Source organism: Vigna umbellata, chromosome 8, assembly GCF_029865625.1.
Source record: "Vigna umbellata cultivar VRB3 chromosome 8, Vumbellata_1.0, whole genome shotgun sequence".
Taxonomy (NCBI): domain Eukaryota; kingdom Viridiplantae; phylum Streptophyta; class Magnoliopsida; order Fabales; family Fabaceae; genus Vigna; species Vigna umbellata.
Window position 1 is genome coordinate 39,837,295 of NC_142172.1, and position 71,732 is coordinate 39,909,026.

The 71,732-nt window shown below is 31.6% G+C and overlaps 7 protein-coding genes and 1 pseudogene across 10 annotated transcripts in view; 4 read left to right on the forward strand and 4 right to left on the reverse strand.

Annotated features, from left to right (window-relative positions):
• The first annotated feature begins 5,330 nt into the window (after positions 1–5,330).
• On the forward strand, positions 5,331–9,140 carry LOC124840361 (uncharacterized). The gene is made up of 6 exons (XM_088096741.1): positions 5,331–5,802; positions 7,274–7,855; positions 7,938–7,994; positions 8,152–8,301; positions 8,514–8,647; positions 8,734–9,140. Exons 1-6 carry the CDS (start codon positions 5,486–5,488, stop codon positions 8,832–8,834), a joined length of 1,341 nt encoding a protein of 446 aa, XP_087952867.1. The 5' UTR covers positions 5,331–5,485; the 3' UTR covers positions 8,835–9,140.
• Positions 9,141–10,031: 891 nt separating this feature from the next.
• LOC148194669 (epoxide hydrolase 2-like) lies at positions 10,032–11,368 on the forward strand (annotated as a pseudogene).
• Positions 11,369–15,018: 3,650 nt separating this feature from the next.
• Positions 15,019–24,826, forward strand: LOC124835223 (uncharacterized). Its single transcript, XM_047310128.2, has 16 exons — positions 15,019–15,497; positions 15,698–15,873; positions 17,252–17,417; positions 17,601–17,653; positions 17,770–17,913; positions 18,038–18,142; positions 18,241–18,366; positions 18,572–18,772; positions 19,201–19,307; positions 19,410–19,572; positions 19,718–19,783; positions 21,093–21,186; positions 21,663–21,775; positions 22,158–22,228; positions 23,604–23,754; positions 24,054–24,826. The coding sequence occupies exons 1-16, from the start codon at positions 15,185–15,187 to the stop codon at positions 24,486–24,488; spliced, it is 2,484 nt and encodes an 827-aa protein (XP_047166084.1). The 5' UTR covers positions 15,019–15,184; the 3' UTR covers positions 24,489–24,826.
• A 2,396-nt stretch (positions 24,827–27,222) lies between these two features.
• On the reverse strand, positions 27,223–29,482 carry LOC148194670 (uncharacterized). Its single transcript, XM_088095611.1, has 6 exons — positions 29,149–29,482; positions 28,821–28,848; positions 28,175–28,405; positions 27,945–28,008; positions 27,810–27,869; positions 27,223–27,594 (listed from the first exon to the last, which is right to left on the reverse strand). Exons 1-6 carry the CDS (start codon positions 29,268–29,270, stop codon positions 27,539–27,541), a joined length of 561 nt encoding a protein of 186 aa, XP_087951737.1. The 5' UTR covers positions 29,271–29,482; the 3' UTR covers positions 27,223–27,538.
• A 1,130-nt stretch (positions 29,483–30,612) lies between these two features.
• Positions 30,613–35,682, reverse strand: LOC148194671 (MLO-like protein 6). Its single transcript, XM_088096263.1, has 15 exons — positions 35,417–35,682; positions 35,272–35,329; positions 34,982–35,142; positions 34,722–34,844; positions 34,446–34,506; positions 33,498–33,586; positions 33,252–33,326; positions 33,071–33,165; positions 32,929–32,978; positions 32,588–32,628; positions 32,321–32,494; positions 32,183–32,218; positions 31,497–31,570; positions 31,299–31,359; positions 30,613–31,184 (listed from the first exon to the last, which is right to left on the reverse strand). The coding sequence occupies exons 1-15, from the start codon at positions 35,537–35,539 to the stop codon at positions 30,741–30,743; spliced, it is 1,665 nt and encodes a 554-aa protein (XP_087952389.1). The 5' UTR covers positions 35,540–35,682; the 3' UTR covers positions 30,613–30,740.
• Positions 35,683–46,739: 11,057 nt separating this feature from the next.
• LOC124846034 (tetraspanin-6-like) lies at positions 46,740–48,629 on the reverse strand. Its single transcript, XM_047323244.2, has 3 exons — positions 47,947–48,629; positions 47,476–47,795; positions 46,740–46,996 (listed from the first exon to the last, which is right to left on the reverse strand). The coding sequence occupies exons 1-3, from the start codon at positions 48,436–48,438 to the stop codon at positions 46,957–46,959; spliced, it is 852 nt and encodes a 283-aa protein (XP_047179200.1). The 5' UTR covers positions 48,439–48,629; the 3' UTR covers positions 46,740–46,956.
• Positions 48,630–49,941: 1,312 nt separating this feature from the next.
• LOC124846036 (serine carboxypeptidase-like 27) lies at positions 49,942–54,210 on the reverse strand. Of its 2 annotated transcripts, none has more exons than XM_088096112.1 (9): positions 53,211–54,210; positions 53,011–53,106; positions 52,768–52,860; positions 52,595–52,680; positions 52,219–52,479; positions 51,419–51,546; positions 51,227–51,325; positions 50,556–50,661; positions 49,942–50,447 (listed from the first exon to the last, which is right to left on the reverse strand). In XM_088096112.1, exons 1-9 carry the CDS (start codon positions 53,578–53,580, stop codon positions 50,301–50,303), a joined length of 1,386 nt encoding a protein of 461 aa, XP_087952238.1. In that variant the 5' UTR covers positions 53,581–54,210; the 3' UTR covers positions 49,942–50,300. The 2 variants fall into 2 exon arrangements, with proteins under 2 accessions (XP_087952238.1, XP_047179202.1); XM_047323246.2 differs by having other exon boundaries at positions 51,227–51,322; positions 53,211–54,203.
• A 16,122-nt stretch (positions 54,211–70,332) lies between these two features.
• LOC124845092 (Duplicated homeodomain-like superfamily protein) overlaps positions 70,333–71,732 on the forward strand; it is a 7,857-nt gene continuing 6,457 nt past the window's right edge. For all 3 annotated transcript variants that reach the window (XM_088096992.1, XM_088096994.1, XM_088096993.1), the window contains exons 1-2: positions 70,333–71,051; positions 71,447–71,732. The exon at positions 71,447–71,732 is cut by the window's right edge and continues 572 nt beyond it. In XM_088096992.1, the coding sequence (XP_087953118.1) occupies positions 70,895–71,051; positions 71,447–71,732 (443 nt within the window). In that variant the 5' untranslated portion in view covers positions 70,333–70,894. The remainder of the gene's footprint in view (positions 71,052–71,446) is intronic.

Here is a 71,732-nt window from a genome sequence, read left to right on the forward strand (position 1 = left end):
TCCAATGGACAAGGTAGACAACATTAAAGTGGAAATGTGGTTACAACTTAGAAATAGAAACATGACATTGGCAATTAAGTGCATGTTTGGATGTAAATTTGTTAAAAAAAGGTAGATTTGAAAAGCAGTTCTAAACATGCCTTAAGTGGGATGTGTGTGGAAAAAATGAAAGTTGTAAGAAGCAGTTGTGTAATGACAGAAGTCAAAGAAAAAAACAGAAGATTTTGGAGTGGTGGGAGCAACTATAAACTTTTTCATTTCATTCAAAACTCCACCCAAATGTGGAGAGGCCCAAGCACAGGAAAAAAAAGAGACATAATCATAACGACGAGAGGGTTACTCTCTACACTACCACACTTTGCTCCCTGCACCACTACATTTTTTTTAAATTTCAAAACTATCCTTTATATTTTAAAATATCCTACACCATCACCTCTTTTCTTCAACGATGTTAACATTTGTTGACGAAAAAATTCTTCAACGGAAATGCCACATCCGTTTAATAGATTTTTATAGAGTATTTTATTTATTATTTAAATAATATTATATAAATTAAATTAATAATAATTATTTTATTAAATAAAATAAAAATTAATTTATAAATAATTAAGTAATAATTTAAAAAAAAATAATATTTATATATTAATTATTATTAAATTATTACTTTTAATTAATCAATTTGGGACTTAAATGACAATAAATGACACTCCTTACCCCAATCAGATAAAACAAGAAGAGAGTTTAAAAGATAGAAAACCATATTTTCTATAATACAACTTAAGAAGAATAAAAAATAAATAAAAAAACATAACCTTAATCCTGATGACTAGAAAATTAAGTAACTAAGGAAGGGAAGAGAATAAGAGATCTTAACTTATAGTCTTCTTCCTCTCCAACAAAATTTAGGTGAAAACGTTAGCCTATTTATGAAATACGAACTTAAATTTAACTAAAAGAAATATTCATTTGCTATTGCATATATACATAGATTACAAAAGAGAGAGAAGGAAAGAGTAAAACAAATATGGTCATGTTTATCCTTACATTAAAGTGTTGACCTCATAAATAATAATAATAAAAATAATAATAATATTAATAATAATGATAAAAAAGGAGTAAGAAAAAATTGTCTCTATGACTTAATGTTTTGAGAGATGAATTTGTATTGAGTTGAGTGTAGTCAATTGCAGTGTTCAGAGAGAAAAGAGACGAGTTTGTTGGTATACAAAGTGATGTGTGGTGGACATAGACTGAGGCATCATCCATCATGCGTCATGCATGATGTATCATCCATCATGCGTCATGCATGATGCATCATCCATCATCCATCATCCATGGAAGTAGCATTGGCATATGGTGGTCTGCGAATGGGGGGCCAATGCCTGCCATTAACGTTTCTTCTTGCAATGATGCATCTACTTTGGTGGATAATGCATTGATATTCATATTATCTGTATCAAACACCTTGCATACAAAACTCACACTATAATATTATCTTCACAGTGTAAATGTAATAATATTCCTTTCACATTCTTCAATCATTGTTGTGTTGAGGACCAAAACAAACTCTCTGAACAACGTCACATATATGTATGTAAGAATGTCTGAACCAACTTTATCTTATACCTCTTCTTTTCCATCCAAATTCTCGTTCATACATATATGTCGGTTTTTCTGTCCTTATGTATCTGTATCCTGCTACACGGATGTTAACTACTCCTTTAGAAATTCTTTCGCATAATAATTTACCAAAAATTAATAATTAAGTATAATGTATCATACGTGTCTCAAAATAATGTATTAGTGCAAAATAATAATAATAAATATATAAACAAAACGTATATTTACCTTTAATTTTTTTAAGGAATTAAAGTATTGAATAAAAATAACAAGGAATATTTCACTTTCAATCTTGCTCATTTTATCAACAATAGCAGCTATAGTTAGATTCTTTAATTATGGCGTTGAAATTTAGTATTTAACATGCATGGAGAAAGACTTTATAGAAAACACCAATTTTTATTATTTATAATATATATATGTTCCTTTATAAATTACTCTAAAATATAATTGTTTTATCTATATATGACACAAATGGTTACTCTTTTTATAAGTTTTTCAATCGATTTTTATTGTTTTATATTTTTTTTATCAAATAAACAGAAAATAATAATTTAAATTATATTTTAAGAAACTCATTTCTTTTATAATCTTTTAATTCTAATATATAATAATAATTCAAGTTATTTTAAAAAAAATAAAAAGTGAATAATACATCTGTTTTCACCAGTATTTTTAAAGAGAATAGTTTTATCGTAGAAGAAATTTTACGGTAAAAGTAATTAAAATAGGTTTGAGTAATGGAACTGATAAATTTGAAAGACAAACATTTCTCCTCCTCGAGAATAATTTCTTATGTTGAATCAATTTTCCATATTTTGTACTACTTTATTACAGGGTTATCGTTTTGTTGTTTTTTCTTCTATCTTTCATTAATTATGAATTAATACACTTTTTGGGATGTGAAAATACATTTGAGAAAGTCTACTCCAAAATAAATGAAACATGTGAAAAGTAATTACGAGGTGTAGAAAGTTGGAACTAATACGAGTTTCTTTAAAATAAAACAGATATCAAAACTTACATTTTTCTTTTCTTTACTATTATAAAATTGTTGAACATATTTTATTTAGTCTGAAATGGACTTTTCCAAATATAAAAGTACATTCCTGGAAGTCCATTTGAAAATGAATACAGGTTATTTAAGAATTTTATTTTATGATGTTTAAAGAAAGTTACCCTTAAACTTATATAGTCAGGCCCAATTTAAACTCTTCATAGAGATTCTACATGTGACACCTCTTTTTCTCTCTTGGCACTCCCCTTCCAGATTTTTTTTTCACCAGAATTACTCTTCATCAAAAGACTATTCCCTTAATACAGTTCAGCAAAAACTCCAAAAAACAATGGAAGATAAAAATCAGGTGTAGGAAATGACGATGGAGGAGATTAAAGTTGCTTTACATCAGCTGTTGCTCAACTCTTCCAACACTCATGGAACAGTTTTTGATTGTCCAATGGCAAAATTGTTCAAATTGCAACAGACTGGGTCTGTATCAGACTACTATATGAAATTCACTTCGTTGGCAAATAGGTCTGAAGGATTGAATGAAGAGGCTATTCTAAATTGTTTTATTATTGGGTTACTGCTTTTAGAACCCATCAAGGTGGTATGAATGGCTCGTAATTCCATTTGGCTTATCAAATGCGCCAGCCACCTTCCAGTGCTCAATGATTCAGATTTTTAATGGTTTTTGAGGAAATTTGTGTTAGTTTTTTTTATGACATTAGTGTAAAGCACTAATTGGAAGGACCATTTGCATCACTTGGAGATAGTTCTGAATATCTTAAAAATGAATCAGCTGTTTACTAAATTCTCAAAATGCACTTTTGGGGTTCACCAATTATGTTATTTGGGCCATACATTGTAAGCAAATGGAGTGGCAATGGACACTGAAAAATTAGAAGCAGTCACCAAGTCGTCTAACTCAACTCCACAAAATCAGTTTTAGGCTGAAGTTTGCACCCACTTATAAACTAAAAATTGGTTTTATCTCTAGTCGATGTGGAACTTCCAACAATAAGTATCTCTCTCCATACACCATGATCCTCCTTACCTAGTCTCCATTTCCATTTAATTAAAAGGCTTTGTTAAAGTTTTTAATATCTCTTATGTCCAACTCCTTTCCTTCTTTGATTTACACATATCCTAACCTAAGCTATATTGTTATCCTCATATCTCCATTCCCAAAGAAAGTTCCTTCTTATTGTTTAATTTCAGCCTAAGTTAAAATCATAAGAAAGTCAAATGTATAATGCTATTATAAGTTTTATAACCTTTTTTTAAGATATTTTGTATAATAATTTTAAGAGTTATTATTATTTGAAACATGATTTCAAATAACAGTATTACAATATAAATTATTTATTATAAATTTCAAATTCAATTTGAAGGTTTAAATTGATTATTTGTTATAAAATTAATATAAAATGCTTCATACAATATGTATTTTTAAATATTAAAATTAAACTTAATACCATTTTTTTTTTATTTTGTTTAATGTGAGACTCAATTTTTTTAGTGGTTAATGTGGTTCTAATTTTCGTAATTTATGTTTAATTTGGTCATTTTTATGACGTCATCTAAATAACTAAGGAGAGATGAATATTATGGGTGACATGTTACTTTGTGATTTTTTAAAATTTTAAAAAAATGTTATTTATTAGTTTTTTTAGTTTTTTTCTTAATTTAAAAAAGTTATCCACGTGTCAAGATAATGAATGTTAAATGTCAAGTCAGTATCAATATCATGTGTCAATGTTAGTGCCACGTGTCAGTATTTTGTATTCAATTTAGTCCCAATTTTTGTTAGTTTTGTTAATTTTATTCAAATTAATCCCAATTTGATAAAATTTGAGCTAATATATACAATGAGTCATATAAATAAATGCATATGGTGGTGAAGGTATATGAATATTTCTCATATAAAAAGGCATGACTTTAGTTCCTCTAAAGTGATATATTCTTTAACTATGTCTAGGAAATTAACAAAAATCTCAAACGAAAAGGAAAAACTTATTTTAATTTATGAATGTGAACCATATCATGCTCAGATCTCAGATACCATTTTATTGGGAACCAAAAATCAATAAATTCACTACCGGAAACATATTAAAACCTAAATAGTCTAGTGGACACAAAACTATACCATACGAGGAAACGTAGAGAAATTAAAAGAAATAAAGATAATTATATATAAACGTTAACACATATAAGAACGAACATACTAACTATAGAAACATAATACTCACTCAAACATGAAAGAAAGAACTAATACATACCTTCATAAACTAATCTTATAATTAGAATCTAATTTCTTAAAAAGATATATATCCATTTATATATTTATTATCACCAATATTTTGAACACATAAATAAAGTGCACATCACATCATGATAAGTCAAACTTCAAGTAATTAATTAAAAATAAGAATAATTATGATAATCAATTCGATAAAAAAGAATATAAAGATGCATCCATAATGAATTTTTTAATTTAAAATATCCCTGGCTTTTTTTAATAAAAGTGAAGTTACAGTAACATGCATGCAGTTGACAACTACACCAAGATGTGTTATTGTTCCTTGTATTATACTTAACCAAAACTATTCCTTCATTGAAACGAAAAGTGCCACAACCATATAATACCAACATGACCCTCCTTCTTTCATCGTATCATCTTCATCTCACTCTCTCTTCACCGAAGATGCAGATCTCAACACGTGCTCATTTGCTTCTCTTCTTCTTCTTCTTCTTGAACTCTCTTGTTCACTCATCACCCTCTGTTCAAGGTCATATGACGTGACGTGTCAATGCATATGTTTAATTCTCGTCTTCTCAACCCTAAATTCCAAGCTCTCATTCATGTTTTGTGTTTCCACTATTTTAGATTTCCAGCCACTACCACCACCACCCACCTCTGGCGGTGATTACGATTACGAGCCTCACCTATCGCCACCGGCGCTTCCGCCTGTGCCTGCTGCTGCTGGTGATAGCGATCCTCTCTCCGGCGAGTCCGTTCCCACGTCGCCGGCGGTGATTGGGAAGCGGCATCATGGATCTCCAGAAGCTCCGGTGAAGGACAACGGCGGCGTGTGGTGGTGTTCGGTGAGGGAGGAAGTGGAGGAGTGTAGATTCTTTGTGAGTGTGATTAACCAACTAACGGGCTACTCATGGAAATGGTTAACTCTCACAAAAACTATATTCTCTTTACTTGTGGATTTAATTTTCTTGCTCACTACTGTTAAAAGGTTTTTAAATTGTGGACTAAAATTAAAATTCAAGTTATGTATTGTTTTTAAAGTAATTAGTATAAGACTTAACAAATTTCTTATATATATAGTAATCTCTAATTAGTTGGTTGATATTGTAAAAATTCTTTACGATACATTTAAATTATGTTTTCTTTTTATTAACTAATAAATACAGAATATAATTAGAAAGTAGTTTAAGAGGATAAGATTTCCATTAGTTTACAATGTAGATTTCTTTCGTGGTATGTAAAAGAAATGAAAATAGTTTATGCTATACTATATATGTGTCCTTTTAAGTAAAGATTACAAATTATAAATTAAAAAATAGAATGAGAGAAAAAAAAAAGTTTTAAATTGTAAACGTGTGTAATTAGATAAACATGTAGATTTTTACAAGTAAAATAATAAATTCATATAAAATTAAAATAAAAAATAATCTAAACTATATATGAGAAATGACGTTTGAGCCAACAACTATCCTATATCTCGTTTTTATCTGGTCACCAAAACATAAAGATAGGATCTTTTTGTGGTTAATTTGTACAAGTCAGTCATAGAAGAAAAATACTAATATATAAGTGCAATAGAGCTTATTATTATGATACTTATTAATATATTATTATTAATTATTTTAAATGTGTGTATATATTAAAAGAGTTGTAAGAGAATATTATTAACTTTTGTTATAAAAATTCTGAAGAGGCAAGACTTTTTAATCCTTATTCAGAAAGACATTATCAAAAATATTTTTTTCTACCGTAATTTTTCTCTAACTTATTTTCAAAGACTAGGTGTGTAACTAATCCAACCTGTAAGTAAAAACAGTATCAAGTTAAATTTTATATCTTACACGCGCTGATTTTGTGAATTTTATAAATGAATTTTTATTATTTCTTATTTTCATGATATTTTTAATTAATATTTCCATTTATTTGATTCGTAATTTTGACTATTTTATATTTCACTAGTGGATGTTTTATTATTAATATTTTTTTTATTTCTTTCTCTTTATTTCATTAGATAATATAATTTTTATTAACCAGTTTTAGATGGATACATTACAGTGTCAAAACATTGAGTATCTACCCATCACAGAACATAATAAACTTAGAAACCTTTTTTTTCATAGTTTATACTTTAAAAGAAAAATAATTTTTGATCTTCACCTAGCAAAATTGACTGTTATCGACAATTTTCCTTTTTAAAAATTTAGCTGATTTTTACTACAATTTTAGTTGCAAGTGCTTATTTTCTTCGTTGGAAACTTGAAGTTGATGGGTACACTCAAAAAAGACTTTTAGTTTGGTCCTACGTCGGATTCTAGCAAATGGATAATTGAAAAAGGAATATGCAACATTTCCAGTGATACGACTCTTATTTCTTATTATGTCCTCCTTAGTGTCCAAAGAGAAAAAGCCCAAGAGTGCATGGTTTCGATTCAGAAAGGAGAAGCAGATTTGGTGAACTTAGAAGCAGGGCTTGCTTATACTGCATTCATCAACCACTCAATGAAAGCCATAGCCAGTGAGATGTACTGTGACCATTCCAAAACCTATGAAGCAGTAGTAGTAGTGAACAGAAGGGCATGTGAGAGCAAAGAAAAGATCAGTTTAATGGATTTCAAAGGCCACAAGTCTTGTCATGGAGGTTACTCCACAGCAGTTGGATGGAACTACCCCATCAATTACATTAAAAATTTAATTAACAGTGCAGAACAAGATGGCAGGAAAATTGCAACTAATTTTTTCTCTGCTATCTGTGCTCCATCAGAGGTTGAAGGTCTTGATATATGCAGTGCATGCAGCAAAGAGAATGAAACCTGCTCTGAAAGGGGTAAATACTCTGGTCATTCAGGAGCTTTTAGGTGCCTAGTAGAGGAATTGGGAGACATTGCTTTTGTCAAGAGTGATACTGTATTGCTCTATTCAATGGAGGGGCCTCATACCCAATTATGGTCAACAAAGTCTGTTAGGGACTTCATGTAAGTATCTTCCCATATGCATGTTTTACATTATACGTGACAGAGAAAATGTGTGTCAAAACATTCGATTGATTAACTGCAGGTATCTTTGTCCGCAAGGAGGGTGCAGAGAAATCAATGGCTATCCTGGAGATTGTTCGTAAGTTATTAACACTCGGTTCATGAGTTGCCTATAAATCCTTGCTTTGATAATGTCAACTTTAGTTTTACCTGCATATTCTATGAGAAAATATGGATTCCAGATAAAGCTTCAAGATACACTATACTCAAGTGAGTTTTTCCTGATTCATAACCAGATTTGGAGCCGTTCCTGCAGATGTGATAATGGCTCATAACTCGATGCCCAACAAGAAGAGAGAGCATATTTTGGAAACATTAACGAATACTAGTTTGGCGGATGCTCTTCATGCCCCCAACAATGTTCGCGGCCACTTATTTAGTCCAAGGTAAAATAGAATATCTTGTCATAAGAACTTCTTTTGCTGGATTAGTACTGTGGTCCCAGCAGGTTTTAGTATTACAGTGTTATACCATGTGAGTTAAACTTGACTTAAAAGTGAAATCCCAAAAGGTTCCTATATGTAGATATCTGGATGAAAACAGTACCTAAGTACAATGATAAAAGGACTGTCTCAAAAATTCAACCCTTTCTATGCAGTACCCAAGGACTAGCCATGATTGAAAAGATCACAAGGCTATATCTGGGGAAATCAGCTTCAATCTCACAGAGCATACAAAAATTGAATTCCCCAGAAACCGGAGCCAACTCATATGAAGCAGATAACGGTTCTGGTAAAGTCTAATTTCAGAATCCATTTGGAGTAATAAATCCTAGATCTATTGCTGCACTAACTTTATTCCAACATATGCCTTAACAGAAGAATCTTCTTCATCTTCTTACATTTGCTGTTCACAAGTAATGACTATGCTCGTACTCCTGATGTCACTGCTGATACTTGGAATACTCACTCCAAAATAGAACAAAAATTGGTATTATTCTATTCATATGCATTACAAATTACTGCAGGTACTATTTTTTTTTTTTTGTGGTAACATTGACAAAAAACTAGCATGACGAGCTCCGAAAAAACAAAAAAGACATGGTTTTATATTTAATTCCTTTACTGTATCTGTAGGTTTCAATAACGAAAAGTAGTACTGTTCACTGAATTCTTACCTTGATATTGGAATTGAGAAAATTTGCCAATTTCAAATGAAAACTATTAACTTTTTCCCATTTAAGTTTATCACCTTGTTCATCGCCAACCCATATGTACAGATATTTGAAAGCATACTGCGGTCTGAAAACCTCAGAATCAATCTAAACCAGTTTTTTACAGTTTAATCAATCTAATGAAGCTTTATACACGAGGTACATAGCAATATATACATATATACGAAAAGTATGAGTAAGAGGAATGTCACCAGTGCTCCATAATTGAGAAAAATGCCCAGGTCCTACAGACAATGTCAGACATGAGCATTGAATTAATAGGACTATATAAATCATAATGCTTAATCATTTTTCTGATTCGCCACTTGTGCAAGTGTGAAATTAATGAGAGCAGATGCTTGTGCGTCTGTTCTGTCCCTGAAAGCAATGGAGATCGAAGATGGAGAGTTCTTAAATTCAATAGAGTAATATGTAAGATAATCTCAACTGTCACTGCCGATAAAAAAATAAAAACTCTCAACAGTCACTACCTTCCCGGAGTTGTATTTCAATTCTCGAGGAAGTGTCCATGCAGTTCTTTACAAAGCAGGGAAATACTTGAATGTAAGTTTGTGGACTTGTTTGAAGAGCCAAATCACCAATAATCCTGTCAGGAAAATATCCACCTCCTGAAATGGTACAACTGACTAACATCATGAACAACTACTTCTTGATTTGTGATGTCTGAGACAAGCTTCACAGAATTATGGAAATCACAAGAAAAGAACAAAGCAAAAGTATATTCACAGCAGCCAGCATTAATCTAAGGAAGTTGAAGAGGCTCGCGTCAACTAATTGAATCGTTTGTCAGTAATGAAATATTATTATAAACTCATCAAATATTTAGAAACCAAATCATTGTAGCTAGCAAAGACTGATCCACCGATTGTACTGAATTCAAACTTAAATTGATTACTTCTTTCTAATAAAATAAAGAAGCAAACAGTAACCAGCATTACCATATATACATACATATAGATCATATTGGTAGAAGACAAAAAACATTTTGAAATTAGGATGGAAGAGATAGAACACAGAACAGTGGAAGTGAATGGCATAAAAATGCATGTAGCAGAGAAAGGAGAAGGTCCTGTGGTGTTGTTCATCCATGGCTTCCCTGAACTTTGGTACTCATGGCGCCACCAGATTCTGTCTCTCAGCGCCAAAGGATACCACGCTGTAGCACCAGACCTCCGTGGCTACGGTGACACCGAGGCACCAGCTTCAATCAGCAGCTACACATGCTTTCACGTAGTGGGTGATTTGGTTGCGCTTATAGACCTTCTGGGTGTCGACCAAGTCTTCCTTGTGGCTCATGACTACGGAGCCATCATAGGTTGGTACCTCTGCATGTTTCGCCCCGATAGAGTCAAGGCCTATGTCTGCCTCAGTGTTCCTTTACTCCACAGAGATCCCAACGTCAGAACCGTCGATGCCATGCGTGCCATGTACGGAGCCGACTACTACATCTGCAGATTTCAGGTTATATATTATTTTCCTTAGGATTTGTCAGATTTTCCTGAAATTTTGGAAGGTTCATGAAAAATATTTGTTTATGTGAAATAAAGGAATGATTTTGTTCGATGGTGACAGAAACCAGGCGAAATGGAGGCTCAGATGGCTGAAGTTGGCACTGAGTATGTTCTGAAAAACAACCTTACAAATCGTACACCTGGTCCTCCAATCTTTCCCAAGGTAGAGTTTGGTACCGGATTCAATCCAGATATGCCTGATACCTTGCCCTCCTGGCTCACACAAGATGATCTTGATTACTTTGCCTCCAAATTCAACAAAACGGGTTTCACTGGAAGCTTGAACTACTACAGAAATTTTGACACGTAAATTCTTGATTTTCCGGCTTGCCAAGGATATTGTTTTCCACTGCTATAAATAATGTTTATTTATCGGGAAACTCGGTCAAAAAGTTGTATGTATATTTTTGCAGAAACTGGGAGCTGACGTCACCATGGACTGGAGCGCAAATCAAGGTTCCGGTAAAATTCATCACCGGAGATTTGGACTCTGTATACACGTCGCTGAACATGGAGGAGTATATCCACGGTGGAGGTTTCAAACAAGATGTGCCAAATTTAGAAGAAGTGATTGTGTTGAGAGGAGTATCTCATTTCAATAATCAAGAAGCTGCCGAGGAAGTCAATGATCACATATACCATTTTATCAACAAGCACGCACATGCAAAAACAACCTGAAACACTGTCGCAGATTCATAGAGCCAAAAGGTCTTCGTAGTTAAGGTTCATGCATTGTATTTCGATATAAACCCACATCCAGTAACCGTTTATGTCCCTTTGTAATACTAAATAAAATTTTCAAGTTTGTCTCTTCAAAAGTAACATGGTACTTTATTTGTTATTTACAGATCACTTAAAATTTACGGGGTATACGAAGTCTTGATGAATGATTGAAAATAGAAAGTGAGAAAAAAAAAGCTGAAACGTTGCATAAATAACGTACGAGGGAAAAAAAAAAGTCAGATTTTCAAGGAGTTAATTCCGTTTAAGCCAATGAATTAATTACTTTTATTAATTGTTATTTATTTCTCAATTTAGTATTTAATAAATATTTTATTAGTAGACTATAGCATGTAAATAAGAAGATTGTTTGATATATATAGTTTGTTTCTTTCAATTGGTACATTTTAGTACTGTGTACCAAGTTTTAGTATACAAAAATATCCTCGTATATTATGGATTCTAAGTTTTAAGGTCTAGGGATTTGAATAATTTTAATTCTCAAAACGAAAAAAAAAAAACTTTCAAACCCTTGCTCACATTCATCATTCTTCTAAACCCTTTCTCTCACTCCAACATTTTTCTCTATGATCCCTACTCTAGTCTCAACTAAAAAAATCAAAAACACTCACGACACCGCAATTTGTTGCTCTGGTTCTGTTCATTCATTTGCTTTTCACTTTAATAACAAAATAATTGATGATGTTGATGTTGATTTTTGATTCGAGGGTTGTGTTATATCTTTTCCCTTCCGATTGTTATTAAATTTCGTTTTAAAATTTAGAAGAAAGATTTGATATTTTGACTAAGTTGTCCGAAAATATTTTCCAGAAGAGAAAAACTGTTATGTGAAAAGGGGATTTCAGAATGAGTAAATTATTGTCCAGAAAATGGATTGGATTTCTAAAGTCAGCTCTTAAAAATAATCCTAAAAACATATTTTTCACTGAAAACAATATTTTGAAATATACTTATTTTGAAATATACTTTTCATCTTAGTGCATATAACCAACTGCATATAACCAACGTTAAAACAACAAAAAAATGAAGCTCTTGCACAATTTAATAAATGATTTAACACGAAGAAATTATTGAAGAGAGTTAAAGTGAAAAACAAATGAACGAATAGAACAAGAACAACAAATTGTGGTGACGCGGGTTGTTGTGTGGGTGAGAGAGAATATGGAGATGACGAAAAATAAATTGGATAAGTGAGGAAGGTGGATTAGGATTAGGCGAATGTTTCTGATTTTTTTAGTTGGACTACACAGAGAAAAGTTGGAGTGAGAGAGATGAAAGAAAAATAATTGAAAGGAGGGATGTGAGTAAAGGTTTAGGAGTTTCTTGTTTTTTTAGTTTTGAGAACGAAAATTATTCAAATATCTTTACACATTGCTAAAATGTACCAACTAAAAAAAGAGTGTTACGCAAGGTAACTAACTCCTCTATATATAATATAATTAAAATATTATAAGCTATTATATTATCATAATATACAAATAAAAATATAGATACGAGGCGTTCTTTTATATATAATTGAAGTAATATAATCGAGAAACTTTTTTATGGAAATATTAATGACATAAAGTTTGGCGAATGTATAAATAGTGACTGAACATAAGATATTGAAAAAGAAGGAGAGCGATGAATGGGCCACACTTTTTCTTGATTCGATCATCCATCATCTACCAAAGTTAAGCCAATCACACATTTCTACTTTCAATCAGGTTTTCATATTCACAAGAGTATTTTGGTCTTCCAATAAATATATTATTGTTGCTCTTTTAATAGCCAAAACATAATACACAATAACAACTAATTGTACAACTTAGACAAAATAATTAAGAAGAAATACGGAAGTAATGCATCAAAAAATAAAATACTTCCATAATGATATTTTATGATAACAAATCTTTCATTATAAAAAAAAATATATTTCATGGACAATCAAAACATATAGATATTTGATTTTACAAAATCTAAGAAGATAATTGAGAAAGCAGAAAATATTTGAAATGGTACAAACTTAATTTAAAGAAGATAATGTTAGAATTAAATGAAGAGTATGGAGCGCACACTTATTTTAAAGATGAAAAGAAATTTGTTTGCATTTGAACTTTTCAACACCTATAAAAAATGTGTGACATATGAGTACATTATCAAAACCTCGTATTATTTTTATTTGTTACTTTATTCATTTACTTTGATAAAGAAGTTAGCGAGATGATGCATCATATATTTGAATTTTTCAACACCTATAAAAAATGTGACATAAAAGTGTATTATCAAAAACTTATATTATTTTTATTTATTGCTTTATTTATTTATCTTGATAAAGAAATTAGCAAGATAATGCATCATATAAGTGAGTTTTAGAAAACAATAGAATTTGTGTTTAAGAAAGAAAAAACATTTCTTTGTGAACTTTTTATGTACGTCCTTCATGTTTCATAATTTATAAATACCATATTAATCACTTGTAATTAGTTACGCTGCTGACATTTATAAAACTAATCACAATCAATCACTTTAATCCATAATAACACAGTCATCCAAACAAATAACAGTACAGAATTATAAAATCAAAATGTCTTAAAGATGTGTATTTATTTACATTATTTTTTGCTCAAGATTCATTTTTTGTTTTTTCATTTTTTGTCTATAATATTATCCGTCCATGCTTACTTTTTTTTGTCTTTTTCTTTTATTTTTCATACAATTTAAAGAGCTGCGAAAGAGAAATAACTATTAGAAAAATGTTTTTTTAATAATTTCTTTTGATAATTTTTTACTTGATTAATTCGTTCAAATATACATATCTATAAAATAGTGACATATCGTAAAAAGGTTATAAAAAAAATTGTTAACGTGTGATGATCTAACTATCCTAACTATTATTTCTCTCTTTTGTTGGTTGACCTTCTTTTAGTTGTTTTCCACGTGAAGTCTAGCGGTGGAACTTTGGCCACTGTCCCCTGCTCTCTGAAAAAACTAACAAATATTAAATATTATATGTATATCATGGGATAAACTTTTTTATAATTAACTTTGCTAAAATATCAATTGAGTATATAATAAACGTATTTATAAAACAAAATTTTAAGGTTTAATGTTAGTAAGTAACTCAATTTTATTATTTTTAATTCAATATGAAAATTTTTAACTAATATTTATATTGTTGGTAAATTTTACATTCTTTAAAAAGTAATTATTATTTTTCCTTTCAAAAGTAATAGTAAACATTCAATGATTTATAATATATATATGCAAGTTATTTATTTTTTGTAATAATAATAATTAATCACTTTAGATTGAGTCAACATTATTTGGAAATTGATTAGATGTATGAATAGGAATGAGTAATCAATAGTATGATGTGCGAAAATGAAAATAAGTAAGATTTTCTGGTTATATAGAAGAATAGTTGAAAAAGATAATGTTTTTAAAATAAGTGAAACACGCTTTGTTTTTTATTTTATTTTCCAGGTATCTCTGTTATGTTTTCTAGCTTGTTCCTCCCAATTTTTTCTTGTTTTTTAATCACACACGTTTTACTTTTATTTTATTTTTATCAATCTATTTCGATCAGAATATATATGTAAATAAAATAAATATCTACTTATAAAAAAATTATTTGAGGCGAAGAGGAAAACGTTAATGCATTTGATTTCTAAGTTAGTCGATGATGTGTGTTATTCGTGATCATCATGGTCTATCATATCGCAACTTTACCTCATAGCCACATAAACACGGCCACACAAGCAACGCCACTGCTGTTTCACTCACCGAGTCACAGCAATCACCACACAACACAAATGCACATTAATTTCAACTTCACTGCCGCCGTTTAGCCCTCTTCCGTCCATGCTGACGGTGCTAGCGCCTCCGCCGCCGTCTCTCTCCATTCGCGCCTCCTTGCCCAGGCGCCCGCAGAGCAAGAAGCACCAGCAGCAAGAAAAGCGAGCATGGGGGGACTTCAGCCACTTCGCTCAGGTGGTTCGCAAGGACGTGGAATTCCTCAAGAGAGGAATCGACAACGGCGTTGCCTGGGCCAACCACACCTTCCGCATTCCACAGGTTGCGAAGAAAATCGACGACGTCGTTTGGCTCCGCCATCTCGAAGATCCTCACTCTCCTCCCTATCCTTCTCCTTCTTGGCCTCAACCTTGGTACCCAGGTTTGCGTCCACATCCCTAATTCCATCTGAATTTCGCGCTTCTGACTCATCGAGTTACTATATTGACGTCTTCAATGACATGACAAGAAAATTCCTATCGCAATCATGTTAATTAAATTAAGTGAAGAGTGTTGTTCTTGGTAATCAGAAATGCAGTTTGTTTGTTTACTGCGTTGATTTGGTCTCTGGTTGTGTTGCAGGACTAACTGCAGTGGACTTGTTCATGTATGATCTCAAGGCTTTGGAAGCGTATGCTTCTTACTTCTATTATCTCTCTAAGGTTTGGTCCAAGCCGCTTCCTGAAGTTTATGATCCTCAGGATGTTGCTCAGTATTTCAGTGTTAGGCCACATGTGGTGACCTTTCGTGTTCTTGAGGTACTGTTTTTTCTTTTTTCTACAGTTTGAATAATTATCGGATTAAGTTATGAAAACTTACTTGCCTTTTAATGTCCCATAATGTTTGTTTTATCGTGTAATAACAGCATTTGTTTGAAGATAATTGCTTGCTTCCTATAAAGTGGTATACTATGATTAGTGAACATGTACTTGCCTAAAGCCTAGAGACCGATTATCTAGTGCAAGTAATAGTTGTCCATTTGCTTTTTTAGTTTCATAAGAATTATACAATATCTAGGATTTGGTACCATTTAACTCTTGCCTTGACTGTTAGTTTTTATTCGGTTTTTTTATCTGAATTGATGTAACATTTGATAATTATTCACTTATTTGATTGAACTCCTATCTGTAAGAAATTATCTTTTAATGATAGGGATATAAGTTTTTAATTTAAAATTTACAATTTGTCATCATTATGTCAAGGATATATGATCATTGCTGAAGATGTGCCATCGGATATCAATTGATTATATAGACAAAGTACAGTTTATAGTGACTTTGGCAGTACACCTTTCTTGAGGAACTTTAAATTAGGTATATTCCATTGAGTTCTTATGACATGAAGAGTATACTCCTAGTATTCCATTCTCAATTCTAATGTCATCAGAGTCTATTCTAGTTATTACGCTGGTCACCTGGGGATGCTGAACACTACAAGTATCATGGTCCAAATATCTAGTTCTGGGTGTGAAGTTGGTTTGTTAAAATCTGGCATTGGTTGTGTATATAGGCAAAATACCCCTTGTGATGACTGTGAAAATCCTTCCCCAGTAAACTAGCTTTTAGGATTAAGTTGAACTTAATATGATTTCAATTCTATTTTCATAAATGAACTTTACAGTAGTAGACACATGAATCAATTAACATCGGTGAGTTACATCCGTCCATGCATCAATGCACAATATATAACTTTAAGTGAAATGTGTTTTTTATTGATTAAATCTTGAAAGTATAAATATATATTACATATTTATTTTTTTCAAATCTTGTAAAGACAACAATAGAAAAAAGTAAGAACATAGTTCCTTATTTCATATATTTTAAAAGTATGTATTATATTATGTCAATTTTGATATACATGAGTTAGATATGAAATAATTTTGGATTCACGTAAAATTTTGTAGATATGATCCATATGATAGAAACTTCTAACTCAGTAGTGGTTTTTTTTTAATATATTCAGTAAAGAATTATTAAATGGTGCAACTGTGTGTAAGTGTTTGACACACTTTGGTGTAAGAAGTTCCTCCTAAATACGCACATGCACATATTCCAATGGGTTTGAAATTGGTTTCGTGTTGCAGTCTTCACTTTTTCTTGAAGTGTTTCCTTATTGACTTATATCTCATTTTGGAAGGTGCTTTTCTCGTTTGCAACTGCTATGATCAGTATTCGAACTTCAGGGTTTAAAAAGTTCCTCCGTCTAGTTCCTGATGAGGATTTGGATGATACATCATCTCAGTATAATTTTGGGATGGTATTGAAGGAAACATTACTTAATCTTGGTCCTACCTTTATAAAAGGTGAGGAGTTTGATCTATAATATGATCATTATATTAAATTCTTGTCATACTTCCATTATTGGGCTTTATATGGATTTTGTATTTCGTATTGCTTTAAATTTTTTGGTGTTGGGGCTTTCACTTCTCTCATGCAGTCACAAGATTATCAATATCCTTGTTACATTCATTTGATTGCTGATGCAGTTGGTCAGTCCCTTTCCACAAGGCCAGATATCATTGGTGTTGAGATGTCCAAGGTTAGATCACAACTGTGTCTGTATTGCCATTCTATCACATTGGTGCTACTGCTAACATTTTGAATGATTGGATTGACAATATGTGTATATATTTTTCAATTGTGTTCTTGTTGCAGGCATTGTCAGAATTGCATGATCAAATTCCTCCTTTTCCTAGGAATGTTGCAATGAAGATTATGGAGGAAGAATTTGGTTGTCCTCTGGAAACATTCTTTAGTTACATTTCTGAGGAGCCTATAGCTGCTGCATCATTTGGTCAGGTACTTTTTCCTATGATAGGGGAGTGCCATTTATGATTAAATGTTACTTATGAGAGTTTAGTTATGTTTTACTTTGAAGTGAGATGATATGTCTTCCTGATTTATTCATTTTTTTACTCTCTAGGTTTACTTTGCCCGTACTACTGATGGCAATAATGTTGCTCTAAAAGTTCAGCGTCCTAATCTGCATCATGTGGTGGTGCGGGATATCTATATCCTTCGCCTTGGGGTTTGTATTTACTATGAATCTCTAGTGTCATTTTAAGTTTCACTTTTATTTATCTATTTATTAAATTCTTATATGAGTGTTTATATTATCCATTTTAGTTGGGGCTGCTGCAAAAGATTGCCAAGAGAAAGAGTGACCCTCGCCTTTATGCTGATGAACTAGGGAAAGGTTTTGTTGGTGAACTTGATTACAAATTAGAGGCTGCGAATGCTTCAAAGTTTCAGGTAATAAATAAAAGACATATCCACTGGAGCTTTGTAATGTTCACATATTAATGAATTCTAGCACTGGTCAATTTAGAGCATTGATGAAATCTGTTATCAGGTTTTAACTTTTAAAATGTAGGTCGGTTTAATCGGTTTGACAAAAATCACTAAACAGTGATCAATGTTTTTGTTCTTTGAATTGACATGGTCTTGCTAAATGCAGGAAGTGCACTCGTCCTTTACTTTCATGTATGTGCCAAAAGTATTTCCACATTTAACTCGAAAGAGAGTTTTGACCATGGAGTGGATGGTTGGTGAAAGTCCAACAGATTTGCTCTCTGTGACTGCTGGAAACACTGTTGGAAATGTCTCTGAATATTCAGAAAGGCAGAAATTAGATGCAAAAAGGCGTCTTCTTGATCTGGTATGTAAACAAAAATGCAATTATCCATTATTTGTCTTCACATTGTGCAAAAGTATTGTATATCTTGGATGTTAAGTAATGTTGATTTGACACTGTTGGCTTTTGGTAGAAACTTAGTGAACTACTGAAGATAATCAATATTTTTCTAATAGAATTACAAGTATGAGTAAAAATGAAACTCTTGGCCTCAAGATACTTTATAGATTCAATTACAAAATAAACAAGGCTTGGGATTGAGGTAGTGGTAAAATTTCTTTATCAATCCTTCGTTAACTTATTTGACCAGTATTACTCATCGGACATTTTTTCATCCATTATAAATGACCGATTCTATGCAAACCTTGCTGTTTGATCTCTGAGACTCTGTGTGTTTACTATATTGAAATTGTCACATTCCGTTATTTTTTAATTTTTCATATTGGTTACAGGTCAGCAAAGGCGTTGAGGCAACATTGGTGCAACTTCTTGAGACAGGCTTATTACATGCTGATCCACATCCTGGTAACTTGCGTTATACTTCATCAGGACAAATAGGGTATTTATTTTTCCTTGCCTATCCAATAGCTTCTGAATAAATTATTATCTACCTTCACAACAAAAGTCTAAAAGGATCTTTTAACTTCTTTGTACGTGATAGTTTTCTGGATTTCGGTTTGCTCTGTCAAATGGAGAAAAGGCATCAATTTGCTATGCTGGCTTCCATAATTCATATAGTAAATGGTGACTGGGAAGCCCTTGTCCGAGCTTTGATTGATATGGATGTTGTTAGGCCGGGGACTAATATCCGACTTGTTACCTTGGTATATCACTTGTATCTCAGGCTTTAGTAATTATATTGCCATTGAATATTTAAACCAAATAAGAACAGCATTCTCATACCCAGTTTTTGGTTATTCTGAAACTTATGCTTACACAATGGCTTCTGAATTTATATTTTATTTTCAGGAATTGGAACACGCATTGGGAGAAGTAGAATTTAAAGAAGGAATTCCTGATGTGAAGTTCAGCAGGGTGAGAGTCATATTTAAGAGGAATAGTAATTGAATTATGTTTGTCTGGTGACTGCATAAACCAAACCACGGTCTGTGACTGTCAAGAAATATGAAAATAATTTTACTATTTTTTGAACTTTAAGGCTGAGTTAACCTTACAAAAACTAACTTACAGGGTTAGGTTTACATTTCTTTATATATTATGATTCAGTTATATCTCTAGTTGACATGATCTTCAACATCTCCTCTTATCAAGAAATGAGTATCTCGAACGTGGGACTAGGAAGAACCCAATAGCGGGTGACATGTTAAGCTCGACAAACTGGACTATGATGTGTTCTTAATGGCTCTGATCCCACTTTATGAAAGTGAAATTTAAACCTAACTCAACCACAAAAATTTAGCTTCTAAGGCGATATATGCACTTATATATTATAATTTGACAATATCTCTAGTTAGTATCTCTAGCAGGGTTAACCTTGACTAAAATAGAATGCATCATCCCCTATTTGAAGCTAACCATAACTGAAGAAAATTACACTTCCAAAACTAAATCAATTGAGTAATATCCATTATCAGAAGCAAACATGTATAGGACATGGGTATACATAAAACTAATCATGTTTTATCATCTATAATGATAATTCAATGGATGGTTTACATTGCAAGCGATTTATTTCAACAGAAATTATGTTATGTGAAATTCAAATCAAATAAACTTGAGTACAATTAATTATTTTGTGCTCTTTACATTGAGAACCACAAGTTCTAAATCTAATTCCAACTTAGGTATAAATACAATCTATGATAGGACTTCCAAGAAATCTTTCAATCTAGCACCATCGAATTGCATAGATATTATAGGGGGTGTCTATAGTTTATAGTGTATTGTTTAAAATAGTTTAAAACTTATAATTTTCTTGCTTTAAACTGTCAAATAATTTAAGCTACAGTTTGCAGCTGTTTGATTAAAATTTAAGCCTTCCTTTCTTGGTTTCACGTCTGGATTTGATACGAAAGATATCAATTGTATATGGCATCAAATATAACTGGTTTATGCCTGATTGCCTTTCCTGCTCTGTTAGAATTAGAAAATGGCTTTAGTAATCTTTTCTGGTTGTTAGTATTGAATATCGTTATATGAAATTCATGCAAAGCACTTCTTACTGCATTTACATTTAAAATCTGGATTTGTCTAAATTTATATCCAGCCAAAGTAATAGTATCCATCTAATTGAACATGTGTTAATAGTTGGTCTTCTATTCTCATTTTTGCTTTTGCTTGTAAACTTCTCAACTTACTGAATTTTCAATCAATTTTCCTCAAGGTTCTGGGAAAGATTTGGACTGTAGCACTCAAATATCATTTTCGTATGCCACCATATTATACACTTGTCTTGCGATCACTAGCTTCCTTGGAAGGTACACTATCAATACGACAACAAATTTCTTTTTGTCTTTCTTATTTAGAGTCTTGCTTAGAAGTTCTGCTTCTATTCATTATGAATCATCAATTCTAGTAATTCAGAATATTTGTTTTGTCTTGAACCAACAATCTCAAAAGCTCAAGTTATTAGGTTAAGGTGCATGAATGTATTTATACTTTATTTCTAACACCCTCTCCCGCAAGAGCCTTTTGGTTCCAAGTGTGGATAATGCACAAGTTCACCTACCATGTGCTAAAATTCAACTTTAAAGGATGAGAGCAACAAGGAATAAAAACTCTAAGCCAATTGATCAAAGGCTTTGATACAGTATTATGAACCATTATGACCAAAATATTATGTAAAGAGTAAAGACACATGAATGGTTCGCCACTATAATGCTGGTTATGTTAAATTTCTATTATTCACTCTACATTATCTTTTAACTCATCATTTTCTTTGAAACAATCTCAGGTTTGGCTATAGCCGCAGATAAAAATTTCAAGACTTTTGAAGCTGCATATCCTTATGTTGTTCGAAAACTTCTCACAGAAAACTCTGCTGCGACAAGGAAAATATTGCATTCGGTAATATAAAAACCTTGAACAGTTAGTTTTGCGTCAATAATCCAAAGAAGTGAATTGTAAACCAAGTCATCGCTTGTTTGTTTTTATTTACTGGCATTAACGCATAGAGAATACATTCTAAGCACTTATCTTGGAAAAAGAATGTAAAGAAATTTAAGATATTTTTATACATAAATCCTGTTCAAACTTTAGCCCCACATGATGTCTTTTTATGTCTCGTCAAACCAGTCATCATAGTTTTGCATATGCAATTATGTGAGCTACTAGGCAGCATCTCTGTCATTCTAATGGCCATTACAATTGTGTACTAAATAAAGTTTCTTCGTAATATATCCTAGACATTATTCATTGGTTTTCCTAAACTCATTTTCCTCCTGTTAAGGTGCTTCTAAACCGAAGGAAGGAGTTCCAGTGGCAAAGGCTTTTCATGTTCTTGAGGGTTGGGGCAACTAGGTATGTCAAAATTCATGCTAGTGTATGCTCTCTGGGAAGTTTTGTATTTTATATATACTTTTTTTAGCTTAGTTTCCAACCTAATATTTATCTTATTTCTAGGATCTGTTGACTTTGTATTTTCAGTTTCATCTACAAACTACGTAGTAAACAGCAAGGCCCTCTTTGATTGAAAAGATTAAACTAAAAATGCCTGTAGTTGTCTAATTCAAATTAAACAGTTGGTGCTATGCAACTGCCGCTCTTTTGTGATCCTTCTTCGAAATTTAGCTGCTTGATGCTGTTAGTGATTTTGCTCTAATGTTCTTCTTTCTATTCCTTTATGCCATTATATATTATGCAAAATAACCACTCCAATTGATTACTTTTTCGTGATGGTAAATAATTTTAACATGAGTTTCATATATGGAATTATCCCAAAGTTTCATATTTTTTGGCAGTCCAACACCCTCAAATTACAAAGTTCTTCTTTACCCTCTAGTTTCTGTGCTGGGTTTTATTTTTTAACACTACACCGTGTGAATGCCATTTGGGTAACGCATATTGGTCAAGGAAACATTTTCTTTAAACCAAGTTAGTTGTAGGAATAGGAGTAAGTAACATAAGCCTAAGCCTTTTGACATAGTTGCCTCAGTATTTGGCTTTATTTTTTTATTTTGGAGCTCATTGGCTCATTGTAATTTTCTAGAAATAGGTAAACTTCTAGGTACAGTAGTTTAGGGATATCGGTTTGGTTGGTGATCACTGAACTAGGAAAGACCTCAATTCAATACTTGTTTTGATATTGCTACTCATCTCAAAGGGATCTTCTGTAATTTGCTATAACGTTGAACTTCACTCACAAACATATGCTAAGAATCAAATTTCTATTATCCCATATTACACTAAAAGATCTACATTACCACTTTTGTACACTTATTATTTTATCGTGAGAGCTCCCATGGATGTCATCTTACACATATTCGTTTCCGATACTTTATAATCTATACTTATCAATAAAGTATCTAATTTATAAATTAATAATACTTTTATAATGGTAATAATTTATAATTTTTATGTTTGACAATACATGTTATTTTAATTTGGATTTACACTAGCAATTACATATTTATCATGATTTTAAGAAATTTGGTATATTTTTCAATATTTATATATTATGGATAGTATCCTATAATTTTCAAATTAAACGTATTGTCGTATTTGATACATCTATCATATTCGTGCATCAGATAACTTTTTATTCCCTTTTGTCATGCACTCAAGCTGATCTTCATAAAGAGATATTAGACTGGCCAGTTTTAGTTAATCTATTACTCAATAATTGTTAATTTTTCTCTGCTATGGATGTAGTGTCTCATACCTGTTACTTTGTCAGGAAAGCCTTGCGACTAGTAGCGTCAAATAGTGAGACGCCCCTTGATCATTTATCAAATAAGGCCACTGACACAATTGATGTTGCGTATTTGGTTTTGAGGCTTTTACCATCCAAAGATGGTGTTGCTATCAGAAGACTTCTCATGACTGCTGTGAGTTCTTATAAGCTTTTCTATCTCAGTTGTTCCAGTTTATTGTCATTGTACCCAGCTCACCAGGTTGCCCAAGCTTCTGGTGAATTCATTGTCAAAAACATTTTGTTGTGCCAAAGGAAACATTTTACTATGACTATATTTTTTATACCGAGTCTTGCGTTATTAGTTTGAGCGTTTGATTACTGCAGTATATTATTGGTGAGCAGGAAAACTGAATATGCTTGTTTGGAAGATTTTCTTTGGTTGGCTGAAATAGTTATTTAATGTATGAAACTTACTTTCCATGGAATGGACAGGATGGAGCTTCACTAATCAAAGCAGTGGTCTCGAAGGAGGGAAAGTATTTTCGCCAAGAATTGTGCAAGATCATGGTTGACGTCGTTTACCAATGGATGATTAAATTATTTGGAGAAGGAATTACAGTTACTCAGTATTCCCAGTTGATATTGGCTAATGGACCTAGCAACAAAGAATCAGGTCTATCCCCTAGATCTTTGCCTACAGATGATTACAATTTCATCTTTAGAGACCGACGACTCCGAGTGATATTCTATAATATTCTAAAATCTGCAAGTAGGGATAAAATATTGATGTTGCGGTTCTTCTGGGCTTCCCTTCTAATAATGGTAACAGCTTCAACTTTGGCCTGCCACCGGCTTGTGGTGTCTCTTTCTGAAGCTTACTTGGCCAAAATATTTGATGCTCCTAAGAGATACGCAGTCAGTGCATGAAATTTTCTTAATATATCTAGTTTTCTCAGCAGAGAGAGATCATTCTACGTATCCAACAATTTTCCAAGAAAAAAAAAAGGTTTATTTCTACGGATGACAGCAAAAGCAATTGTCTTTGTAGCTTTAGTTGGGTATTCTAGATTTGGAGCAAATTTGGTGTCAGGCAGGCCAAATATAGGCATACGATTGCAATGTCTTTTAATTACAGTTTATACACGGGAAACTCTGTACTCTGTACTGATGCTGTTATCAATATCTAGATACCCTACATGTATGTAAAGTTTTTCTTGTAAAGTGTTACGATTTTTCAGAAAATGAAAAATTATTTCAGCTACTAATTTTCTGTGTCACTCCTCTGTACTTATTTTAGTTATATCACGAGTGAAAAGTTATCGGATTAATGATAGTGTGAGAAGGGGAGATGCATCGAGTCATTTAAAGTGCTCCTATAGATGTTAATTTAGAAGCTACTGGAAAAATTAAATGCATATAGCATATGTATCTACGGTAATAAATAATTTTAGAATTAAATATATTTTTATCTTTTAGTTTTTTAAAAGTTAGAATTAGTCATTTTTAAAATTTTGACTTAATTTAATCTCTCCAATTTTAGAAATGTATATATTTAATTTATTTTAACTAAATTTTATTATATCTATTTGACATGTTTTTTAATTAATATTAAAACAAAAATATGTTAAGCAGCATAAATTTAAAATTTATTATAAAACATGTTTAAAATGTTAAATAAGTTTAATGAAATTTGATTAAAATATTAAATTTATGTAATTTTAAAATTAAAAAACTAAATTAGATTAAAATTTTAAAGAGAATTAATTTAAATTTTCATAAAAAAAAAACATATTTAACATATAATTTTACTTAGCCTCTCAATACTTTGGAAAATTGCCTTTTTTTTTTCTCTGGTGGAGTGGACAACTGTATTTGTTATCCACGGTTTTTGTTTATAAAAGCTAAAGTTTGAAAGATTGGATATTTTAGAAGATCAATATATGCATTTTATATTGAAACGTTGATTTATGAATGCAAATTTGCTTTTGTTTTAGCATGCTATAACATGGACGAACACCAATATGGCTATCAACTTGGTTGCTAGATAGTGGGTTAATTACAATTTAATTATTAGTTTCGTACACGTAAAAGAGTTTTTTTGGGAGTAACTAACTATATTTTGCATTCCAAAAAATATTATTCAGAGGAAATGTGGAGGTGGTGAGATCAAATGTAACCTTGAATTTTTATGGAAGACGTGTATGTGTGTGAGATGTATTACTATAAGCATGTGTTCGGTAAAATCCTTTTTAGAGGAAATAACTTTTATCCTTTAAGAACATTTTCTTCAATTAGTTTAATAAAGGATATGTAACACATTTAATAGTAGTAAAAAAAATAATTTTAGTATTTTTTATTTATTTTTTTTTGTGTCAAAAGAAGTTATAAGAAAAAATTGTTTAATTTTACATAACGAAACATTAGCATTGAAAGACAAAAAAAACTACAATGGATTGCTCAGCGGTAAATGATTCTGCTTAAAGAAATTAAAAAAAGTTGTTGACAAATGACCTTTTGTTTTGTTTTCTTCTTTAATTTGGGTTTTATTAGATAAACTAATAGCAATTCCTTTCTTGAACGAAGCAATTACATTCCTTTAAACAACTCACCGTCGTAAGTGTTCTTTTCTTGCAGAGAAAGATATGATGCAGAAAATGCGTAATTTCATGGTTTTCTGTAATGAGTGAATTTTTCACACGTGTGGTACATTAATGAGAAAGCTTTTACGTGTCTTCAAGGAAGAATTTGATGTGCCTTTTGTCTTTAGATCATGATCCATATGAAACATCGTTGAACTATGTACCTAACCGTGAATTGAATCTAAACTTGGTCATTTAATTTCATGAAACATTGTCGACCTAAATCTTTGATGTAAAGATCTAGCTGTCTCGGTTTATTATTTTGAAGATTTGTTATTCAAATAGTAATTTCAATAACATAAAACTTAATTAACTGTCGTTTTGGACATGACATGTACCTAATTAACAGTCACTTTCCCGACCAAGGTACATTCAAAATGGGACGTATTGACCATTTAGCCAGCTTGGCTGTTTCCAGAAACTCTTTAAAACTCAATTATGGAACTAAATATCGTCCTCCTTAGTCCTTAATAAATTTCTTAATTTAGGTGCACTGCAAACATTTTTTTTTTCATGAGTATTTTGTAGTATATTCGATCAAAGTAGTTTTTCTTGTTACTGGGTTAAGGAAATAAAAGTAAAAAACATTACAAAACAAAGTTTTTATTATGCTAAAAGTATAAAAAAACATTAATATGTATGAAGAAATTTCTCAGTTTTAAATGATATGCGGTCTAAGAATATGCTCTGATCAAAATAGCATTATCAGTATAATCATACATAAAAGAAAATTATTGCATTGATTATTGTGACGAATTACTTCTTAATTATTAGATGGAATATTAATATTGCAGTAGTGGATTTAAAAAGAAAAGCTGCTTATAGAAGATTGAAAGTTTTCAACAAAAGTGCACTTGAGGAAGTCATTCCATAGTGCTGCAGCAGTGGATTTAAGGGATTATTCCAAATATCATAGGATGTCAATTTTTTACTCAATCAAATAAGAGTTATAAGCTTTACATTTATTTCAATCAAATGAGTAAATTTTGAAGCTCTTAGAACATTATGTCCAGTAATCCAAATAGATGAACCCCTGTATCAACTTCAAGTAGATAATACGTAACATCAATATACAGTTGTAAGAATTGTACATCCAAAGAAAAAAAATATTACAAAGAAGTCAATTGGATCATGACTTTTTTGCAATGACAACTTTTACTACTTTTATACAGAATGTTATTAAAAGACTTTCAAATCACTTTGAACTCTTGTGGTTTCAGGTTACAATATCAAAGCAAATTAAAAAAATGACATTCATGAAGAGCAGACTCTTTCTTCAGGCAAACATTTGCAACAATGATGTGGAAACTAACTGATCTTGCTTTGGAATTGTATTAATCAGCTTTCAAGAGCTTCTCCGGAAAAATACTGTTTGTGAACCATTCTCCGGTAATCTGCAAGATGCACAGCCCCAATTAAAATATGCATTCTAAAAAAATCTCCATAACTTTAAGTTAAGAAAAATCCAACAACCTTTGTCTAGGAATACAGAAATTGAAGTGCAAATCAAATGAAAAAACGGGGGAGCGAAACAAATAAACGTAGGCAGTGTAAATCATTACAAATTTATAACAGAAACAATGTTGTTAGCTTAAAAAATAGTTTTAACCTTCCTTATCATTCCATAGTGCTGCAGCATAGCTGTTCAGAGGACTCTCCAAGTTAGGCTCTGTTATTAGAAAGTAAATTACTCAGACAAGCACACAAAGGTGAATGTAAAGCTCAAAATATATCAAGACCAGACCTTCCAATAAACTTTGAATAGACAGAAGAATAGTTCTGCAATCATAAGCTGAAGACCACTTGTCCTATGGAAACACACAAGTAGGAGAGTTATTAGCCCCAAGATAATGTGTGATGGATGGAACACTTGGGGCAGATTGATGCAATGAAAATCAGAATTTCATCTATAGATATACTTGTCGTTCATATTAATGGTAGAGCCAAACACACCTAAACACAAATAATGAATACCTGAAGGATGTCCAAACAAATGTTGCCAAACTGGTCAACATTTGGATGAAAACACATTGTCTCAAACTTCACTTGTGGGGGCTTAAAAGGGTAGTCCAGGGGAAAACGTAAAGAGAGTTTATAAGATAAACCCTCATACAGAGTTCCTTTTCCACCTTCAACTGTACCAATCCATGTAAAAATACTCTCACCATCAGGGAAAGCCGATACTCCAAGATCTCCTCCACTCATCTGCAGGAAAATTCATTTTCAGCATTTTATAGTGTTAGTGGCTGTGACAGCAAAATAACAACTACGATAACTGGAAAAGGAAAGCATATGTTACACCTTTGTTTCTTAAAAATCAGCTGATATCCCAATAGAATTAATTTACACAATTTACCACCCTAATATAGATGCTCATTTAAAAGAGTACATGTAAAAAATTTCAATTCTTCAAAATAAACTACCATGCTTTCTTCGATTCATTAAATAAAACTGTTCCATTAAACCGTCACCTGGACCAAAAATAGAATGAAAACGATCACGATTTTCTAGATGCTCCTTGCGAATTCAACTTTCTATTTCAGAATTTATTCTACAATCATAGAAAGGTCCATAACAATAATAACAACAACAATCATAATTAGAGTAAAAAGAGATATACCATGAGAGCCATTAATTCCTTCTGGAGTCTGCAATTACATGAAAACAAAACCATTAAATACAATTCCAAGTATCAAAATTTAAAAAGAAATATCTAAAAACTGAATAATTAACCGGGCATCGTATTTAAGATCAAATTTTCCGAACTCAAATTCGCTTGCCATGAAGAAACCAAATTCTGGTAACGCAAAAAAGAATCGAAATTCGAAAACAAAATTTCATTTTTCACTTTTATTCCCTACATGGGAGTAGGAAAAAGGGTCGAATTTTCGAAAGATTCCATTTAACGAATCAAACAGAAAAGAAGAAAGATTTCAAATTTTACTCACCTCTGAGAAACGGCGGAGGTATCGACGGAGTGAGGAGACGGAAGCTGTTGCTTCGAGGGAACAGCGGGCGGTCGCCGGTGGTCGAAGGAGTTGCCGGCGGCAGGGTTGGGACGGACCTCCATGAGTGGTGATCAAGATGAAGAAGGAGGCCCAATCTGATGAACGTCTCTGAGATTTATGAATGAACGGAAGAGAAAGAAAAGAAAAGCACAGAGAAAGAAAAACAATTTTGCGGGAAAACGAAGTGTGTAAGGAACAAAAATGGATGGAACTGCTTAATGCTATGCTATTTGCTTCTAACTACTGTTTCATTATCTTTCCCATTTTCACAATTATTTATCACTCTACTTTTTATGTGCTCAGCCTTTACACCAATCAACATCTTAAATCGCATTCTTAAAAAATTAGGCACTATAATAATTATTAAGATAAAATTTATTTTTTCATAAAAAGAAATAAAAAATTCTAAGTCTTTCTATACAAAATCTGTCACAAACTCAATACAACATTTTTATAGTATTTAGAGATTTGTTCATATTTTCAATCAAATAATTTTGTATAATTATAAAAAATTTTACCTCAAAAAACTATTTATTTTATAATAAATAATTTTTTAAGGATTCTAAAAGAATATTTCATTGATACTGTAAAATGACAACTAAAATAAATCATATTCTTACTAAAACTTTTCATTCTCCTTTAGAGGAAATTAGGTTATTACTCATTTGAGTAACGCCTAATTATGGTTATATAAACAAAATTACTTGAAAAAAAAACGTTACTTATACATCATAAAGAGAGGAAAAGAGAGAAAAGAAGTATGAGATGTAATTATCATCATAATTGAGAAAAGAAATATTATTTAAAAGAAATTTGAAATTCTTGATACCTGAGGATGGTAAAATATTATGGACTGAGTACTTGATTGAAAAATGCTCTTTCAACTTTTTTCTCTTTTTTTCTGTGTTTTTTTCTTTTTTGGATTACATGGGACTAAATTAAAATCCCTCGACCAATAATTTGGTCAGTTAGCTTGTTAATAAAAATTTTTAATATATAAATGATCAATTTACATTAGATTTATTATTCAAATTGCATTTTTAATACCTTTTTTAAAGTTTAAATTAAAGTAATATTCGATATTTTTATCATATAAAAAATGATTATATGAGTTAAGTTTGACATATAATATTATATTTTAAGTATGTAAACATTTATTATTAGATAACCTATTTACAAAAAGTTAAATCATATTAAATTTGATTTATATATTATAATTAAAATAAAGTAATGAGACTCCATTGTTAGATTGATTAAATTTACATCATGAACAAAAGTGATTGAAGGTTTCCAAATATATGTGTATACATTGAGCTTTGGCCAGTTTTTCAAACTGATCACCTCACACATTTCTTCGAATTTGATCAACAATATTAATCATCTTAGAGATAGGGAAAAAGCATGTTACACAGTGAAAGTGAAAGTCCATCTTATACAAGAAATGTAATCAAGTAACAAATCATGTTGTCCGAAGAAAATTTACTTGATCAGTTTCACTTCAATCTTCAAAGCTATAATACAAGGAGATGTTTCTAATATTCATCTGATCTACTAGGGTTGCGTCCCCTCCCAAATGAAAATTCAGATAAAGCAATGTTGATTTCATGTTGAGTTCGAACAGGATTGGGTCCAGTAGGAGGCAATTCTGCTGCTGGAGGCTGCATCATCATGGTCTCTTCATGGTCAACATCTCTTGCATGGTGGCTTGGGGAATGTGACCCTTCAACATCCCATTGACCATTTTCATAATTGGATGCTCTTGGAGAAACCAGTGGACTATCACTGTGTCTAGGGTGCATGTGAAGCAAGTGCACCGGAGACATGCCATGAGTTGGAGTTCCTGGTCTACTTGAGAATGGGGTGTTAGAAGTCGAATCCTTGTTGTGTTTTAGATGCTTTTTAGCAGTGTGATGCCAGTTCTTTAGTGCTGATGCCACGTTATCTTTGAAAATGGTGGGTTTCATCGTAGAACCCATCTATATAATGCCACCAAAACACAAAAGGAAATAAGTGCTACCATTATTATGGTGTTTATTGGTAATACATTGGTAAACAAAGACCGAATTTAATATAATGTTTCTGTATCTTACCTGTGTGACTAGAGCATAAAGAGGCAAAGTCACGTAGCTGCATAGAACTTGGGTGAGAACCCTGCAAAATTTCACTTTCTTATTAGGTTACACACACAAGTATATAACCCTGCAAAATAGAGTGTGTTGAATTATCTCCAATACAAGTCAAATGTACTAGTTTTTTCAATGCAGTTTTGGAAAATGAAGTGAACTTACCCCATTGTAAGTCTGATGACGATATCTTCAGTAGTTCGGTGAAAGCAATTGTTTATTTTGAACTTGTTGTCGTACTGTAACAAAAATATGATACAAAGTTAGAAATTCTTTACTTCTTTTAGGCTAAATGCTGCATAATAGTCGCAATTCTCTTGACACGAAGGTATTAGTTTTTTTAGGCTATTGGGTTTGCTTTATTCATTAGTTAGAACGGTTAGGATAAATTTAATTGAATTATTTATTTGTTTAAGATTTTTGTCAGTTTAAGAATACAAGGATTAGTTTAATGTAGTGGTTATTTTATTAGACAATAATAAGAAATAATTGTATCTTAATGGTAGAGTTTATGATTTTGGAGATAAAAAACCAAGATGTAAATCTATAAATTGCAAGTGTCTGACAAAGCAAATACACCAGAAGTATATTCATTGAATGTCATATTTCCTATCAAGAACTATTCTTAGTTTTTTTCCCCTAACTATTTGAGGTTCCGAAAGGTTGTTATTGATTCCTAGTACTGATAGATTTTCTTTTTTATTTATTGTAAGAAAAATATTTTACGGTGTAGATTCAACAAGAAAGCATGGTCTAAGCAATCCTGCAATTTGTCTTCAATGTTGTATAGCAAAATAACAGGGTCCAATGCAGCAAAGTTTTAGTAAAGTTGATCAAGATGAAATACTTACGGTGCTCCAAGCAAAAAACGCCAATTGAAATGCATTCTGCAGCACAGAACAAAGCACGACTATTTTCAGTACACAAGAATTGGAATATTTCATTTTGACAGTTAGTTTAATCATAAGAAAATAAGTGATTAAATTCACCTGAAATAGAACGAGATGAATCAGAAAGAGAACGAGGCGAGGGCGACTGAACCAGAACAATTCATCTCCTGGCTCAACCACTGGTGCAGCCTTGACCACTTCCCCCCTATCTTGAATCCTTAGTGCCATATCTGTTATGATCATTTGTAGCTTTGTTCCCACCAACAAGATTATCTGCATGATTCACATTAAACGTTATTATGACCAGTTCAATTGAATAAAATGTAGACCGACAACATAAGCAGAATGAGTGGTTCTTTTGCTTACAATTAGTGGGATAAATGGTAGCCACAAATAAGAATACCATCCTGTCCATATAGAACAAAAATTATCATTAACAAAACAAACTACCTTATAAAAAGCAAGTAATGTTGTTTCTAGTCCAGTAAATAATCATGTTTTAGGTGGACCAGAGCATTCCAATTTGAACACTGTACGACAATATGCAGCTGTGTAATCTTGTATCGATTGAATTCTACAAATATAGTGCATGAAAATGGTGCAAATAATTCACGATCTGACCTATATTGATTCAACTTTTAGCAACATCAGTTATGCATGACTTCATGTCATATTAAAACTGGTTTCGATGTTTGAACAGGGCTTACCATTAGTATTTGTGAGCAGAATTAGAACTGCAAAGAACCAAATAGTTGGACTGCAAGAACAAAAAAACATGGTTCAGCTTAAATTGGTAAGGTAAGAAACCAGAGGTAGAAAGGAGAGCAAAACACAGGATGATATTTGTACCTTATTCCCACAACTACTGCAAAATCCTCATCAAGTGTTCTCTTGATATAGTTCTGGAAGTCAAATTTCGTCTCACTTGCTGGAGTCAAATGTGCCTATTACATAGCTTAGTTGAATTATGATATCCTTTTGAGCAAAAAATATCAAACTACAGAGCATATTTTTGTGAAAACAAACTCACCACTATGAATCCATGTCGTAATGCCATATAGTCAACCTTATTAACTGATCCATAGAATTGTCTGCAGAAGCTAACCTGATTGGAGCAAAATACAAAGGTCTCGTGAAATTTGTGTCACAAATAACAAACCGTGTGCTTGAAATTCAGAATGTATCTAATGGCCCAGTTTCATCATCCTCTTGGAACAACAATGTAAGAAATTTATGAGTCTATTCATGCATGTATGTATCATGATTGTGTACTCACTATCCATAATAAAATTGGTGATTTACTCCATGAGTTCAAGTGCCTTCGTCCAAACGTTGTATCCCTAGCAAACCTGAACCTCTCAGGATCTGCAATTCAATTAAAAAGAGTTTCAAAAACATGGCTAACATTTCTTATTATAGATATATTGATGAAAGTTAGTAATAAATCCTTTTCTGCCACATGGTATGCACATTTTAGAAAATGAGTTAAGGAAGCAAAGATAAAGAATATTTATTTTAAAGAAATTATTATATTAAAAAATCATTTATTATAGAGTACTTTTACAGTTGAATCTTTTTTAGTCCTTGTAAAGATATTTTTTTCATCAATCCCCTAAATAAAGAAAGCATTTATGATTTAAATATATTAATCATTCAACATTTTGTATAAATTATTAAGAATACTTTTGTGCGTAAAATTCATACATAATCCCTTCATAAATTAAATCAAAATGACCCAATTATCGTAAACGAGTAGAGTAATAAGAACCACTTTTGAGTTTTAGGCAAGGGAAGTTATTGTCACAAACAGATAAACTAATTAACATTTCTTAGAAGGTTTTTCAGTTTACAATAGCAATCAATTTTTATATTTCGACATACCTTTTTATTTAAAATTAATTTCAATCACGTTTAACAATTGAAAAAAAAAATCAATTTTACAGGTTAAAATGAAATCTACAAGAATTCAAAACAAACAGTGTAATTGGGAAAAAAAAGTTTAAATAGGCCTTAATTTATTTTGTCGGTAATACCCACAGAGGGACCTGTTACCAAATAGGCAGGTAAGTCAACCTCCATGCAATTAAGATTTTCAAGACATTTATTTACGATGTGACGTGTGTTGCCTAGTACATGTCACACTTAAAGCCGTAGATACAAACTATAATGTTTTTAATTCATTGAGATATTTTGTTTCAGATTTTAACTCTACGTGGAGTCTTACCATGGTAGAACTGATGTTCAAGACTCTTCGTTTCGTCTTCCCACTTCCTCCATATTGACATCTGCATACCACAAAAAGCAAAACCATTCAGACACGCAAAACAATTTGTTTTGAAACTGCTAATGTCATGTTTTACCCATTTCTATTATTTTTAGTTAAAATAAAGGTAAATTGTGCATTATCTGTTTCGTGAGTATGAAAGTCAAACGTTATTTTTAGGTAAAAATAACAATACAAACATTATAAAAAAAATGGTAGGAAATAAGACGAGAGTACCTTAGTTCTACCCAAAGTCAGTGTCATGATGCACTGTAGGATGTGAAAGATAGCAAGCACAAAGACGAATATATGGAGCTGGTGAATCCCATATTCAGAGATAAAAGCAACTTTTCCTTTATCCTGCAAAACACGAAAACAAAATCAAACTTTGTAGAAAGAAAACAGTATCTGATCCCTCATCTTTTCATGCAATGAAAGTCAATTAATTACCATTAAAGTTAATAAAAAAAAGATCAGCGTGTATTAATTGTGCTTACTTTCTGTGCGCATTTGTCAATATATCCTTCTGGACCTTTACTCTTATAATCAGGATCGCAAGGATTCCAAGTGGAAGCAAGACTTTCTGAGATGCAGATAGAGGTAATTCGATCTTCAAACACCACTAGGAGCAAGGATATGAATCCCAGCAGCATAAGCTCTAAACACAAACAATTTATATAGCTTTTCAATTAGACTAAGCAAGAGGATCTTGGAATTTAAACTAGCTTTTGTATAATGATAATAATAATATACAGAAGAAGTGAATTAATCATTAATTAATTAGTACCTCCTTTAACCTTTTCCAGCGCTTCATGAAGAGCCTTTTTGTGTTTCTTTTTCAACCACTGCAATTTCAATAATAACACAGCAAGAGATCAGGGATAACAGCGTGTATAACATGCAGAAGTTATTGCTTTCTGATACGGTTGTACCTTTCCAAGTTCTTCAATAATATGTTCAATGAGGATTGAAATAGCGAGCATGACAAAGCACACAATTGCAACAGCCCATGTAGGAGTTGTCTCCAACTTCCTCTGTAAAACTTCTTCTCCCATGTTTTAGTCTCTGCACTGGTATATACAAATTTCTATGCAAGAAGCAAGTTTTGTTTTGTTCAAAGAGAAGAGTATGTGTGGTTCAAAACCAATTTTTTTGGAGACTCTAGATTGGTGATGATAGGGTTGGGAATTGCTTGTACTATAGCGCTTATATATATATATAGATATAGATAGATAGAAGCATGCAAGATGAAAGAGCGTGTTGAAGCATCATTTTCAAAGAAAGGAAGACTTTGACAAGTTCAAAACAGTTATCGGTCAAAAAAAAGATAAGAGGAACAGTCTTTATTAAACCCTTTTTATATTCAGAAAATTCATTGAAAAATTAGGAAAAGTTTTTATCTTACTTTGTACCAAGTATTTGAGTGTACTAAGTATTACAATCATGGACTTTTCACTCAATCGGTCCTACTTTTTGTTATATTCGCATACATTATTATATTAAATTTCTATTGTTAAATTATTCACGCATGCCATATTTTATTATTTTAAATTCATAAATATTTTAAAAAATAAGTAGCTTTCAAATTAATTTCAATTTATATATTTGTAGGATCACAGTGTTTCAAAATGTGCTAAATCAAGTTAGTTTGAAGTTTTCGATCAATTTATTTTTTATTAAGGTATGTTATCTCTTGTAAATATATTTCAAATATGTGTTTTATTCTTCCTAAATATGTAATATGATGGTACATTGACAAAATGCGTGGAGTTTCTCCTTGCAAAATATCATTAAAAAACTCTTATTGGTTTAAAAAGTTAAGGTCGTTATTTATATTTGCAACGTCAAAATATGCACTTCAATTTACAATTTTTTTTAAATAATTATCTTAAGACTAATCGTGAAATTTACAATTACCACCTCGCGCAAATTGACCATATTAGGTTATAGAAGAAGAAAAATCATTCTCTACACATTTAATCAATTGAATCTATCATACATAAAATAAAAATATATATAGAAAAAAAAACTATTTCTCAATAATTATTCATGATTTTATTTTTTGTCTTAATATACTATTAGTAAAAAAACACATATATTCCTTTTTCATGATTTTATTTTTTTTCTCAATAATTTATGATAAGTATAAAAGAAATATGGCAACTTTTTTATATATAAATCTCTTTGATAATTTAAATTTTTATGAATGTAATTTATAGTTTTAACATTTTTTTTCTTTGATAATCGATTACAACAACATTGTACACTTTTATTCGAATTTCAACACTGGTAATCGATTATAATAGTGGTGTAATCAATTATCAGTGAAATCATGGTTCTCCTACATGACTTTAATACTGTGTAATTGATTACAGGTGTTCTTAATCGATTATAGATGCTCGTAATCGATTACCCGTGCTTGAAAATGTGTAAGGAGTGCATGACTTCACCTTTTGTATTGTGACAATATAAAATTTATTGAAGTTGTACACTCTTTGCATGACTTTTTAATTTAAAGTCGTGGAGATTATTCGATCTATATATGTAAATAAAAAAAGTTTACATAAATCAGTAATAAGGAACTAATATTTGCCTTACAAACATAAAAAAAACAATGATTGTCCTTTACTTTGTTTTTATATTCGTGTAGAGACAAATCAAACATGCATGCACTTAGTTAAAGAAGAACACAGTTGAAGTTAAATAATATATAACTGTATTTGGATTTATCTATATTCAAAGTACGTTCAAGATGAAAGAAATATAAAATGCATGCACTGCCTCTATATAGATATATATAGTATTTGTATTTTTGTATGATATTGATCATGGAAGAATAGAAAAATTATGAACAGATATATCTATCTGGAACATGTAGATCTAACAACAGGAAATGCTACTGAGGCTGTGGAACGAAATGGGAAGAAATTGTATATATGAGCCATTTCCAGATGCATTAACAGATACACGGTCATCAATTCTATACACAGCCTTTTTCTGACTTGGGTACTATATTACATCACCAAACTCATGTTTTTTTTCAAAAGTAACAAGTTCATCTCCTAAATCTGAATCATCTTGGTCATATATGTAATGGATTGCTTGAAGAGAGGCTCCAATTTTAGGGTAACCTGTATATATAAAAGTGTAAATCAAACTGGTGATTGTGGAAGCATAGTTATATATTTGAAAAAGGTCAAATTTGATTTAGTTATATTTTTCAATCATTAGATTTTTAAGTTAATTTTTTTTAATTCAATAGTATATTCATGAGGGAAGTATTCCGTGGTATTAAGAAAAATATTTGTCCAATAGACTGCCATGAAAATAGAATATACAGTAAAATGTAAATAATTATCATATTTTGAAGGTGGAGGGTGAAATTCTTGGTTTTATCTTAGCTGCATTGATTCAAGATAAGAGAGGCTTTATGACTTTTATAGAAGTGAAATAGTATTGGTGCATAATTTGACGGTTTATTTAATTAGAAAAATTTAACTTGGCATACGAATGGTTATTTAAAAATATACTTGGATCTTTTGAGATTTGAAGTTTTGCCGAAATTATTGACTAATTCAAATTAAAATTACATATCAATGTTGTAGTGGTAACCCATATTGCATTTTAAAATGACAAGAACCCGAGTCAATGTAAATTCAAAGAGATGTTTTCCACCAAAAAAGTAAATAAAATTAAAAGAGGTCTTTTGACATTATAAATCACTCATCTAAGATCGATTCCTCTCACTTCTAATCCTCTTACTAAATACTAGAATTAATTATTTTTTTCTTTCAAAAATTAAGTCTCTAATTATGTTAGTCCAATAAAATGACTAAATTATAATTATTTACATAGTTAATATGTTTTATATGTTCTTCACATTTTCTAGTCGAGTAAAGTAACTATTTTTTATTTATTTATTTTGGTTTATGTATATTTTTACTTTTACAAAATATAAAATTGTTATTTTTAGTCTTTGTAAAATTATTAGGCTATATTAATGAATTATTCGATCTTTAAATATATAAAATTAATGAATTATTTTGATTAGTATTATAACCTTACGAAAAAATGACATATTATTTGGACTCAACTTGATTATTAATATAATTTTAATGACAAAAGAATCTTAAGATTTAACATAAAGACGTGATTATAGTAAATTAACTATGTTTCACACGTTCAAAATCAAATTAAAAACTATTTATTTATTTTCACTCTCTCTGTGTTTATAATAATAAAATAAAATTATTATTCTAAAGTTCTTAGTATAACCTTAATTTAGATAAATATCACATGTTAATACTTTTTTAAAATACATTTTTTGTTTTTTTAAGTTTCTAAACAAAAATTAATTCGGATTTAATTTTTTTTATTTTTACGTAAATGGATAAGTTTTGTAATCTCACATGACTTTAAATGAAGAAGTCGTGTAAGAGAGCATAACGTGTATACTATCACAACATAAAAATTGATGAAGTCGTTCATATTTTTATGTTTTTAAACATTGATAATCAATTACGGATCGATTATATAGTGTTAAAATTATACAATGTATCACGACTTCACTAATAATCAATTACACTACTATTATAATTAATTATTAGTTTTGAAATTTGAATAAAAGAGTCTAATAATTGATTATAGTGTTACTGTAATAAATTATTAGAAAAAAAAAACTTAAAATTAAGTTAAAATATGAACTACGTGTAAATTCGAATTACCAAGTTTCTTTGAATTGTTTCATACTTACAATTTCGTTAATTGATTCCTTAAAATCATGTTCCACATAAAACAACATCAATTTTTGTGGACCAGCTACTTTGTTGTTTTTTGGCTACTAACCACTCCTTTAGTGGGTGTACTATTTTCTACATCAATATAGGATTAGAACTTAAAAACTATATTAGAAATTAACTCATTTATTTAGTGATTCAAGATTTTTATTGGTGCGGATTCTTTGCCACCAATGTCAAATATATAGAAAAAATGTGAAAGCTGTTTGAGGATTTTTAATGAAATGTAATAAATGAGTTTGAAAAAAAAAGAAAAAAAAAAAAAATATATATATATATATATATATATATATATATATATATATATATATATATATATATATATATATATATATATATATATATATATATATTGGCCTGGGAGGTAATGACAAAATATACAGATAAATGGGCAATTCTATAAAATTTTGCAGAGAAAAAAAAATAATTTAACAAATATTTGAAGTAGATATTAAATAGATGTAGATTTATTTATTAGAAAGTTGACAATTTCATATGACTTTTAACTTAAAAACAAACATAAAATAAAAGAAGATGAAAAGTAAAGTGGTCGAAGATAAAATTGCTCTAAAATAGAAATGGTTAAGGAAACTAACTATTTAATGAGCATGTCTTTGACTTCCCACCAAAATAAAATATTTTTTATTATATAAAAAATTGAAAAAAATAAAGTGAAATTGTTGAGTGAGGATAGTATCGAGGCAACAAGTTGTATTGTAGGGTCCACAAGGGCATGTTTCTTACAAGCGTAACACGTTACGTTGACATCACAAATTTCTATTCTAGTTTTAGGCTTATGTCTTTTTCTTATTGAATAATTAGTATTCATTATTGGAAAAAGTCGGAACCACACATAATAACGTAAATTTAATAAATTAGAAGAAGTCTTATTCTTTTAATTCATTTACGTCCAACTCTTCTTTCGCTGTGTGCTAAGTCAATAAAAAATTACAAATTAAAATGTAGAAAGTTTCCAGAAGTTAAAGACAAAATTAGAAATAAATGATACTTTAATTATATTTTTATTAGTTTTATATCAACATTGAATAGTAAATAAAGACTAATTTGATTACGTGATGAGTTCAAGTTTCTTAAGTAATCAGTCAAACATCCATTGGAAACCTTAATTATTTATATGGAAGAAAAGAGAGTTGACCAGAGAATGTCTTTTGATTAATTAATTAAGTAATTAATTTCCCAATCATAAGTTTAATTAAATTTATAGATACAAGATTATTGGAATACTGGATCCGATAGGGCGTGGACCTTTGTCCACCCTACAACGCTGAAATGATAAAGTCTAATATAGATATTACCGCTTCCAATCAATAATTAGATGGCATGTTTGATAAAATGACTTAATTTTAGAAAATTAAAAATAAAGTTATAATTAAAAATTTACAAGAACTGAAATTACACTTTCACAAAATGATATGGACTAAAAGTGGGTTTCAGTCTAAGTAATTATAAAGTTTTATATGTGAATTACAGACCTAATTTTAAAATAAATTAGAAAATTATTTGATAATAAAATATTTTGTGATATTTAATTGTGATGTTACAAGTGTTCGTGTTATTTAACTCGGACTCTAGAGATTTTATTGAGAATTTACCTAAATATAGTGGTGTTATAGATTTTGACAAGTAATACATAATTTATTAACGGAGATTAAGAATTTAAGTTGAGTTTGTGCAAGTTATTGTGTTTAAACTAATTTGAATGTTACAGTGTTTTTAATTTTTTATTTTATTTAAATTAATTATTTTAAACTTTCAAATATTGATGTTATAAATATTAAATTGACGGAATGGGAATATTAATTTATATTTAAAAAATAAATAACTAAAATGAACACACACAAGTTTTAATACGCTAAAAGACCTACCAACTTTGACTTTTGCAAACCTGATTTGATAAATTGCTTTTAGGATTGGTTTGTGAATCTGAAGTTGAATTTCGGTACTAAACTTTAGAAAAGGTTTTGTTTTTAGTCGTTAAATAAATATATGAAAACATATACATTAATAAAAAAATACATTTTTGCAAATGATTTAAAAAGATAAAAAATGAAAAATTATTACTCAAATATGAACTAATATTTATGAATAGAGAAATCATAAGAGTTATTTACAAAACAAGTACTAATCATTGACGTAAAACGTATAATTAATGTAATACATCTTTAGTTATTATTAGTCATAAAACATATATGCAAAATCAAAATATTAAAACAGTATAAAAGAACTTATGGTGCATGTATTTATTAGTGTTGTAACGGGTTGACTCAACAACCTACCTAATTTAATTTAATTATTTATTATTTTTTGTTTCAATATTATTAATTAGCAATTTTTTATTATATTGTAGATGAGATAAAAAAAATGTTTCAAAGAGAAAAATGTATTATAGATTTATCGACTCTAATATTATACATGGATAATGATACAAAAATTATCAATATTAAAAAGTGCTTGTTTTTTTATTACGCTTGGATTATATTATATTTTATTTATTTATTTTGAATTGTCTTTGGAATTTAATATCATTTTAGAATGAAATTTATTTGCATTTGAATTAAAAAAATTATAATTTTTTTATTTTAAAAAAACTTATAATTAAGTGAGTCAACCCGTTTAACCCATCAACCTGATGAGTCAGGCTGGATTCGAATTTTTTCAGCTTACTAATAAGTGAGTTGGGTTAAGTTGACTCGGGTTAAGTTGACTCACTAAGTGACCAACCCGGATGAGTCGGGTCGAGTCGAACTGAGTTACCCATTTTGACTGTTGTATTTATTAATGAATTTCAATTTTTTTAAATAAAAAGCATTATTTTCTACTGTAAAAATACAATAATCTATTATATATTTTTTTTTCATTTTCTCTCTTAAAGTGTAATTCATAATGTCCATTGTGTTAATAAGTTTCTAGAGCGTTGGTGTTATATAACATTATAAAGTTGTTAAAGTCAACCTTTTTCAGGGCAATTTTTATTTAGATTCATTTAGGAAAACTTTTTCAACCTTTAGAATCACTAACTTCATCAGCTAGTGGTAACATTTATGATAGTGACAAGACTAAATAACAATTGTAATGATTGTTATAATTGTTATCTTCTTATTAAATTTTGTGTCCGATTATCATATAAAATAATAATCATAAACATGACACCGTGTGTAATTATAATTATTATTGTAAAATAACATTTATTATAATAATAATCAATTAAAAAATAACATGATAAAATACGATATTTTAGAATGTGATTATTAAGATATTTTAGAACATGATATAATTTAAACATTTAGATATTTGATTGTTTTCGCAAAATAATGTTAAAAATTTGATAAAGCAATACTGAAAATCTATAAATGTTCTATTTGTCATATATTTTATTTTTTAGAAATGATCATTTATCTATAGTGTGAATTACTTTTTTTTTTTCATTTTAAACAGAATAATTAGTTATGATTTATTTTCTTTGTAATTTTTTATTTGGTTATACATTATTATCATTATAAATTATCATGGTTGCATAATTTTTCTTTTCTATTGATTTGAATATTATATTTGTGAATTTAAAAAAAAAGTTATCATGTGACCATTGATTTAAAAATATCGGAAATGTTGGATAAATCACAAAATATCAAGAATCCTTCTTCCCATATGCTTGTTTATAATGAGGAAAATATCATTTGTGACTGAACACTTTTTCTATCGTTATACCTTAGTTGGGCCACTTCAGCCATATAGTTATGAACTTTACAGCGATGTTTATCTACTAAAAGTTGCATGAGATAGCACCGAAATAATTGCATAGGTACTTACAAAATGGTTTATGCTCTGTCTAAGGAGATGAAGACTAAACTGGAGGAATAAAGTCTGAATTATTCCCTTTTCTCATGTGCATTTTGCAACTTGCATACACACTCTCACCAACTTCTTCAATATTTATTAATGTGCTGGACCACACCAATTTATAGAATATGGTATGTTAAAAAAATAATTTTAAATTTAATTCAATTTTTATTAAATCTACTAATAAAATATTATGTTAAGAAATGATTCAGTTTTATTAAATTAACTTATAAAATATTTTGATAAGTTAATTGAGGATGAGGTTTATCGGGTATTTGTCTGAGTTGGTCACCAAGACAAATCATCGATTCTGATATCATTGTTAGGTCTAACAAGGATGAGGTTCACACAAACACTAATGAGACATGAGTCCAACCATATAAGGGATTGACATCACTCTCTACCTAAAACTTTAAGACAATAGATTAATGAGTTTTTCATCTTTAATAATGTTCTACTTTTTCATTTTTATCCAAGGTAAGACTTAGATTCACACTTGGATTCCCAACTAATAATTCATAACAACTTATCAGATTATATTCATAATTTTAATACGAAGAATACAAGTTAAAGTGTAAATATTATAAAAGCGAATTAGATAAACAAAACAATAGAATTCTTTGAATTACAATATTTATTGGTATACACTTCTCTTTATTTCCTAACTTTTTTAAACAAATTATATACATTTTCAATTCATTGACAATTTTCCGTTTTATTATAATTGTAAAAAATGTATAGCGAAAATACTTACATGTATATAGTTTTGAGTTTTGTTTGGGTTTTCTCACATGTCAACTAGTTACTTAAATGTTAGAAGGAGTTACATTATAAAAATAAAGTATGTGTTGTATTGTTATATGATAGAGATAAATGCCATCTATAATTGATCACTTTTATCATACTTCACTAATTGCTTTTAAATACTATTTTTTAAATCAATTATATTTTTCAAATTTTGGTGTTTTTCTTCTATTAAAATTTTAAAATACATTGATTTTGTATTATAATTATTTTTAATATATCAAAGTAAATATAGTTTGAAACTACAGCCGAAAGTACAACAGAAAATTTGAATCTGTTTTTTCATAATATATAATAAATTAATATGTTACTAATATTAGTTTTCACTTGGCACCATCACCCCTCCATTGTTGGATCTTCAATAGGATAAAAGCTGAATCAAAAATTGAATGAGAGAATAAATATTCTTAAGAGTTTAGTATTTTCATAGAGAAAAAAAGGAAGTTTTCTGAAATGGATAATTGGGACTCTCACAATATTTATCTTTATGAGTACTTAATAGATTATTTTCTAAATTAAGTATCTAATAAATTATATATTTTATTTTTAATATTATATTGTTTATTTTATTTTAATTTAAAATAAATAAAATTCTCTTTCATTCTTTTAATTTGTTTTTTAGTAATAGGCGATATATTTTAAATGACACATATTAATGCATATTCAATACTTTAAATCGTATAACGCATATTATAAGTTAAGGGGTAAATAAACATTAAAATTGATTAAAAACAATTAGAAAATATTTAAATAAAAAATTTAATGATCAAAAGCAGTGAAAGAAATAACTAGTACTCAAATTAAAAATCTATTATGGAAAACTTGAAACATAGGTGAGTGTTATAAAATTGAAAAAACAGGTAGGTTGCACTATTTACAACAAAATACTTAAAGAATTAAAATCCAATTTGAAAGGAAAGTAATAAAAAATAATTTAAAAACTTTGAACTATCACAATCATATTAAATTTTCTTCCATTTTGTACACGCATCTAGCACCAAATAGAAGAAAGATGGAAGAGGCAAAGTGCTGCAAACTTCTTCTATGGGGCCAGGCTTTCAAATAACTTTTAATTACAACTTATCCTACTAAATTCATACTCTTTTTTTAATCACTCTATTAAGAATAATAACCCTACCATCAAATGTATTAGTCTTTTATTTGGATATACCAACACCACAAATGAGTTTTCATTTAATCTTTATGGATTTCTAATTATTTTAATTAATATTTTTCACTCAATAATACTTTCAAAAATTGTACCAAAATTTCAGATAAATGGAGATATGATTTATTATTGAGTTGTGTAAATTAAAATAAATATGTTGCAATAACGTTAGAAAATACATTTTTTTATTTAACTAATTTATGTATTATGAATCTATAAGAATTAATAATATACAACTTGTATCAGTTAGTTATTGAATAAATGACTTAATTTGAAAACTTAATAAAGTCATAAATACTGAAACTATTCATAATGGAAAAGTGGTAAGGCCACAGTAGTCAGCCCTAGAATCGATTACCTTATTCATTGGGCCCAATTGAACAAACAGGTCCATAAAAGCTTCATTAATATCGCGTCCAGTTTTTTCTGCACCCCATTGTTTCCATGTGCACAGTCATAGGGGTGGGTAAAAGACCAAAATTCCCTTTGCCGTTGTCACCCCCTTCTCGTTACCACCCCTTTGCCATCTCTATCTTATTTATGTTTGTGTTATGAATGGATTCAAAGAAAATAAGTACTCTAAAAATTGGATTCTACAACTTAAAAGACACACTACACAATCCAAAAACCTTATTTTATGAAAAAAAAAAGACTTTAAAATTGCTTAATCTGAAAAAAAAAAAAAAACTTCGATTACACAATTTGAGAATAAAAAATTATGTTCAAAATATGTAATAGTTTTTGCATATGAAAAATAACTTTTGGATCGTATAATTTAGAAATAACTTCTTAATTATATAGTTTGAAAATAAATAAAAATATTCAAATTACAAAATCCAAAAGTTAAAAATTATTTTGAAATAGCATAATTCAAAAGGTTTTTCCTTACGTCAAAAACTAACTTTTGAATTGCAAAACTTCATTTTAAGGACAAAGTAAAAGTTTTCATATTTATATTTGTAAAGTGCAAAAGGAAAACATGGCCTGAAAAAGAAATCCCCTAATATCATCCAATAATAAATCAATTAAAGTAGAATTTGTGTCTTAAAGAAGAATTTGTGTCTTGGGGTTACTGTCAAGACAAGTGGTTTCATTATTTAATTTAATTTTGGATTTAATTGTAACAGTTCAATTTTGTTTACATTATTAAGTAATTAAAGATTAACTTAATTATTATTTTATAATCACCAGAAATCAAGAATATTATCTTATATGATGATTCATGATTCAATAGCGGTGTAAAAAAATACATTGTTAATATATTTTAATTAAATTCTAAAAATTGTACTCAGTGTTGAGATATATAAAATGAAATGAAACATTACAATTGTACGTATTGTTTTGTTTTTTATAATAAAATTATTGTGGTTTGTCTGAGCGGTTTAACTCTTTCAAACGAAATCAAATGGTATTAGTTTTGTAGATATTTTTCTGGTTTAACTCTGTTCTAAGATGGAATATAGATGTTCCATTTGGATGAAACACGCCATCAAAGTCTTACCTTAGAACTTATTCGATTATTCGATCTTCCATTATTTTAACTTTTTGGACATTTGTGTAAGAACAGAAAAGCAAGTGGGATTAGGGTGCTTATTCTATTCTATCCAACCCCGTTGCACATAGTTCATGTATTAAAATTAAAAACCATCATTCACTAATGAGAAAAGGCAAAATAAAGTAATTGCACAAAAAGCAAAATTGTGCTTTATACATACAAAAGCAACCATTTGGGAAAGGTGGTAGAAACAAAGGCCTTTAGGCCTTCTACACCATACACTGAGAAACTACTGAATTCTTCCACTATGGAATGGAGCACCCAAACATGGCTCATAGCAGAGTTTCTCTTCTAATAAAGTTGTTCTCTTCTGTCATGTAACCACCTCCAACTGTGGGAAAAAGCACACCAAAAAGCATTAGACAGTAGCTAAATTGTTCATATTCAAAGGTTGTGCTCAATTTATCACCATTCAGATTTGTTTAAAATTCCCACATTTCAATGCAATAAAAGTAATACCCAAAGCAAAAGACTTTTCCTTTCTTACATAAAGCAAAAGACTTTATATTAAAGCATCTGAAATAGGTTTTAACGTATACACAAATTTTTCTTCTGATATTTTAGCCAGTGCTTATAGCAATCAATAAAATCTACCATGTATTTAGAGCTTATTAGCAGTGTTGTGTTTACATTACCTTTCCATCATAAGTTACCATTCATATGACTTTTAAGATCATTGTGGTGAAATTTAACAAATTTTTTAGTTTCCAATATGCAAGACACTATATCTGTTTCTTTTATGTGGTTTTATTGTTGGAAGGGAAATGAGTTAACAACATGATTAAATTTTCTGGAGATTTGTGGACTCACCAATGGTAATCCCATCTGGGTCGAACTTTGGTCATCCTGTTTTCACCATAGGGATAATCCGTTTCAGCTCTTTTTGTGTTTCTGAAAGCACAACAGCCAATGGAATAAATTCCTATGAGAAGCACAAGCATGGTGACAGTGAGAACCGAGAGCTTGTGCCAATTCCCTCTTATGTCTTCAAGCACACCAGCTTTGCAAGAATCACACTCATAGCAGAGCAAATTGGGGGCATTGTTCCACCTGTAGCAATCAGGGTCTTGTGTCATCATCATTGCTGCCATGTTGTAAGTGCAAGCAGTTGGTGGCTTACAACATCCAGACTGCATAACCCAAAACAACTATAACTTAGCAACGATCGATGTGAAAAGATTAAAAAAAAGTCTTTTTGGCTGTTTTATTGAACTAAGACATGGAAAAATTGAAAAGCCTAAACAAGTTCTAAAGAGAAACAAGCTACATAACTAGTTGTACCTGTATTGGAGACATATCTCTCTGCATGTAATCAAGAGGGGTCCAAGAGGCAAGCTTTTCACAAGTTTTAGACCCCAAAATACAGCTTCTGATTGTGCTCCAATAGCGAGGATCCTGTATTCTCTTCCTCAGCCATGGTGAGTAATCCTGAAGATGATACTCCTTATACACCCTTCCAGGCACTTCAACACCACCACCCTTGCTAGTCACACCAAAACCAAATATGGTCAAACCCATCAGTGCTGCTATGAGCAACAACATGACCACCAAGTACAACCATAGTGCACATGCCACATGAAAGCATGCACCAATGAAGCCTGCCAGTGATACCACCAGCACAACAAATCCTATAACCAAAAGAGGGGTTTGGAGAAAATTTTCACAGGTTATGCTGCTCCTTGCCATCCATAGACCTGCTCCAATTATTGGTATGGATGCTAAAAGTGTAAACAAGTTCAAGAACCCGATCACTGTGTTGCTGAACCTATACATGTCTCTCACTCTCACTCTAACTCTAACTCTAACTCTATCTCTACTTTGTCATTTATTAGCTGCTTCTTGTTCTGTCTTCAGCTTTGTTTCCCATTTAAAAAGGGATGGTGACACTCAATTTGCTTTGTTTATGTTGTGCTTCAAACTCTAACTTTTGTTGGGGGATGTGAAAATGAGCAAATGAAATGAGATTGTCCTTCTTAGTTACTAAGGAAGTTAGTTTCTGTCTTGGTGTGACGAATCTGCCCTTCTTCCCTCCTTTCCCGGTCTTTTTTTTTCAGTATTCTAATGACACAATTGACGTATCTATCCTTAATACTGATGCATACAGAAGCATCAATTCCATGTGAATTTTGGCAAGGCAAGCAAAGAATTTGGAACAAGTGATGGTGTTTTTTGTAACTAACAAATGATGCCACTGCTTTTGAGATATGGACCCCAATAGGACTTCTTTGCGAAGCAAAATCATGAACGAGATTTGTGGTATTGTTAGACGGGTATTATAGAATAATGATACAGTATGTGGGATGCTGTCTTTCTTATCCTGTCTCATCTGATCTTATTGTCACACCAATACCATGTGTCTTTTCGGCTCCACTAGGTAGCCTAATTCTTTTCTTAAAAGAAGTTCCACCGAGCTTTAATTCGTCAATGATAAATACCTTTGGCAAAGCACCTTGTCTTGTTGATACATTGTGCTCTACCATGGAATTTTAAATGCATAAACATTGCCATCTTCCAAAAGTTTTATTGGCAAAATATCAGTGAGTATCTGCTACAGCATGACCATTATACAAATGTCTGAAAACTACAGCGCAGACTGTAGTGTTCACCTTTCAGTTGTTCAATTAACGTGCCTTTTGCTATTTTAGAACTGTGATTTTCTAGTTCCTTAATAAATGAAGGTGATGCCTTTTTTTATTAGTGACTTGATTGATTAGCATCAATTATCAGACGCTCAAACCACACTCATTTTTTCTTCTCCTTCTGAATCACTTTTTGACAATGAACTTTGCTGATAAATGGTCTGAATACAAAATTAAACACAGTGGACAGAAACATATCTATTATTATATATTTTGATCCTGATTTACGAGCCATACAATCATTGGTACAGCTTATAAGGGGATTGGGTAGCCTCAGTCCACCATTTCTCATTACCCCAAAATCCGCAATATTCGTCAAAAGAGTGGAATTGGAAGTACATGCTAAGTCACTGGCTGTAACATCATAAAAACAAAGCATTGGCATATATCTAATAAATTTAATTATTAATTTCTCTCTACATACATCTAACGTCACAGAAGCCAGTGCAGTGCCCCTATATCTGTTCAACTACAGCAAAGCGATGTATGACAGAACCAAGGAGCATTCGAGCAGGCTTTATAGCATTGAATGCTTTGTCACAGTATGTCACTTTCAATCTCTCTTCTCCAGTTCAGAATGCAACAACCCATTTGTTTTCAAGTACACTTGATTAATGTTAAAGTTTATCCGCAGTAATTAAATAGTAGTGTAAGAAATTTTTATTACTAGTAGAACAACATCCTTTGAATATACAAGATATGGAATTGGTCTGAATTACGAAAACAATATAAAGAATAGCATTTCGTACAAATAATCACATTTTCACAAAGAAATACAAGTAGAAGAACTACTGTTGGTAAATTTTATCAATTTTCTAGGCAGAGAAACCAAGTGTGAACTCATGAGGATTGAATTCCTTATTCTGTCTCGAACTGTTCCAGTATATATATATATATATATATGAATGGTAATTATTCTTGGCCTAAGTGCAAGAATGGTGGTACTTATGTTCCTATACTTGTGTGAATATTCATTAAGTGGTAATGAACAAATTTCTAACTTGTTATTGGCATCGACTTGTTCTGCAAGAATGAACTAAAAAGAATGAATGCTTGTCGGGGCCTATGAAGAGGAACCTCGTGTCCAGCACCTCTTACTGTAACCATTGTCAACCCTTTATAAACTTGACTCCAACCACCAACCTTCACAACAGAACAGAAAAAATTATTAGCTACAGAAAAAAAAATAAAAAATATCACATGTGTGTCTGTCTCATGAGACAGTTTGTTAATGATAGAAGTTGCACCAACCTTGCCACTGTCATACCAAGGGTACCAATTGATGATGGTAGGTAGCTTCAAGGCATCAATTGAATATCGAGTAGCAGTCACTGGAACCACCGCATCAGTGTCTCCACTGCAGCCAAAGATACAAAGATAAAGATTTTCAATCACAAACACAAAAAACAAGGGATAATTAAAAAACAGTTAAACAAATACTATGCATTGAAGATCAAATGGTAAAAACATTTTCACTTTTTATTGGACAATGATTAATATAAAGATGTGTCGTGTGAATAGATACTGCAAAAAAAAAAAAAGTTTTCAGTCTGAGTTTTTTTATTTTGGTTTAGGTTCTTATAAAAAAGTTTCTTTATTTTTATCTCTATAAAATCTGAATTTAATGTTTTTATTTCTTATAAAATATATAAATTTTAGTTTTAGTTTCGTAAAATATCTCTTTTTTTTTCATACCTTCAAAATTTGAAATTATTATTTTTAATCCCTAATATTCATTTTAAGATAAACAAGTAATATATACATAAAAGTCAAATAACAAGTGTATGTGTGTGTGTGTGTGTAAGCTATTGAAGAAACACATGGCAAATTTTTCTAGAACAGTGCACCTATACTATCTCTTTGTAAGTAGATTCTTCTGTATAAGCTATAATTAAGAGAAGATAAAAAGAAAATGCAGGTACCTGTAAACCCATATTCGGACACCAGCACTAATAAGTTCTTGATATATAGGAAGCATAGATAATGGAGAATCAGTCCAATAGTTCCCAACAATATCACTGCTAAGAAACACATTTTAGATCTAACTTATAGTAAAAAAAAATAGAATAGGCCTCAAGAAAACAGTTCAAGAATTGCACATAAATGATGCATACCCGCATGCTTTCCATGCATAAGGAATCCCAGTTACATTGGCATGAAATGCCTTCTGAACTTCTGGACGGTTGAAATACAAATCAGAATACCTTTCAGTACAGGGATCATATGCTCGAGACATCCATGGCTGAGTTTGGAAGCCAAACATAAGAGAAAAAGAAAACAAGAAAGACAAAATATCAATGTAACAGTTTGTGACCCAAATATTAACAACTACAGGTGCTATACATCCGAAGACTGAAACTTGCAATGAAAAGTTCAAACATGTATTTTTCTTCAGGTAGTTTAGCAATTGCAAAATGCCAAAGAAGGAAATATGATATTCTTCCTATTCTTAAATAGACTAGTAACCATTTACTTTTAAGACAGAAGAATTAAACAAGAATGATGTCTGCATAATTTCTTGCATTCATGACAACAAATACACTGCATCTTAGGACCAATATGTTCTACTTTCATCTACAATATTGTCTTGTTAGTGAATCATAAGCAAATACCAACCAACCTATGTTGAATTCCAAGAGATTTTAATCAAACTGCTCAATAATATTCTCCCGTTCATTGCTTCATAGCTTTTACCACATGGAGATTTCAGAAGCTTATTAACCACTTCAAAAACAATCTAGTGCTAGAGTAGATAATACTGATGGAAACTTCTCAATAAGCAATATAAAAAATCAATGCTAATAGCATAGTTGCATCAGTTTCCCTTGAATTTTGACAGCTATAATTCAGTGAAAGGACTTCAAATTAGAAATGATGTTTATAGGTAAATGGAATAAGTGACAAAATAGCTTACATAGCGACCCTTCAAGCCGCGTCTGAGTGATGCTGTGTTGTTACAAGGCTGAGTGTAAACGCTGTATGGATCAATGTTTCCCTGCTCCAAAGATGCAAGTCTCAGAGCCTGCATGCATTGCACTGATGGATGCTGAGAGGACCCAAAATTGCACGCAATTTTTAGCATCCTATACGTGGAATCTGAAACCAAACCATGGGTCCACCAATATTCAAATGTGCCAACATAATCATGATAGTCATCAGTAACAGCATTACCAACCTGATAAACAGAGAAAAACAAAATCATTAGTGATTGTAACAAGGTAGTGGCAATTCTCCTTTAACATTACAGATTACAAAAATGCACAACTATTTCAAGATTCTTACAGTCTCACCATAAATCCCTTAAAATTTATGACTGGATTCTGGATTCCCTTATTTTTCTGGTAAACAATTTGACCCAACTGGGGAACGTAGTGACCTGAAAAATTATGTTCAAGAAATTTGATCGATAACTGTGGGACAAAATTCCGTGGTAAGAAAACCGACATATAAAAAATAAAATCACCTGCATAACTCTCTCCAGCAATGTAGAATTCTCTATGCTTATACTGAGGAAATCTTTCAAACCAATTAACAAGAAAAGCATATGCATCTTCAGCTGGAAAGTCAGATCCCAGATGCACATTAGCTTGTCAAAATCACAATTCATAAACCAAATCACTGTTGCTAAAACAAACAAAACTGGTATGAAGAGTGAATCCTGCATCTACAAGTGCATTCCCTTCACAACAACTAGATAATGCATTACCTGTTTTCTGGTCACCAAATGTATACAGATCTGTTGTTTTATTCGAATATGAAAAACCAACACCAGCAGGGGAATCGAGGAACAGTATATTTGCCACTGCAGTACCCCAAATAAAAAAAAAAAAAAAAAAAGGCATAAAGATATGATATACGTTGTGAAAAACTAAAAACAGAACCAATGGGAATGTGAATTTCACTTACACTTGTTCCAAGCATAAGGGTTCGAGTAAAGCGACCTTCCATCAGGCCTAATGTGAAAAGGACCAATTTCTTCAGATGCCCCATAAGCAATAGAGGAACAACCGGGGCCACCATTGAGCCACAAAACTAGTGGCCTTGACTTTGGTCGACGACTCACTGGTGCCTCCACCAACCAGTAAAACAGTGCTCTCCCACTTTGCTCATTCACAGTCACGTAGCCAGAATACTGAGCAAACCCCACATTCTTTGGCTGTCCTGGCAGTTGGGTAATTCTATCTCTCTTCTGATCTTCAATGGGGGAAGCCAAAGAAACCACTCCACAAATGGACAAAAGCAAAACAAGATAGAATCTTGAAGAATAACCCGTCATGATTCTGCCACTCAACGAATACCCAGAAGAAAAAAGAAGTACAACAATATTTCTGGGTTGGAATTCCTTTTCAGATGATTCCTTCTAAACCATGGAAAAGAAAATGTAAGAACCAATATGGAAGTGAGTTGTAGTACTACACAGGGTCAGAGTCCAAGCACAAACACAAATCCCAACACAGTGATAGATAAGATCTACACTCCAATGCCAGAGATTTGTATCAGTTCTACTGGTCCAACATCAGATTTAGACGGAGACAGAGAGAGAGGAGAAGAGAGAGTTCTTGGAGAATAGAAAACAACAAAGCAGAGAGAGAGAGAGAGAGAAAGAAAGTGTGAGGAAGTGAGAAACACATTGCATAAAGCTGACAACATATTTATAAGGAAGTGCCAATGATTGTTATGATGAGTTGTTGCAATTGATTAAGCACCATGCATTCGGTCGTCAACTAAATCATCAATGCTTTGAATTTTTCTTTTGCTCTTTCTGTTTACTGCTCGTGCTTTGTGTATCAGAACTTCACTGAAGTAGTTGAATGCGCACATGGGAGCACCAAGAGTTTTTTTCTTCAGTTGGTTCTGTAATTCTCTTTGCTAAACATATTTTGTCTTGGTCAACATATATATCAACGAAATTCATCTATCAACACTTTCACTACGGGAAGTTGTTGAGTAAAGTATTTCCCAAAATGAATTTAGTAGATTGTGAATCACCATTAAGGGTTGAGTAGATTTTCCAAGAGTAATTGTGACATGTAATAAATGTTGATCACAGAAGATTCTCAAACGTGTGGTGTATATTAATGTGTTGTGTATGATGCTATGATTATGAACTAGTGATGCATTTGTGACAGTATCAAGATTTAAAATAACCATATCTGCAAAATGTTGGTTCGACAAGGGTGAATATGTGAAGAATAAAAACTTAGTTTTTGTTGACCTGACTTAATTTTTCCCTTTGTCCCTTTGACTGACCTGGATCCAGCATGCAAATTTGAATCTGATGATTGTAAGGGCGTAAAAATATAAGACGGTTGGGCCTTATGTTGAAGCAGCCAGGCCCATAACACTAAGGGCACTATGACCTTATGAAGGACTTTTCAGATTCGAGTTCATTATCTCAGCTTCCCATTCTCTCTCTAAAAAGCTTGTTCCTCCATTTCTCTCTGCCTTCTCTCTACCTTTCCCTCACGTTTAATGGTTGCATGTTGGTTTAGGTGGTGCTGAAGTGACCGCGGCGTAGAGACCTTCGCAACCATCCGAATAGATTTTCATTCTTCAGCGGGTAAGTAGCTCTTCATTGTCCTCCACTGTTTGGGACCTATGGCAAGTTGCATGTGCCTAGTGTACCCTTCTTTATGTTTTCCTCCGTTCATTCTAGCTCTAAGAGCTGTTCTTGGTCACCGCATTGCGGGTTGTAGGGTGCTGTCTAGATTATTCGTGTGTGGGATACAGAAGTTGCGAGTCTTAGAGCTGAGCAAAGAAGTTTCAAGGTAAGGGGAGCTAGGTTTTCTTAAAGTTTATTATTATGAAATGTGCAAATGTGCTGATCTCTGTACAATTATGTTGTTTGGGTTGAAATTGTGTTTCTGAGATTTGCTGTATGAAGTGTATGCTGGAAATTTGTGACTGTGGATTTGGTTGGGCTGAGATGATATTTGAGATTGATATGTTTGATGTATGCACTGTTTTGAGTAAACTGGTAGTGTTTTAGGGCCACTTGAGAGGAAGTGAGGTAGTGGTTTTGGGAAATAGGGGTTCTGGGCACAATTGGGCTGTGGGAACATCTTAGGCAAGTCATTTGTGACCTGTTAGGATTATAAAACTGGACTAGAACATGTTAGAAGTGGTAAAAATGGTTAGCAATAGTTGGGTTAGGTGTTATTCATAATTCTGCAGAAATTCTGCAGAATTATGTAGTTTCGCAACTGATAATCGTTCGGTCGTAATAGCGTTCGTTCTCAGCGTTCGGTCTTAAGTGGAGTTCGGCCTTAGTACTCCGTATTGTTGAGCGTTCGGTCTTAGCGTCTGTTTTAGCGTTCGGTCTGAGGTGGAGTTCGGCCTTAGTGATATGTCTTGCTGGGCGTTCGGTCTTAACGACCTTAGTGCTATGTCTTGTTGAGCGTTCCGTCTTAGCATTTAGTTGAAATAACGTTCGGTCTTAGTGCTCAGTCTTAAGTGGAGTTCGACCTTAGTGCTCTGTCTTGTTGAGCGTTCGGTCTTAGTGGATGGTCTCAGGTAGCGTTCGGTCTCTTAAAGAGAGTTTGGTCTCTTAAGTAGCGTACGGTCTTAGAGGGTGGTCTCAGGTAGCGTTCAGTCTCTTAAAGAGAGTTTGGTCTCTTAAGTAGCGTACGGTCTTAGAGGGTGGTCTTGGTAGCGTTCGGTCTTAGTGGATGGTCTCTTAAGTAGCGTTCGGTCTCAGGTAGCGTTCAGTCTCTTAGTGAGCGGTCCTAAATAGTGTTCGGTCACTCCTCAGTCTTACCATTTATGGACCGTTCGGTCCTGTCCTTTGGGAAGTGAGATACCGTTCGGCCTCCACCATTCACAGGGTGTTCGATATGGGTTGTTGTTTTCTGTTCGCCTATATTCCTATTTATTCCAGTATGTTATGCTACTTAATTGTTCTAGTTGCTTTAAGGGTTTATGTATGCATTAACATGTTGGTGTTAAAGTGGAAAGTATTAGTATTGGACGTAATTCCATGATCCTCAAGGGGGATACATGGTGGTGCCCTTTCAGTGTGTTTAGAATTATTTGCATGGTAGCTCAATCTTGGGGGTTTTCCTGACGCTCCAATGGTCCTTCATTCTCAAGTAGAGAGGATTGAACCATGTGGTGAGGAGTAGCAGGAGGTCCTAGTCTTGGGTGCTTCCAGTATGGCCCAAGGCGAGTGATAACAGATTAACCTCGTGAGTGTGGTAGGGTGAAACCCTTTGGCAATGGTTTTGCAAAGCAGTAGAAGCCACCACGAGTGGATAACCCGCCATAGCTCGGCAATCATTTTAAGTCCGGACGAGTCAAGTTTAAGTGCAACAAGTCATGTTTGTATAATATAGTATATTCGCCTTTACTTGCATGTTGCCTATGACTGTTAATAACATGATTTTTATATCTAGCTCACCCTTGCTTGTGTGTTTGTGTTTGCTTGGGTATGCTTTCTTTTGCAATGATCATCCACTTGGATGTGAGCAGAGATGGATGAGGTACCTTTGGAGCAAACTTTGGAGAAAGGCGATGCTGCAGTTTAGTCTCCTTAGGACTCTCTTAGTAATTCTTGTATTTTGAATTACTATTTAGCTGTTAAGGATTTTCCCGGTGATTCCTATCCTTTTGAAACACTCTACTTGCGTTTAAGTTTTAAATTATGTCTCATTCTGGCATCAGTGTAAGCGTAACTACTTTGTTTACAGTCAACTCTAACTATTATCTTTTATTTAAATGTGGACTTACTATGTTATATGCATTTAAATGTGGACTTACTATGTTATATGCTTCTATATAATCTCGGATGTTACAATGATCAGATCTAAAATAATTTAATAATTAATTTTGGTTGAATTTTGAAAAAGAAAGAATACTGTGGAGAGATAATGAGTAAAAGAAACCAATGAATCTATTTCTTTTGTATTCTTTAGTCAACATACATATAAACATTAAACCTAACCTTCCTAACCTTCGAAAATTTTGCCAAATTTGACACGGCTTGTGCTTAATTTGATATACATAAAATTAGACACAACACATGAACACAGTCTTGTATGTTACCAACCACCAGAAGTTGTTAAATAGTTGTTCACTGTGTTTTCAAAACATTTATAGAAATATCAGAAATTATGCTGAAATGTATTGATAATCGTAATAATATTAATAAAATTTAGTTATAACGAAAGTATTTAACTTTGTGTAATATTCTTATGACACTAAATAATACCTGAGGGAAAAAACTGTCAAAACAGTTTATATTTGAATGAATCATGGATTGTGTCGGTGAGCTTAATCCTAAAACATACAGATGTATTGAACCTTGAACCTCGCGTCAAACAAAAATGAGATTATTTATTGTTGATAAAAGTCTCATTTTCTAAATATGTAACACATGTTGTTTTTTAAGATTGAAACCCGAAATCAATAATTAACCTAAAACAGTTTTAGTCGAGTTATATATGGTAAAATGTTCAACTCGTATAAAGTTTTGTTTACATCGCCTTAAAAAAATTAAAATTAAAAAGGCTTAATTACTTATTTAATTTTTCTTTTCATTTAAAAATATTAAATTCGTCATCTAGTTATTTTTAGTCTTAACTTTACCTCAAATTGTTATTGTTTTTTCTATTTCTGAGAGAGTGTTATCACTTTCTCCTTAGAATAGAGAGAACGATAAGTAATTTTCTTTTAGTTTAATATATCATTTAGTCCTTAATTTTGGGGTTTTTGTTTAAAATGGTCTTACTTTTTGAAAAAGTTCAGTAAGGACCAAATCTGAGTGAGGTGTTATGTTGGATGATTAAGTGGCACTGTGGAGTGAAATGTGGATTCTTTTATTATTAACATACAAAATCTTTAATATCTATGTTTATATAATTTACCATTTTTATGTCATTCGTCAAACAGAAAAGATAGGTCAAATTTTAAGAAAATAACCATCCCAAAACTCCTCCAAGTTTTATAGATCTAGCAATGGAAAAATTTTGTGCAAGCTATCTTTATTTTTCAAATGGGAAGGAGAAGAAAACATAGCATTAGATGTAGACTAATTAACTTTGCTATATAAAATGGTACCAATGAGATTGGTTTGTTTAGTCATAATCCATAAATAATAAATGAAAGAGCAATCCTTCCTGCACCTCACTCATTTCTCCCTGCACCTCTTATTTTACACATTTGTCCTTCATTTATTAAAATCAAATAAAAGTTAATTATGAGTTAATGATTTCGTAACTACCAGCAACCCTACATCTCATTTTGTTGCCCTACATGCACCCACTTCCCCTCTTCTTGTTTTTTGACTTTAAAATAAAATAACAAAAATCAAAAAATGAAAAGATATTCCAAAAACATATTCAATATTATTTAATCATAAAATATAACATAAAAATAAAATTTACAAAATATATAAATATAAAATATTAACAAAAAAACTATATAAAATATTAATCAAAATAAATTAAATATACTAACATAATATTTCATACATATATTTTTTAAACAAATTTAATACTATAAATAAATATCAAAAATATTAAATAATAAATAATATAAAGAAATACAATTTATAAATTTTAAACAAATTTAATTAAATATAATAAAAGAAAATAAAGTAATAAATAAAACCCTAAAAAAGCAAGCGGCGCAGCTCCAAGTGTGGCCACCGTAAACCGCAGGTTGAAGTGCGGCTAGCCTCATCCGCAGTTCCAAGTGCAGCTGCAAGTAAAAGTGTCGAACGCCAACCGCAGGTCCAACTGCGGCGACCTGTTAACTGCAGATCCAAGTGCGGTTCTCATCCCTCTCAACCGCACTTCCATGTGCGGCGACGCCTGATCCGCAATTCCAAGTGCGGTTAAGGCCCCAGAGATTAAATACGAAATAAAGAGATAAAAACGAAACAAACACAGATTTTATCACACTCAATACATGATCTTAAGGAAATCTATCCTTGAAATTAACTCTTTGAGAACAAGAAAATATACACTGTTGCACCAGAATAACTTAAAAACAAATGAAGTTGATGATGAAGGAGGAGGAGAGGAGTGCGGGAGGAAAAAATGTGAGTTTGAAATAAAGTACGATAAGGAGAGATAAAAAAAGGTAAAAAAGAGGAAGGGGTGTAAAATTTATAAAATAATCTGAAATATGATAAGGTTGAACTCAATTAAAAAAGAGTGTGGGACTATTGTTTTAATTTAATCATTACGTCAACTTTTTTAAGAATCCAAGTAAAATATAGCAAAACATTAATGGCATGATAAAGTTTTTCCTTGAAAATAAGAAAAATATGTAGAGAGAAGGTCTCCGGTCCAACACCCTTGATAGGGTTAGAATCATGTAATTTGGATTCCAACTAATAAATGAACAATAAGAGTCTGCACAGTAAAATACTACTTGTTTAAAATTATCACACTTAATTTAAATATTTGTGAATTTTCAAATGAAAGTATAAACAAAAATTAAGATGTTAATTATTGTTATAAAATAACAAAATTTAAGTCTTGTCATGAAACTAAAAATATGGAAATTGAAATATATATTTTTGTCTTTCTAATATTTTATAATTTTTTTTAAAAAGTAATATTAATTAAAATGTTTAGGCATTTATGTACGTAAAAGATAAAAAAATGAGAAAAACTAAACTCAAGAAAGGAATGAATCCAAAGACCCTTGAAGCATATGCCGAACAAGATTTAACACGTCAGCCCTAATATGCAGAGTCACGCGCTTTGACACGACGGTGCGATCAAGCAGTCCATCGTCCCAAAAGACCCTTTGCTTTTGCCTTATTTGCAAATATGTTAGGCTGTAAAAAAGTGATAAAATAAAAAGAAACAAATTGGAATAATTCTTTGTTGTTGGTGAATAGGTTTTGATAAAATGAATAAGATTATGATGTTTTAAAAATTCAAAAATAAAAAAAATGTAATTAATAAGATAAAATGTAACTTTCTTTTTATTATATTCATCAAATATAATAAAATAAATAAAATATAATATTATTTTATTTTATTTTCTTCTTATCTTCTTCATCTTTAACAAGTACACTAAATAATAAAATTATATGAAAATATTTTAAAAAATATTTTTAATAAATATTTTAATGTAAGTTGTAACAAATATTATGCAAATAATTAAAAAAAGTTATTCTAAATAAATTGTAAATGAGAAAAGTAATAACAAGAAACTATGGAAGACTTAGGGTAAAAATAAAATATATAGATATCATCAAAATTAAAATTAAAAAATGCAAAAAGTCAACGGAGTTATTTGAACTTTACCTGCTTAATGAGTTCAGAACTTGTAATGTTATTAACTTATTTTTAAAATACACTAATTTTACTATACAAATATATTAAACTTAACACAATTTTAAAAATATAATAGGAAAACAGTTAAATAAAATAAAATCCAAATTTTACTTTCAACTCAATTTTTTCAATAATATGTTTGTGATGTATCAGTATATTCTTAAGACTACAAAAATAAAAATGTAAGCAATAGAGTGACAAGTGATTGTGAGGATCTGTCAAAAAAAAGTGTTACTAAATTTAAAATCATTTTTAATGAGAATTATTTTCTTAATAAAAAGTATTCTAATATAATTTTTATAATATAAGTCTTTTAAAGTTAATATATATATATATATATATATAATTTTTTATTTAAAAAATAATATTTTATTGTTGTTAGATAGGGAAGAACATGTATCTAAATTTGGTGAATGAAAATTCAATGTGGAGTACGGAGTTAACGAGAGTGCATTCCTCAACTGGAGTTGATATTTATGTAAGAATGACATATTTTGGCATGTTTAGTATAACATAAAGAGGATTCTAGGGCTTACATGTTAATAATTTCAGATAGAAAAAAAAATAGATAGAAAAGTTCGCTAAATTATAATTTTATTTGAAATAATGTTTAGACTTCACTGTATAAGAGAATGTTTTCATATTTAGTTAACTATATGCTAATTTATTATATATATATATATATATATATATATATATATATATATATATATATATATATATATATATATTCAGCAAATATTTGTCATTGTCTAAACGTCCATATGACTTCAAATTAATCAAAATTTATTTGTGGTAAAAAGAGAAAGAAAGTTTGGCATTACCTCTTCTAAACTTAAAGTATTAATTGGAATATAAAAAAATAATTAACTATTTTACAACTGTGTACATTTTTTCTTAAAACACCAAAATATACTTAGCATTTTAAAAGCCTGAGTTTAGATTTGAGTGAAAAAAAAATTAAATTATTAATACTAAAAACAAGTAAGAATTAATCTATCAACATATCCTAAATCCTCTATTTTTAACTCAAACTTTTAACTTTAGAATTTCACCAGTAAAAACTCTAAAAATAATAAAAAATCATACAAACTCAACTTATCAATTACCAATTATTATTTCAACTTTTCACCTGTAAAAAAAAACACAGCATAAATGAAAAGAAACCGAATAAATAACACAAAAAAAAAAAACTAAAATCTCAAATAGAATAAACTAATCATATATAGACAAAAGAAAAAAAGTGTCATTAAATTAATACATTTTTTTGCATAATATTAATTATTTGATTTTTAAGCATAACACGTATTTATTGTATATATAACTTTTTATACAAATATACGTGCTAAAACTATCTTTTTCTACACTAAAAAATACATTATTTTAAATAAATTAATGAAAACACATACTTTATATTATATGTGTTATTTTTTTATAATAAAAAATAATTTTTTTATTAATTTTATTGTTATTATTATAATTATGAAATTAAATATAAATCATTTGTATAATTTTATTACTAATAAAGTTTTTTATTTTATGAGTAATTTTATAATTAAAAAACGTTTAAATTTAGAAAAAAAGATTAAATTAAGAAAACACAGTTGAATTTTAAAAACAGTAAAACTTTATTTAAAAGATAAATTTAAAAAAAATATATGAACAAAATATACGCTTTATATGTACGTATAAGCATTTAAATAAATTATCCTATAACGTATATTTTAAAATAAAAAATTGAAATATATATTATTATAACAACCGTCTCTTAATATAATACCGTTATCACTCATCTTGGACCATACTGGAAGTACCCAAGACTAGGAGCTCCTGCTACTACTCACGACATGATTCAATCCTCGCTACTTGAGAATGATTGACCATTGTAGTTTCAGGATAACTCCCAAGACTGAGCTACCATGCAAATCATTCTAAAACATACCAAGGGCACCACCATGAGTCCTCTCCTTGAGGAGCATTGAATTATATCCAATAACCACACTTTGTTACACTCAACCACCAAACATGTCTCATACATTCACATACTTTCAATATAATACATTACCGCCAGCATACTATGCATTCCAATCACTCCACACACTTAATTCAACCAAAGCAAGAGCAAAAGAGAAATCATGACTCAAAGGTTTCGCAGAGCGCATCCTACTCGCAAGGCGAGACAAGAGAATCTCGCACAACGCACCCTTTAATTCGCTATGCGAATTAACTCGCTGAGGCTACAGGCCTCAGGTATTCTCGCATAGCGCACCCAAGTCGCTACGCGAGAGCTTAAACAGAGAGCGCACACCCAAACCTCTTCGCTTTGCGCTCCTCTCGTCTTTCGAATTAAAATGGCAGTGACTCCAGGCCATCACCAGTCGCACAGCGACTAGATTCGCTATGCGAATCACCAGACAAAGAGCATCACTCAATAGTCATTCGCACAGTGCACCAGCTCGTACAACGAATGACCCAAACAGTGAGCACTCTTTACAGGGACTCGCTATGTGAGACAACTCGCATAGCGACTGTGTATCTTCTGCAGAACTCAAATTCTACATAATCATGCACTCACACCAACCCTTACCATTTCTAGGCCTTTTCTCCAATTTATAACATCCCTAATTCTTGTTTTACACATAATTAAACTTGTCTAGATGATTATAAACGTTCCTTCTACAATTCTAAGGTGATTTGGACTCAATTTCAAAATCAACAACTTATTAACCCAAATTAAATATTGCCACTTGGAACTCGTTTTAGACCAATTTGATGTTCCTAACAAGTCAAAATTGACCTATCTAAGCTACCCAAACACACACAAGATCTCTAATGCCCAAAATTGCTACCTCACTACCTCCAATTTGCCCCAAAACACTACAGTTTCAGTTGACCCCTTATTTAATAACCTTCATAACATCTCTACCTCACCAATGAACTCAATCACGACAATACATTTTCCCCAGATCAATTTACAACATCAATTCACAGTTCCTCGTTTGCTCATACAGATGCATACAAAACAAGGTCACTCTAAACACAAACTTGTTCATTAAACAACATAATATCACAGATTTCATCACATGCATTGCTCATACAACCCATAAAAAAAGTATCTAGCTCCTCTTACCTTGGAGTTGAACAACACAGCTCACTAGAATGCCCTAACAGTACCTCGAGTTGTGAGAAACCTAGACAACACCCTACACACCACCACTTAGTGATTAAGAACAACTCTCAGAGCTAGAGTTTGATAGAAACAGGAAGACGTACGTTTCTAGTTACATGTAACCAACAGAGATTGCATGTGCTAGGTTCAAGAACGAAGAAGAGGCTGCATGTAGGGACTTACCAGCCTAAGACCCGAAATGAATCGGTCAGTTTCGAAGCCCTCTACGTTGCGGACGTTTGGGCGCCACCTGATCGGAGATCCAATGACTCAGTGAAGAGGAATGGAAGAGAGAAGGCAGAGAAAAGAGGAAAAACTAAGTTCTAGAGAGATACTGAAAGTAGCTAATGAACCAGGTTGTTCAGAAATCTATTTTGTACTAAAATAAAAACATGGTTCTATTAGTCTAATACACTAACCCCTTCTTTTAAATCCCAAATTTTGGGTTCTCACATTCTCCCACACATCAAAAAATTTCAACCTCGAAAATTAGACTTACCAGAGAACAAGTGAGGATAAGACTCCCTCATGACTCCCTCTAACTCCCAGGTAGAGTCACCAGTCCTATTATCCCAGACAACTTTGACTAGACTGATGGTTTTGCCTCTAAGTTGTTTATTCTAGCTCTCCACAATCCTGATAGACAACACCTCCACGGATAGATCTTCTCTGACTTGAACATTTTCAGCTTCTAGTACATGAGACGGATCAGGCACATACTTCCTAAGCTGTGAGACATGAAACACTGGATGAAGGTTTGCAAGCTGGGGTGGCATGACTATCTCATAGGCAACTGATCCTATACGTCTCAGGATCTGATAAGGACCAAGGTACCTAGGAGATAACTTCCTAGCACGAATAGCTCTTCCCACACCAGTAGTAGGAGTCACTCGGAGGAATACATGATCCCCAACTACAAACTCCAAGGGTCTACGTCTCTGATCAGCATAGTACTTTTTCTACTATGAGAAGCCCACATCTGCTCTTGAATGAGCTTCACCTTCTTTGTAGTTTGCTGTATCAACTCTGGCCCTATTAACACATATTCTCCCTTTTGAAACCAACACAAAGGTGTTCTGCAGCGTCTTCCATACAGGGCTTCAAACGGCGTCATACCAATACTGGCGTGATAGTTGTTGTTGAAGGTGAACTCCACCAATGACAACACTTCATCCCAGACTCCCAAGTGATCCAAAACACATGTCCTCAGCAAGTCCTCAAGTGATTGGATTGTCCTTTCTGATTGCTCATCAGTCTGGGGATGATACGCTGAACTCATATGAAGCCTACTGCCTATCTCACTCTGAAGTGTTTGCCAAAAGCGGGATGTGAACCGCAAATCTCTATCTGATACGATGCTAGAAGGCACTCCATGCAGTCTCACAATCTCCTTGATGTACAACTACGCCAGCTTCGACATCGACATCCTCAAATTAATCGCCAAGAAATGAGCACTCTTGGTCAACATGTCCACAATCACCCAGATCGCATCATGACCTCTAACCATCCGTGGTAAATAGGTAACAAAATCCATGGCTATGCTATCTCATTTCCACTCGGGTATCTCAAGCTGCTGCAACAAACCTCCCGGTCTCTGATGCTGTATCTTAACCTTCTGACAAGTTAGACAAGAGGCAACAAACTGAGATATATCTCTCTTCATACCCGACCACCAGAAATACTCCTTGAGGTCTTGATATATTTTAGTCATGCCAGGATGCATGCTAAAACGACTCTGATGACCATTCGCAAGAAACAATCTCTTTAACTCTGAATTGCTAGGGACACAGACCCTGCTTCTAAATCGCATAATGCCATAAGCCCCCAAGGTAAAATCTTTACCTTGCTCAGTCCCAATCAAACCCGCTGACTTCTGGAGCTCAACATCTTTTAACTGCTCTTCTTTGACAAGCCTCAACAAGTCATTGGACACCACCAAATTACTGTATCTGATACTATCAGCTTCAAATTCCACCTGTAATCTCAAATCTCTGAAACTTTCCACTAGCTCTAACTCTTTGACCATCAACGCATAAACATGCACTGACTTCATGCTCAATGCATCTGCCACCACATTAGCTTTCCCAGGGTGATAGAGGGTATCAAAATAAAAATCTTTAAGAAACCTCATCCATCGTCTTTGACTCATATTAAGTTCCTTCTGATCAAAGAGGTACTTCAAGATCTTATGATCACTGAATACCTTAAACTGTGCACCATACAGGTAGTGCCTCCAAATCTTCAAAGCAAAGACAACAGCTGCCAACTCCAAGTCATGAGTGGGTTAATTCTTCTCATGAGCTTTGAGTTGTCTTGATGCATAGGCAATCACTTTCTTTTCCTGCATCAGCACACACCCTAACCCCTGATGAGAAGCATCATAGAAAACATCAAAAGGTCTACCTGTGTCAGGGATAACCAAAATTGGTGCACTGGTCAACCTTTGTTTTATCTCTTGAAAGCTAGTCTCACAGACGTCTGTCCAAACAAAAGGTTGATCCTTCCTAGTCGGCTCCTTCAACGGCGCCATAATTCGCGCAAAAGCTCTTAGAGCTAGAGTTTGACAAAAACAAGAAGAAGTACGTTTCTAGTTACATGCAACCAGCAGAGATTGCATGTGCTAGGTCCAAGAACGAAGAAGAGACTGCATGCAGGGACTTACTAGCCTAAGACCCGAAATGAATCGGTCCGTTTCGAAGCCCTCTACGTTGTGGACGTTTGGGCGCCACCTGATCGGAGATCCAATGACTCAGTAAAGAGGAATGGAAGAGAGAAGACATAGATATGGTAGAGAGAAGGCAGAGAAAAGAGGAAAAGTTAAGTTCTAGAGATAGTGAAAATAGCTAATGAATCAAGTTGTTCAGAAATCTATTTTGTACTACTAAAATAAAAACCTGGTTCTATTAGTCTAATACACTGACCCTTCTTTTAAATCCCAAATTTTGGACTCTCGCATAAAACATTATTTAAAATATAATTTTAAATGTATTATTACATTACATGTCTCTAATTTCCATGTCTATGTGTTTTTTAAAAGCGTTTTAAGGTATCCGATTTTAATTAAAAATCAATATAATTTATTTTTACATGTTAAAACTTAAATTTTATACCATTTTAAATTGTACATTTGACACATTATTTGTTTAGGTGATGATATCTTTGGTTTAAATCAAAATTTGATAATATTTAATGTTAGACGTCAATATATTTTGATCGTGTTGTTTTTAAAACATAAAAATATTTTATTGTTATAACATCTCATTTTAACAAATTATTACCATAAAATAAATTATAAAATTAATAAAACAAAATAAATTATATATATATATATATATATCAATTAAAGATAATTTTGTTAACTACTAGAAACTAAAGAATACTACTTTGCATCATCGTCGTCTTTCATATGTTTACACTCATCTACAAAACACTATAAATACAAAAATAAACATGTTTACACTCATCTACAAAATGCAATAAATACAAAAAAAAAAACAAAAGTGTAAGTTGGTGTATAAGAGAAATATCCTAAAACATTTAAATCATATCAAATATAAACTAAGCATGAATTAAATACAATAAATCATATACATAGTTGACATGAGACTCAATTATCTCAATATATGTTTTTGACATAGTAACTCACTCGAGGTGTGTACTACTAGTGGTTTCTAAGCTCCATAGAGCCATAGCCTCAAATGGCTACCACTCAACCACACACAAGGTTAATTTCCTTTACGCCTAAAATAAGATAAAATCAATAAACTGTGACCTTCTACTACTCTTCACCACGTAACACATTATACTTTATTTGAGTGTGAATGATTATTAGAACATTAGAATATCTTCCTATTGATCTCATGTGTCAATGGATACACTATCACGACAAAGAATTTCTTCTTGAAGTCGTCTTCAACAACATCACCATACATGTCCACAATCATATTATCACATCAATTGATAATACACAATATTATAACATACATATCACAAATCTATCTCAAACAACCAAAGAAGAAAACATGTTCAATCATAAAAACTAACACACAAATTTGGCGCTTAGCATCAAAGCTTTAGCAAACAGTGGTGCTTATCGACATTAATAACGCTTAACACCATTCTTCTTGCAAAGTTTTCACTCAGCGCACTTTCTAGCACTCAGATTTAGGCGTGTAATACAAAAGATGACGTTCAATAGTGTTCTATACCACTCAACACCAAAACATTCACAAGAAGTGGCGCTCAATGGTATAGTCTGCCACTCAGTACCCTAGAGCTAAAATACTCACAAACTTGCAACACAAATTGACACTCAACACTAATTGGATTTTATGATTTTAAGCAAACTTTAACCTAATTAGTTGCTCAAATTGGTATTCTTTTCTTGCATTGATTCAAAACAATTTTAAACATAAAAACTTTCAATCACACAAACCAAAACACAAAATCATGAACCAATCACTAAATTTAAAATAATCATACATAACAATCAAATTCATCATCATGCAAATCATCAAATTATCAAACTCATGTACACCAAAACCATTAGCATCCCCTACCTGATCAATAACTTACAAGATTCTAACTACTAAAACTCTTCCAAACTTGCAAGATGTTTTATCTACACATAAAAACATCACAAAAAGAATAAAAACATATTGTTATAATCATTAATCAGTAGAAACTCATATATATGACTAAAACAATGCATGTAAGTAGAAGAACACTCACCGTATATCATATAATAGAAAAATACTGAAAAAAAAGGATTGAAATTCAACTTATGCGAACTAAAAGACTAATCCGTCTAAATTAAAAAGCTTATAAGAGATATCAATCTTATATTCTCGATTTTTCAATGAGGCTATCAAAGAAAAAATACTAGTGAATTAAGTTTAAAAAAGTGATTTTTATAAATATGTTTCGGTTTAAAATAATAAAAATGATTTGTAATACAATTATTTATATTAAAAAAAATTAATATAAAACTATTTTTAAACTATTATGATTTCTAAAATATTATTTTCTAATTGTTTATTATTAGTAACTACAATTATATATATATATATATATATAGGGGTTTCTAACGCGCGTACGCCTGTTTTTCAGTTGGTACATTTTAGCAATGTGTACCGGGTTTTAGTACACAAAAATATCCTTATATACCATGGATTCTAAGTTTTACGGTTAAGGGTATTTTAATAATTTTCATTCTCAAAACTAAAAAAAAAAAAGAAACCCCCCAAACCCTTACTCGTCTCTCTCATTCCTCTCAACCCTTTCTCTTTCATCTTTCTCACTCCAATCTTTTCTCTGTCATCCCTACTGTACTCCCAATTGAAAAAATCAGAAACACCCTACTGTAGCCCCAATTGAAAAAATCAGAAATACTTGTTGTTAAACAATTTCTTACAAAAAATGATTTTATAAAGAGTTTTTATTTTATAATTTTTGTCTTATCTAATTTTATCTAACTTTCACAAGCATAATGACATCAGAGGAATTGGTAATTAGCTTGGAAAAAATCAGAAACACTCGTTGTTAAACAATTTCTTACAAAAAATGACTTTATAATGAGTTTTCATTTTATAATTTTTGTCGTATATAATTTTAACAAGCATTATGACATCCGAAAGAATTGGTAATTGGCCTGGAGGGTTTTTTTTAGAGATGATGATTCAACATAAACATATGCAGATGATGAAATTAAAGAAATTAGCGAAGATGGTGAAATTGAAGAGATCTTGAATGAACCTTTGCCTGAAGGTGAATATGTCAATGACTCAACTCTTTACAAGGGCAAATTGTTTAAAGGTAAGTGTTTCTGATTTTTTCAATTGGAGCTACACTAGGGATCACAGAGAAAAAGTTGGAGTGACAGAGATGAAAGAGAAAGGTTTGAGAGGAATGAGAGAGGTGAGTAAGGGTTTGGGGGTTTCTTTTTTTTTTTTTTAAGTTTTGAGAATGAAAATTATTAAAATACCCTTAACCTTAAAATTTAGAATCCATGATATATAAGGATATTTTTGTCTACTAAAATTCGGTACACATTGCTAAAATGTACCAACTGAAAAACAGGTGTACGCGCGTTAGCAAACCCCATATATATATATATATATATATATATATATATATATATATATATATATATATATATATATATATAGCAAGCATATTGATTTAACACATGATTTTTTTTTAACAAATTTAAACACATTTATTTAAGTTATAATAGAAAATTATATTTAAAAATAATAGAAATTGAAAATTGATTATAATTTTGAAGACTTTTTGTTGACATTTTGTTGAATGAGAGTGCAAGTATGATTATAATTATTACATAGGAGAAGGGTAAAACAGTAAAGTGGGAAGGGCGTTTACTGCTGGCGTAAATAACGGCCGAAAAATGGGCACTTTGATTACCCGAGAGGCCCATACAGAAAAGCTGATTGACGAAAAATAAAAAAATAAATAAAAAAGTGAAAGATACGAAAAAAGAATAAAAAAAAAACAAAAGGAAATATTATATGGGCGGAATCGAAAGGAGTTTGAAATATGGTTTTTTGAGAAACGCTGAGATCCGGTTCCACACTTTCTCTCTCTATCTCTATCACCTTCTCTCTCTTCCCCCCCTCTCTCTCAAGGTTCTCTTTGTCCCTTATCACCTCACGTTCTCACTTTCTTGCCCCCATACAGGTTTTCCACCAGCCAAGAAACGGATAGGAAATTTTCAGAGGCACCACCGTTCAGAGAGCACATCAGAACAAGACTCTCTTTCTCTCTCTGTCTTTCTCTCACTCTCAGCTACATGGCCTCACTCTTCGATCTGAATCCACGTCTCTGAACTCATTCCGTCGCCGTTTAATCCCTTTAACCTCTCCAATCTACGCTTTCTTTATATTACCGTGTACGAGCTCCGCGGAAGCCCTAAATTGCTGTGCGGCGCGCCGATTAGGCTGCCGCGTTTGGTATCGTGTTCGATCTCGCCGAACGGCGTCGTGTGGCTCAGCCCTGCGAACCCTAGGTCGTTGGATCTGGAGGCGGAGGTCGCGTTCGCGGCGCTGCGGTTTGCTTTACGGTGAACCCTAGGTTTTTTTTCTGTGGCTGCCCATGCTATTGGGTTGGTTTTGATGCCGCCTGAACCATTGCCTTGGGATCGAAAGGACTTCTTCAAGGAGAGGAAGCACGAGAGGTCTGAGTCACTTGGGTCAGTCGCCAGATGGAGGGATTCCTCGCACCACCGCGACTTCAATCGCTGGGGATCCGCCGAGTTTCGCAGACCGCCAGGTGAGTTTTCAATCCTTCTTTTCATTCGTTCCTAATTTCTTTTTGAGTTAAGGTCTTCTACCCCGGAACACGCCGGAATAGGCGCTCCTTGGTGTTTTGTTTAGGTTTTGTTGTTTTCTTTCTTGGTGGGAGTTTCTGAGTGGTTTATGATTTTGAGGGATTGTTCATTTTGCATATTTGGTGCGTTGTTGAGGGTGAACCTTGGTTTATTTTTTGAAGATCTGTGCCTGCTGTTATTGGAATATTTTAGGCAAGCTTTTAATAGGGTTTTCTTTTTTCGCTAGTTTTCTGTGTTCGTTTTTCTTTGTCTATGGCTTTCTGGGTGCGATAATATATACTTTGCTTGTTTTGATTTTTTTTGTATTTTTCTTTTTTTGTTTGAATATTTTCTGAAGGGCATGGTAAGCAGGGCGGTTGGCACCTGTTTTCTGAGGACTCAGGTCATGGGTATGCAATTTCTCGGTCAAGCAGTGACAAGATCCTTGAGGAAGATAGTAGGCCCTCGATTTCACGAGGTGATGGGAAGTACGGCAGGAGCAGCAGGGAAAATAGAGGACCCTTTGGTCAGAGAGATTGGAGAGGGCATTCGTGGGAACCCTCCAATGGTACCGTGAATTTACCCAGAAGGCCGCAGGATATGAACAATGATCAGAGGGCTGTGGACGACGCCCTAGGATACTC

Bases quoted from the DNA above. Each gene is read 5' to 3' on its own strand.
- LOC124840361 (XM_088096741.1), top strand. From the start codon at position 5,486: ATGTTTTGTGTTTCCACTATTTTAGATTTCCAGCCACTACCACCACCA. The intron at 7,856-7,937 runs GTAAGTATCTTC...GATTAACTGCAG, and splicing joins AAGTCTGTTAGGGACTTCAT to GTATCTTTGTCCGCAAGGAG. The intron at 8,302-8,513 runs GTAAAATAGAAT...CTTTCTATGCAG, and splicing joins GGCCACTTATTTAGTCCAAG to TACCCAAGGACTAGCCATGA.
- LOC124835223 (XM_047310128.2), top strand. From the start codon at position 15,185: ATGCTGACGGTGCTAGCGCCTCCGCCGCCGTCTCTCTCCATTCGCGCC. The intron at 17,418-17,600 runs GTGAGGAGTTTG...TTGCTGATGCAG, and splicing joins TGGTCCTACCTTTATAAAAG to TTGGTCAGTCCCTTTCCACA. The intron at 18,773-19,200 runs GTATGTAAACAA...TATTGGTTACAG, and splicing joins AAAGGCGTCTTCTTGATCTG to GTCAGCAAAGGCGTTGAGGC.
- LOC148194670 (XM_088095611.1), bottom strand. From the start codon at position 29,270: ATGGAGGTCCGTCCCAACCCTGCCGCCGGCAACTCCTTCGACCACCGG. The intron at 28,849-29,148 runs GTGAGTAAAATT...ATGTAATTGCAG, and splicing joins ACCTCCGCCGTTTCTCAGAG to ACTCCAGAAGGAATTAATGG. The intron at 27,870-27,944 runs GTCTGGTCTTGA...TTCTAATAACAG, and splicing joins TATTCAAAGTTTATTGGAAG to AGCCTAACTTGGAGAGTCCT.
- LOC148194671 (XM_088096263.1), bottom strand. From the start codon at position 35,539: ATGGGAGAAGAAGTTTTACAGAGGAAGTTGGAGACAACTCCTACATGG. The intron at 35,330-35,416 runs GTACAACCGTAT...TTGAAATTGCAG, and splicing joins TTATTGAAGAACTTGGAAAG to TGGTTGAAAAAGAAACACAA. The intron at 33,587-34,445 runs GTAAGACTCCAC...ATTGAATTGCAG, and splicing joins TGAACATCAGTTCTACCATG to ATCCTGAGAGGTTCAGGTTT.
- LOC124846034 (XM_047323244.2), bottom strand. From the start codon at position 48,438: ATGTATAGGTTCAGCAACACAGTGATCGGGTTCTTGAACTTGTTTACA. The intron at 47,796-47,946 runs GTACAACTAGTT...TGGGTTATGCAG, and splicing joins GAGATATGTCTCCAATACAG to TCTGGATGTTGTAAGCCACC. The intron at 46,997-47,475 runs GTGAGTCCACAA...TTTTTCCCACAG, and splicing joins CCCAGATGGGATTACCATTG to TTGGAGGTGGTTACATGACA.
- LOC124846036 (XM_088096112.1), bottom strand. From the start codon at position 53,580: ATGACGGGTTATTCTTCAAGATTCTATCTTGTTTTGCTTTTGTCCATT. The intron at 52,861-53,010 runs GTAATGCATTAT...CTGACTTTCCAG, and splicing joins ATTTGGTGACCAGAAAACAG to CTGAAGATGCATATGCTTTT. The intron at 50,662-51,226 runs GTACCTGCATTT...CTTTGGCTGCAG, and splicing joins GTCCGAATATGGGTTTACAG to TGGAGACACTGATGCGGTGG.